Below are 65961 nucleotides of genomic sequence, written 5' to 3' on the forward strand. Positions count from 1 at the left end.
GTTTGACAAGTAGATAGTATAGGACATTAGTTAGGTTCCTCAAAGAAAGACAGAGATGCTGACTAGGAGTTCTTGAAGTTCTGACCAGAGATTTAAGAAGAAGGTATATAATGGAGACATTGATTCAGGGCAAATACACTTCTTCTGTTAGTACAAGTGAGACATGGGGTACATACAGCTCCAGTTACAAAGGAGAAAGAAAGGTGGGCCCTAAAAGAAAGATCAAGATAGACCCTAAGAAGAAAGTTCACTAGATACATCCCTGTCAAAACTGTATGCTGTATGGTTCAATTCTGGCTCTGAGTCATACTGGAGATGTACCTTTAGATACATGGGTCTTCCACTTAGAAGAATTTTCTCATCTTTTAGACTGGCTGCACAGTAAACCTACTTGGGGACTTTTTAAAAAATCCTACTATCCCGTGGCTCTCTAGACCAATAAAATCAGAATTTCTGAAGGTGGGGGACAAAATAATTTTTAATTTCATTGTGTAATTAAGACTGAAGACCATTGGTCTAGAGACAGCAATTCTCAGACCTGAGTTTACAGCAGAATCACCCAGAGGACTTGTTAAAACACGTTACTGGGCTCCACCCATAAAGTGTCAGATTCAACACATCTGGGATGCACCTGAGACTCTGTGTTTTAATCAGGCTTCCTGGTGATGGTGGTGGTGGTGCTGCTGGTCGGAACACCATACTTTGAGTCTAGGTTCCTCGATTTAGCACCACTCCCATCTCATTCCACCTGTGCTCATTGGGGGTTTTTAACTTTCTCCTGGCTAGGGCCCAGGGGTTGGGGGTGGGTGGAGAGGAGTTGAATTAATTGGGATGCATGATAGGCAGTGATAAGTATTAAGTGGCTTCATTTGGCACTAGAAAAGGAGCTGGTGAGAAGGGGGTGCTACTGTAAGTATGAATGGAGTATTTTCTCAATTAATTTAAAACTCTGCTGCCAGGAAAAAAAAAGTCACTGATGAAAGTTGTATACTTCAGAGTATACAAAGTTGTATACTTCAGAGTAAGTGGATTTAAGAAATACTTCTCTGTGATAAAGATATTTTATTCAGGTTATTTGCAAAGGTAAAAAATTTGTGACCAGGAAATAACAGTATGATATGAAAGAAATTCCACAAATAAGTGAACTGAAGTTAGTAAAGAAAGACAACGTAAGCCATTTTGCTCGAGTACAGTGACCCAGCCTTACAGGCAAATGTTATACTTGATGCTAGCCATTCAACTTCTGAAATGTCTCCAAGGTTGAAAACCACCCAGGGATGAAGAAATAATGAAGGAAGTCTCAACTACAATTGCATTTTCTTTACCAAGCCCACTTAGCACTTTGCTAATTAGGCATCCATGTCCTTTCTCCACCCTGCCTCACTATCCGAACCCTGATTCTTTTTCAGAGCAGCAAAGTACCCAGCTAAAAATGCTTACCACTCCACCCTCCTCTGCAGCTGCCAGTCCTGGCCAGCAAAATGTTAGTGGCAATCACTAGCTGAAGCTTCCAGGAAGCCTTTCAGAAATGGAGAGAGACCCAGCTTGCTTGTTCCTTTTACCTCCTGCTCTTCATCAATCGTCCTTTTTATTTCCTCCTTCCTGACATGGAGGAGAGGCCATCCTGTGGCCTTGACGTGTTGTACCTGAGGACAAAAGCCACTTACCAAGACTGGCAGAGTGAAGGTAGAAGGAGCTGGGATGATGATAAGAACGTGGGATTTGCAGCATCAACCCAGGGGTGCTGACCTCCAGTCTTCTTGTGACAAAAGAGAAATCCTCATTTAGAGAGACCACGATGGGTGACTCTCTGTGTCTTGCAGCCCCAAACAATCCCAACTGGTATATCTACTCTTCTTTAAAGTAGCTCTGTTATTGGCAATAGTAGAGTAGTAATTCTCAGACTTGAGCGTGCATCAGAATCAGCAGGAGGGCTTGTTGAAATACAAATGTCTGAGTCCCAGCCCCAGATATTCTGATTCAGTAAATCTGGGGAGAAGCCTAGGAATATGCATTTGTAAAAAGTTGCCAGGAGATGCCAGTGTTGTTGGTCTGGGAATCACACTTTAAGAACTCATTGATAGAGATGCTCAGAAAGGAGGCAAACCTATCTCTGATGGTTTCAGTGGAAACCTGCCTCGAGTTGAGAGCTTAAAGTGAGTGACACTTCAGTGTCTGTTTCTTGAATTTCCTAGCTCTGTAATTTTGTCTACACTGGCCAAAAGACCTGAATCCTCTCCATATTCAGTTGTTGGATGCTGGTAATCAAACTGTCAAAATGGTTGGTGAAATGTTTTCAAGACATCCTAGGTGTTTAGCAGCGGCTAAAAATAATCCATGGTTGGGTCAAATAGCTTCATGAAATCTTATCTTTTCCTTAACATACCAAGGATTTCTTGGGATCCAGTTCACATATGCAGTGAATTTCAGGCACCAAGAACTTCTTTTGGCTGCATCTGCCTGCAGGAACCACTCCTGTCCAAAGCTTACTTGAGGGAACGACTTTTCTCTAATATCAGTGAGTTTAGAAGAAACTCAAGGTGACATTGTCTTACCATTCCTCTTTTGAAGACTCTCTCTCTCAGTAGCTACTAATAATTGCTAACTTTCCAAAGGATTCCAGGGAGATTAATTTTCTGCAAAAGCTGATTTATAGCCAGCCTCCTCTAAGAAGATGGCCTGAGTCACTTTCCTGAACTCATGCTCACTATCGAATATTCAGTGACAAAAGTCTTCCTTTTAAATGCTGAAAATTTATGGACAAACCTCAAGGTCCTCCCTCTAAACTCAGTAATTAATCGTGAGGTTAGATAGGCAAACAGAGATCATTTGCAGAAGAGCAAAAAGGGATTCCCCAATTTTGGGTTCATAGGCACTGTCCTGAGGTTATGAATATTGAGCCTTTATCTTTCATGTTCTTTGTTTTTTGGTTGGTTTCATCTTTTCCTTTTTTTTCTCTCTCTTTTTTCTTTTTTTGCTTTTCACATTCTCTGTATTTCCCCCCATTAGGGATGAGGTTGAGTCTGCTCCAATAAGAAGGTTAAGTAGTTTAAAATTTAAGATGTTTTTGAGAATCTGCAAAATAGGACAGTAACTATAAACATGCTCTTATCATGTATTGAGCATAAATCCTTGTTTTAATGACTGAACCCTGAATTTTTAGGAAGTCATTTAGGCCTCCTAATGACCTCGTGTAATGAATTCAATTATTCATCCCATTTGACAGAGAGGGCAAAGAGAGGCAGCTAACTTCACCTAAACCATAACTAGTAAAGTGGTAAAGCCAAGGATTAGTGGCCCAACAGGCTGACCTTAGAACTCTTAACCACATAATGTACCAATTCAACCCAACCCAACCCAACCCAAACCAAACCAACAAATAAAAAATCCCCTGTAAAGGAAGTTGGGTTGGCTTATTTATGTAAGTAGGACGTTTTATGGGGGTTGAAAGAATTTAGGTGTCTTCAAAACTAGATCAGGAGAGGTATAGGGCTCATTAACAATTATAACATGTCCAATTACTTATCATTTTATACACTATAATTACATATGTATTTATATAATATGTAAGTAACAATACATAATATATATGTAATATATATGTATAATACACACTATATTGATCATCATGGCTTATATAATGTGTGATATTAACATATATAGTTTTTGGAACAATTTTGTTAAGATATTATTCACATAACATAACATTCAGTAATTTAAAGCATACATTTCAATAGTTTGTAGTATTGTCACAGAGTTGTGCAATCATCACCATTAATTCCAGAACATTTTCATCACCCCAAAAAGAAACTACATAACCATTAGCAGTCACTCGCTATTCCTCCCTCCCCTCAGTGCCTGGTAATAACTCATCTACTTTCTTTCTTTGTGGAGTTGTCCATTTTGGGTAGTCCATATAAATGAAACCACACAGTATGCAGGCTTCTGTAATGGACTTCTTTAACTTAACATTGTGTTTTCCAGATTCCTCCATGTTTTAAAATGTGTCCGTATGTTATTCTTTTTACGGCCAAATAATAGTCCATTGTATGGATACACTACATCTGTTCATCAGGCGATGGACATTTGGTGGTTTCCACTTTTTGGTGATTATAAGTCATGATGCTATTAGCATTCATGTCCAAGTTTTCATATGAACATCTTTTCAAGTTGCTTGGGTATATATGTAGGTATGGGATTGCTGAATCATACGGTAACTCTATGTCTAACTTTTAAGGATCTGCCAGGCTGTTTTTCAGAAGTGGCTGCACTGCTTTACAATCCCATCAGCAAAATGTGAGAGCTCCAAACTCTCTACCCTTATCAACATTTATTGTATGTCTGTTTGGTTTTAGTCATCTTCGTGGGTGTGAAGTGGTATCTCATTATAGTTTTGATTTACATTTAGGTAGTGACTAATGATGTCAAGCATCTTTTCTTGTGCTACTGGCCTTCTGTATTTCTTCTTTGGGGCAATGTTTTGTCAGAATCTTTGCCAATTTTTAAGTTAATTTGTTTTGGTCTTTTTGTTGTTGACTTGTAAGTGTTGTTTATACAGTCTAGTCCCTTATCAGATACATGATTTGTAATTATTTCTTCCTTTCTATGGTTGTCTTCTCACTTTGTGGTTTCCTCTGAAACACATTTTTAATTTTGATGAAGTCCAATTTATTTATTTTTTTCTTTTGTCACTTGTGCTTTTGGTGCCATATTGAAGAAGTCATTGCCTAAGGCAGTATTGTAAATATTGACAGTTAGTTTCTTTGCCAAGATTTTGATTATTTTAGCTCTTATATTTAGATCTTGGGTCTATTTTTAGCTAATTTTTGTATATGATGTGAAGCGCATATCCAGCTTTATTCTTTTGCATGTGGATATCCAATTGTCCCAGCATCATTTATTGAAAAAACTATTCTTTCCCTATTGAATTGTGTTGGCATTCTTTCCAAAAATCTATTGACCACAAATGTAAGAATTTATTTCTGGACTCTAAATTGGATTCTATTGATCTATATCTTTATCCTTATGCTTGTATTCAAGATGATTACTGAAGCTTTGCAGCAAGTTTTAAAATGAGGAAGTATAAGTTCTTCAGATTTACTCCTCCTTTTTTAGGATTGTTTTGGCTATTATCGATTCTTTGCATTTCTGTGTGAATTTTAGAATAAACTTGTAAGTTTCTACAAAAATGCAGCTGGAATTTTGATGGGACTTGTTTTTAATTTGTAGATGAATTTGGGTATTGCTACCATAGCAATATTAAGCCCTCAGTGCCTAAACATGAGAAGTCTTTCTACTTAGGTACTCTTTCAATTCTTTCAGCAATATTTTATTATTTTCAGCATTCAAGTCTTGTAGTTTTTTGCTTAAATTTTTTCTCCTACATATTTTGTTCTTTTTGATGTTATTATATAAGGCATGTTATTCTTAATTCAGTTTTGGATTGTTAATTGCTAGTATATAGATATATAATTGTTTTACATATATTGATCTAGCTTGCAACCTTATGAACTTTTTAATTAATTCTAAGTTTTTTTTAGATTCTTTCTAATTTTCTACATGCAAGATCTTGTCATCTGTGAATAAGATAGTCTTAATAATTTCTTTCCAGTCTGAATGCCATTTGTTTAATTAATTAATTAATTAATGTCCAATTGTTCTGGCTAGAATCTCCAGGAAAATGTTGGATAGAAGTGGGAAGAGCAGACCATGTTCCTATTCTTGGGGAAAATGTTCCAATCTTATATTGGTATTTCGTTAGCTGTGGGCTTTTTAGATGGCCTTGTCAGATTGAGGAAGTTCCCTTCTTTCCTAGTTTATTGAATATTTTTATCATGAAAGGTGTTGAATTTTGTCAAATGTTCATTCTATATCTATTGAGATTATCGTGTAGTCTGCAGCCTTTGTTCTATCAATATGGGGCATTACATTATTTGATTTGGGGGCATCAAACCAGCCTTGCATTGCTGGAATAAATTCCAGTAGATCATGTTGTATATTCCTTTCTATATATTGTGGATTCAATTTTCTGGAACATATAATATTTTCACTATGAAATATAATTAAGTCTCAGGAGTTAAATAGACCTGTCTATATACAAATATAGCCTCTGGCATCTATACTAATTGTGTGACCATAGGCAAGTTATCTCCCCAATCTTTGTGTCAACTGTAAAATGGAGATAACAGTAGAATATACCTCTATTCCCTTGGGTTGTTGTGAAGATGAAATGAGATATCTAAAAATTTTTAGCATCTGGCACATAGTAAGTACTCAATAAATAATAGTCATCTTGATAATTATTTTAATAAAACATTATGACCATTTCTCTAGTAGCCAATTAGTGCTTATTTGTGGAGTCAATATTTGCTGTGGGGCTGAGGGGGTGGATTTTTGCTGCTACTGTGGAATGATTCACTTTAACCTAAGTGACTTGGAAGGTTACTTAATAAAGGGCTGAACATTTTAATTGAAGAGGGCATAAATATGCTCACATTTTAGCTAAATAATAGCCCTTTGTGAGGCAGGATCAGGAGAGACACATGATCTAGATTCAGAGGAGGAAGAGAGCTGGGGGTGAGGAGACTAAAGGCAGGGGAAGGTCAGGGAGATGCTTCCTCATGGCAGAGCTGGTACTAAACCTATTGGGAACGAAAGAGGGTTTGCCCCACTCAGAAGTAAGTATGCCAACACAAGGGTGAGGTTGAACAGTCATGCAGAGATGGGAACAGTCATGTAGGACTGGCATAGAGACTTCCTCCTATAGACCAGAGGCACATCTTCTCTATAGACAGAAGATTCTCTCTGGGGAAAGGCCAGAGGATGCTTGTGGTACCAATGCTGGACTCTAAGATGTAGAGACTGATAGATCTGAACTTAAAGGTGAAATGATTTCAACATCCTCTTCACCTGTGGATTTGAATATTGGCTGTAATGTTCTTGTAAAACAAAGATCTGATTTTGACACTGTTCTGCTTCAAGCCCTTCAAGCATTCTCTTTATCCCCAGCATAAACCGCAAATTCCTTAAATAGTTTATAACATCTTTTGCATATCCTGTCTCTCCTCTTGCCACTCCATCCTATTCAATGACTTCTCCCTTCTTTAAATATGCCTTTTCATCATCGAGTTTTTGCGAATGCTGTCCCCTCCTCTCAGAACCCTCCCCTTACTCCTTTTCTCCACCTCCCAAGCTGCCTTCACATGGCAAAACGTCCTCTCAATCTAAAGTTGTCAGCTTAGCCTGAAATTTCTCCCAAGAAACCTGATCCCCAAACTTTCAGGTAGAGATCCCTCCTATGTGTTTCCACTGCCCCCTGTTTCCCCATCTACCCCTCAACATTGCTTGTTGATGGTTGTGGGCTCTGAGAAGGTAGAGGTGATGCATGTCGTTCACCACTCAAAATGGTGTCCTCACCTAGCAGCAGCAGCAACAGCAACAGAAAGTATGTTAGAAATGCAAACTCTTGGGCCTCACCTCAGGCCTACTGAGACAGAACCTCTGGAAGGTGAGACCCAGGAATCTGTGTTTCACCAACTTTCCAGGTGATTTTGATGAGTGCAAAATTTTAAGAAGCATTTATATAGTCAGGTGCCTGGCTACTGGTAGATGGTCAGCCAACAAATAAGTGCACAAGTCCTAACTATACGGTTCATTGGGTAACCTTTACCAGGTCACTTAACTTTGTGATTCTCATCTGTAATATGCTCACCTCCTCTCCTAGAGTTGGGAGGAGAAAATGTAAAGGCTTATGAAGAAGCTCCTGCACTTTATCTAACACATAATAGATTCATTTTTTCTTGTTCTTGTTCTTGTTCTTCTTCTTCTCCTTCTCCTTCTCCTTCTTCTTCTTCCTCTTCCTCATCTTCGTCTTCTTCTTCTTTTTTAAAGCAGGCCCCATGCCGAGCATGGAGCCCAGCATGGAGCTTGAACTCATGACCCTAACATTGAGACCTGAGCGAAGACCAAGCATCGGAAGCTCAACCAACTGAGCCATCCAGGTGCCCCTTGTTTCTTCACTCTTATTTGTAGTTTAGTTGATTGCCTGTCAGGGTGGTCTTCCAACCTTAGCCTGTTTGCAGACCTTGGACAAGTTTAAAGCATCACTACCTCTGTTCACAGATTTGAAAAGGGAATAAATAAACTGCAGTTGATAGAGAAGAGTGTTCTTAGGAGTCTGCAGATGGACCATCTGATCAGGAGTTTGTCTGATTACGTGGGTTGATCAACATATGTAACAGATGACAGGATATTGAAATGTTTTCTTTCCCAGCTTTAAGCCTATAGGCTAGGTGAGAACCATCATTTTTATTTTTAAAAGATAAAACTTTGGTTATCAGTATTTTCCAATGCCAAGTATAATAATTGAACTCAATCTGTTTATTAAATGGTTTCAAAATTTGAGGTAGTATCTCTCCTAGTTTTGTGGTTTTTGAAGTTCTTCTTAAAAGCAAAGTAAGACAGGATTTAAAAGTTCTTGGGCTGTTTTCTTTTACCACATCCAACCACATCCGAGTTTGGTTCCTAAGTTCCTAATGGTTTCAGTCAAAGTCTCATTCTCCTTAAATTGTCATTGAGCTGTTGAAGAGGGTTATAATTTCCTCACATTTATTTGAATTGAATGGTCAATTAAAATACACAGTAACTAACCCCTAAATTAACTGGACTTCTAAGAGATTTTTCAAAAGGTAGTTAAGGGGATATGAAAGTAAATGATGCTTGAATGGTTAAGAGCCACACAATTCTTTTAAAGTCCTACTTTAATTCAGGCTGAAATCCATGCAGTATAAATAGTCCTACAAAGAACAGAGTGGGGGCAGTATGGGCATTTGTGTTCTTCATCAAAGAGAAGGGATAGATAGAAGTTAATGGAGACAATGAAAGGAATGGTGGCTTCTGATCTTGTACCCTAGCATCTCAGAATTAAATGGATGTGAGGGCCACAAAGGGAAGTTTGACACTCTTCTCTGGGAAACTATCTCAGAAAATTAAGTTTCCTGTATCCAAGAATGATAGAGAACTGTCAGAGCCACCTTCCATCCAGGGATTGCGTAAGTCTGAACAATGAGCATACAGGATAACCAAATACCAGGGAGAATCCTGACTGCAACCCCCCAAACCCCAATTCTATTCTGTATACAACTTCCTGGAAGTTTCTGTGAGCTGAGAGGTGGGGGAGAAGAACCCACATACTCGCTGTGATTGAATTCTCCCTAATACAAGTGAAATGAGAACTTGGAGTCAGTTACAATTTGATTTTTTTTCCTAATGAAGAAAAAGCACTGTGCCATATTTTTAAGCATGAGAATTTGGGGAAGCAGAGGCAAGTTGACAACGTAGGTTAAAATTCTTCTCCTTGATGTCTGCATCTTCTTATCTATGGTAAAGATATCAAAAGTAGACATGAATCAGGCAGGTACTTTGTGTCATGTAAGACAAAGTTTCCAGAACTTTTGGTTGACCAAAGGCAGTCTACCTTGTCAGAGGTGATGTAGAGGATAGCTAAGAGAATAAGCCGGGTTCCATCTGAGTTTCACCACTTACTAACTGTGTGATCTGCAAAACGTTATTTAACCTCTTTGTACCTCAGTTCCATCATTTGTATATGGGGATAATAATGGAGTACTCTATAATATTAGTAAGATGATTAGATGAGCTAATATATTCATAGCACCTGGAACACTGTCTTGCCGAGGATGAGGGCTCAGTGAATGTTAGTTTCATCATCATTATCGTCATCATGGTTATTATTCCATGGAGCTATGTCTAGTTGATATGGCTAATTTCAACTAGGTACTAATTTGACTTTACTCCATTCCTTTTGCAAGACAAAAAGTAATAAATAAACTGGACTAAGATCAGCCATTTCTAAATACAGTTTTAGCACCAAAAATAATTTTCAAACATAAAATTCAAAAAGGTCTTAGCATATATGTATTCATGGATGTTCTTTGAATCTAGTTGCTTAAGTCAACAAGAAAAAGAAATCTGTGGGCTCATGCTACAAAATAGCCCAGGAAATCCAGCATCAAGAATAGCCAGATGCACAGGTACAAACAAAGTTATCAAGATCAGTTTTGTTTGCTTGTTTCTTTCTCCTCTTTCCCTCTGCTTTCCCTCTTTCTGCTCCATCACCTGAATCGCCTGTCCCTCCTTATCACAGGATAGCTGCTAGCAGGTCCCAGAACAATATTCTTCTAAATTCTAATATCCTGAAAAAGAGAGAGAATCTTTTCTGTAGCATTCTCTGTGAATGTCCCAACTTTCATTTTGATTGACCTGGCATGGACCACGTGTCTGAGCCTACACCATTTAAGAAGGTCAGAAGAATGTGTTGTGCTGATTGGCTACTTGAGTCACATGTTCCACCAGTGAGGCTGGGAAAAAGGAAGAAGCCCCATCCCTGAGAAGAGACAAATAGAGTAAGCTATACCCACCAGGCTTGCATTGTGCCCTATCTCCTTGGCAGCCCCTTCTCAAAATCCTAATTGTTCCTAGTTTGAAGCCCATTGGATGTGGGGATCTCTACATTCTGCAAGTTTGCCAGCTTGCAGATCTTATCAGAGCAATTAACCATAGGAGCAGTCAGGGGCCTGAGCAGTTCATTGAGGGAGGTTCCATTGAGTGTCTCTCAAATCGAAGCAGGCTGACAACTACTAGTTCTACTCTCCCATAAGGCATTGCCTTGTCTCTGTGTGTCCTCATCAGTGCTGTCTATCATAAACCTATGCACAGTAATAGATAGGAGAATCATTTGGGTTAAGTTATACACACTCTGTGCCATGTGCCTCCTGTTCCAGTTATTTAGTGCAGCTTAAAACAGTACTAATTTATTCGTATCTCATATGGTTCTGGAGTCAACTATGTTCCTCTGGCCATTTCTAGCTTCCAGCTCTCAGTGGTTACAGATAGCAGCTAGGGCTAGATTCCTCTTGAAGACTTCTTCATTCATATATGTACTGTATTCCCTAGGCTGAGAAAATCAAATGGCAGGAGCTAGAACATTTGGGGCTCACTGTTCAACTCTTTCTCTTTCTTTTCTCTCTTTCCCCATCTCCGTTGCATCTCCACATGGCACCCCAGCAGGGAAGCCTACAGGTTGTCAGATTTCGTATAGGGCAGATGAAGACACCAAGAGTGAGTGTTCCAAGAAAACAAGGAAGAACCTGTATGCCCCTTTTCATACCTGACCTTGGAAGTCACACAGTGATACTTCTGTTGCAATATTTCAGTTGAGGCAATGACAAAGCCCAACCAATTTCAAGGGGTAGGGACAGATTCATCGCTTAGTGGGAAGTGTTTCAAAGAATGTACAGTCCTCTTAAAACCATCTTACCCCCTGGGGATGACTTTGCGTCAACCTAAACAATGTGTGGTTTCCAGGTCTCCGAGAAACCCCTTCACACCTTCAAAATCACATTGTAGGGATTATCCCTGGTCATGCTGCTCTGATTCTGTCTTGCTTTTGGTGGAAATAAGGTGAGATTATCAGGGCACAGCAAGAAAAGAGGTCTCTTAAACAACCATGTGCCAGAAAAGAGGCTTAGACATCACATGCAAGTGCAGTGGTCTTCATCTGGGCACACCGACATGTTTTTGATAGTTGGCATCCTTTTCAACACTTATGAAATTATTGCAATACATCACCCCAGTAGTTTGGGCTAAACTTGAGAAAAATAGTAGACAGGCACTCTGGAGGGACTATGATACAATCTGTTATTGCTTGGAATTTCATCATTTTCCAAAAAAACCTCACAATGTTATCTTTAAGGTGAGTTCTAGTGTTAATTGAAAACTTTGGCAGTCTTCATATTGAGAGTAAAAGGGAAAATATAAGAACACCTGACTGCACCAAGGCTCAAAGCTCTGCTTTCTGCAAACTTTCCATCCTTGTGGTGATTACCCAGCATGTATGTAAAATCAGAAGGCAGGGAGAAAGCAAGATAAGAATGCATCTACCTAACTCTTCAAAGGAAACCACTTAAAAGTGATTTAGGGAATCCTCATTCTCACATGTTTGTGAGGGTGTTTAAGAAGGAATTGCATAGGAGCACCTGGGTGGCTCAGTGGGTTAAAGCCTCTGCCTTTGGCTCAGGTCATGATCTCAAGGTCCTGGGATCAAGCTCCGCATCGGGCTCTCTGCTCAGTGGGAAGCCTGCTTCCTCCTCTCTGCCTGCCTCTCTGACTACTTGTGCTCTCCATCTATCAAATAAATAAACAGAATCTTAAGGAAAAAGGAAAAGAAGGAAGGAATTGCATAGGTGAAAGATATGTAGATTGTCTTCCTTTTAATTTCTGACACCTAGCCCAGGGCTAACCGCTTTCATTGGACCTTAAATGCCTTTGAAACAGTGGAATAAAATTCTCCGTTACAGAATTGGCTTTTCATTAGGAGCTAAATTCTGCTGAGTGAAGAGAACTTGATAAAATGATAAAACCAGCAAAGAAGGTCTTTAGGTTTCTACTCCTTAGTGTGCTAACATTTGGGCCTGCAAAATCCATCCTCTTAATAGTGACTCTGGCAGAACTAATGTGGGAGTGGTACAGTCAGCCTCTTTCTTCCCAAGGCTTGGGACTCTGGTTAGCTGGTAAATGTTTACGATGGTGGCCACTGGGGTTCCTTCCACAGGCATTCAACGTGCATTTATTGAGCACCACCGTATGCCAGCAGTTGCTCTAGGGACTTGGCTTACAAAATGAACAAGGCAGTCATAGTTTTGATGTATGGAACTTGTAGTTTAACACCATGTCTTTCTGGAGAAGCAATTGGCAGCAGGGTAAGGAGGGGGGGACTTCTATACATTATTCGTTTCTACTGTAAAGCCAAGAAGGAGACCAAGAGGAAGTCTACTGACCTTTACAATTGAGTGATGCTCTTCCTTTCCCCCCAGTCCTATAATACTTTCCGGAGAAAATACAGAGAACCCCAGACGTGGCTGATACAATAGCAAATGTTTTCCAGAAGACTGAATCTATTAGTCAAATTTCCCTAAGATAGAAAATCACAAATACTTGTTCAAAGTGCATGTTTGTCATTCTCTATCAATGTGAAATTTTGTTGCTTGGGACAGAACTGGACTAGACTCATTAACTCAGGGTTAAGCTGAAGGGGAAAAACCAAGGTGCTGTTGCTGGGGGAAAAAAAAATCAAAGGGCAGGTAGAATACAGTATCCATTTAACCCACAAATATTTATTAATTTCCCACAGGTCCTAGGGTCATTGTGGTAAACAGGACAAAATCACTCCCTTGTGTGTGTTGTATTCTAGTAGGGGAAACAGAAAAAAATGAATATTAATAAATAAATTCTGTAATTGCCGAGTAAGGTGAAAGAGAATGATAGAGGTAGGCTGTGTTTGAGATAAATGAATCACAAGACAATACTCTAAGGAGCTGAGATTTAAGCTAGATCTAAAGAGTATGCAGGAGTGAATCAAGCAGGGATCTATAGGAAGGTATCAGGCAGACACAGTAGCATGAGACCAAGCAAGTGATCCAGTAGAAGAGAGGTACAATGAGCAGGGGAATTTGCAGTAGCACATAACCAGTTGGTGTTAAGCCATCTGGTAGTGGGCTGTATCTGGAAGAAATGATCTGTCTATTTAAACAGGATTACAGACAGCTCAGAGCCAGAGCACTGAGGAAAAACTGATACCATGAAAGCTAGGTAAATTCTACCTTCACAGGTAGAGATTGACCTTTGAGATTTGGGTAAAACTGAGCTGACTGGTGAGGTTCAGTAGCTGCTGAGAAGAGAAGTGGAGGCCCTGAAGCAGAAAGGTTCTCAAAAGGTTAACTGTGGAGTCCACCAATTTTTAGAATTGAGGGTCAGGGGACCTCATTCTATGGGGTGAAGGTGGATGGTGATGCTTCCTTCTTGGCTTTATCTGCCATCTTGGAAGTGTACTGGACTTTGTATAAACTTTAACTAAAGTGTGTCTGGATGGAATTAAACATTAAAAAGAAAAAAAAAAAGATAAAGGATCCAATGTTTTCTGTTTTGCAGTAGGCAGATGAGAATAACCCAAAGTCTCTTGGAGTCTCATAACATACAGAAATCCCCAAATCACTTAATTCACCCCAAATCACCATAATTCCCCCAACTACATCATGAAACCAAGATCTTTTTGCTTTTGGCTCCTGAGGCTGCTATAGGGATTGGTTGGAGGGATTGTTGGGGGAAACTTCTGTACATCCTCACATGATGGAGACTATTAATCCAGAGTAAGGCCTGCTTACTGCTTTCTGTGGATGTGGAATGCCTTCATATTTCCTTATTTTCTGAGATGCTATGGTCAAAGGGTAGAGTTGACTCTCTTTTCTACTGCAGGTTCTGTCATATTCCCTACTAAGATGATGATGTTTTTGCTTCCTTTCTGATACCTCTCTTTGCTTCCTCTTCCTTTGGTCTATTCTCCCCAAATGTGGAATTTTCCTTGAGCATGAATTGTTTCTACCTCTCAGGGGTGGGGACTATTCCTTATCGTTTGCTGCTATCTCTAGCTGGTCTACAAGGTCTGGTCCAGCGTATTTTTCCAGTACTTCAGCAGATCCCCATTCCCCCATCTTAGATGTAGGGAGATTTTCTCTGGATCTTTCCATGGACTGTGTCTTCCATTTTTTTTTTAAAGTTTATTTATTTAAGTAATGTCTATTCCCCATGTGTGGCTCAAACTCATGACCCCAAGATCAAAGTCACATATTCCTCCAACTGAGCCAGCCAGTTGCCCCTGATTGTTTCTTTCAGGAGCATCAACAAAAGGTCAATAAAAGACCTCAATGAATTTTAAAGCTATAGACCTGCCTTTCATGGTTCCTTTTTAATCTCTCATGTTCCCCATAACTCTTGTCTACTCAGTCTATGGACAGTAGTCTGCCCATTATCAGGCTCTGGTAAACTACTTCACCCCAGCCTTGTGGTCCTTAGTTAAGCTTAAGGGAACATTAACTTGGCTCACCAAACCCATTTCCCTTTCTTCTTGGCTACACAGCTAGACTACATTTCCTAGACTCCTCTGGAGTTAGTTTAACCATATACCTGAGTTCGGTCCAACAGAATGTGGCCCATGAAAATTTCCCATGAGCTCTCTACCATTTTGTTTTTCCTATCTACCAGGTGAATGGAGAGGATTCTAACCAACAAGATGAGGAGTCATGAGATGAAGAAGCCTGAGCCTTAACCAAACCAGAAGAATCTGGTGGAATATATATGAATAAGAAATACACTTTTATATTGCTGGATTGCTGAAATTGCAGAGGTTGTTTGGTACAGCACTAACATTACTCACCTTAAGTAGTACAGTTTGTCATGTCTCTTTCCTAGGGTACTACTCCACACAGACACACATACATTCTCCTAACACCCCCCCCCGCCCCAATCCAAGGTTGGTTGCCTGTGTGGCTCAGATGGTTAAGAGTCTGCCTTCAGATCAGGTGACAATCCTAGGATCTTGGGATCGAGTCCCACACGGGGCTCATTGCTCAACAAGGAGCCTGTTCCTCCTTCTGCCTGCTGCTCCCCCGTCTGTGATCGCTCACGCTCTCTGCCAAATAAATTTTAAAAATCTTTTTTTTAAAAAAAAGCCTAAACTGGGGTGCCTGAGTGGCTCAGTGGGTTAAACCTTTGCCCAGGGTCCTGGGATCAAGCCCTACATCAGCCTCTCTGCTCAGCAGGGATCCCGCTTCCCTTCCTTTCTCTCTCTCTCTGCCTGCCTCTCTGCATACTTGTGATCTCCGTCAAATAAATAAATAAAATCTTTAAAAAAAAAATCCTAAATTCCCTCTAGATCCCAGACCACCAAGACAGGTCTTCAGGTCACTTCCAAGAGGCACTGGGACTAAGTAGGAGCACATGTATAAGAAGCAGAAAACCCTCTTTCCCAGACCAAATCCATGACCATTAACCTTCAGTGAATACTAGCTAAATGCTAATCATTGTGTTAAGCAAAGGCAGATTTATAGTAAAGCCAATGAAGCTGAAGTTTGGGGCCCCTCACATGCAAGACCCTTCCTAAGGCTCTGGAAGGGGATTGAGCATATTCACATAGTCATGTTTTCATAAAATTTGCAAATGTAAATGTTTTCATTGTGGGAGGGCATATTTGTAGAAACTTCAGGCCCCACCAAATCTAGATACAGTCTTGAAGCAGAATGTTTAATATGTATTTTCAAATGTTATCCTCACAACAATTGTGTAATAGTTTCTATTATATTGCAGAGAAAAAATTTGATGCATGAAGATTATAAGTTCTTTGCCCCAGATCACCAGCTCTCTTGTTGGAACCAAGCTTCAAGTACAAGCTCTCAAGACCAAGCTCGCTGCAGTCCTCATGGGGTCCCTACCCCATGGGGTACATGCACGTGGTCCAGGCACGCTGAGATGGTGACCTGAGCCAAAGACAGAGGCTTAACTGACTGAGCCACCCAGGTGCCCCCACCCTAATTTCTTTAGTCCCAGATAAAAAACGCTGGAGAGTATTTTCAGAGCTATGTTAAAGTGTTAATTTCACATACTAGGAAGCACATAGGATTTAGCATCAGAAGACAGGAGTTTTAGTATACGGAGACAATGGGGTGTAATGGCACAGATTTTGCCAAGAGATTGCTGGAGGTAACAGTCAGCAATTGGATCCAACAGTTGTCAGGGGCTGTCAAAGGCAGTGGAACAGCTTCAAAGCTCATAACTGCTCAGCTTCCTGAGGCTCACATGGTGCAAAGGACCTGGAAGATGTGGAGGATAAACAGGCTGGCTTGGAGAGGGGGATTAAAACACACAACTCCAGATGAGCCTTTAGGGCCAACAGTGCCCCAGGGCTTGTGGGTGCATACCCAGCTGTTACCTGTGTGGTGGTTTTATCCCCAACTAATACGCCAGCTGGTGGAGTTTTATTTCCTTGTTGACTTTTTTGTTGCCACCTGGGGAGTCATGGTAACTGTAAACAAAGATTTAGAAGACTAATAAAGTGTCGGGCGCCAACGAGGTTGACTCTGTGCAGATACTAAAAGCAAGTAAGCTGGGGGACCCCAGCCATTTGGGCTGGTGGGGAGCAGGAAGAGGCCAGGAACAGAGAGTGAGAGAAAGAGGGATTTGCATGCTGAAACCCCCATGTTCAGGGCCCGTGGCTTAGGCACTTGAGGTAGATGCTGTTGGATGGGCAGAAAATCCCAGGCCCTGGCTGCTGTAAGTATCGGCTGCTAAGGGCTCACAAAGGCCCCCTTCCCCAAGAATTGCCTTTAGATGATGCCTAGGAGGTTACATCTCTAAGCCCCCACCAGGAGAAGCCTATAGTAATGATTGACTGATCAAGGTGTACAGAAGGCCAGCCCCCTTGCCTTAAGTAGAGGACGATCATGTCCACCTTGTGATTTATGCTCCAGAGCCTTTCATAGAGCAGGCCAAGTTTAGATTTTACCTGAACACACATCTTTGTCTGTCTTCTTGCCCTACCCTGTCTGCTTTCCTCCCTTAGATGCTCTTCCTAAAGGTCTTTTCTCAACGTACTATAGGCACTTGATTTTCCCTATTCTGGGTTCTGCTTCTGGGGAATTACCTAACATGGCACTGAGGGTTTTAAGTGCTCATTGCCACAGCTAAGTTTGGTAGGAGGTGAGCGGGGATTTGAAATACGCAATCCCCACAGATGTGGATTCAGGCAAATCCTCCAGCTAAGTGTATATGTAGGGGATGCCTGGTAGAGATTAAAGATATATTTTGAGGAGCAGGTGTCAGCTCCCAGGGAAAGAAAATAAGTGGGCCAAGGATGGATGTCAGGTTCTTAACCAAGAAAATATGAGTACTTGGCAAGAAAACCAGAGACGAACCCCATGCTAGAGCCCAGGTCAGCAAAACCAGGGGTAAGAAATGCTATGACTTGTAGTATACATGGAGGTTCAGGGATTTTATGAGACTACCAAATCCTTGGTCTGTTGGCGGCAAGACCTAACTACATATTGGCCATGTGAATCTGGACAAGTTAGTTTTCTCTTGCCAACCTCAGTTTCTTCATTTGTAAAATGGCATACAGCATACATTCAGAAAATAGAAACTATTTTATTATAGAAATAATATTCTAAGCCACAGTGAGTAATGGAATTTTTGCCTGCTATGCAATGGTCCTGGATTTCTACTTAGGGCCCACGCGTGGTTCCAAACTTGGGAAGTAAAGAAATGCGAAGCTATGCAATAAAAAGTAGGGGTTGAAATAACAGCAGACCAACCTGAAAGGTCATAATGATGTTTGTATGACTATCAGTGGTTTTGCATCTTAAAGCCCAGAGTCCTGATTTACATCTTCAGAGCCAGTCTTAGGGATGAAGAAGGAATAGAAGAGGGAGAGAGAGAAAAGGATAGAAAGAGACAATTATAAATCAAGAATCCTCTAGTTTTGACCATCATTCATCCAGAATTGGACCCAAGAGGGTCTGTAAGGGAAAGCTGGCCAGTCAATAGTTATTGACCCCGAGTCTGAAATTGCAAGAGAGTTTTTCTCTACTTTGGCAGACACCACATTTACAATGCCAGATTCCTAGTGCCTAAATAAAACTGGAAATTCTAAAAGACAGCATCAGGAACCCTGAGGCACTCAAATGTTCTTTCAGCAGGATCGCTTTCTACTCTCTCTATACTTTTCAGTACAGAGTTGTGTGGTCCTTATTTTAGGCAAGGGTTCCAAGAAGCAGATCTCCAGATGATAATTCATGTGCAATATGGCTTATTGAAGAGGTCCTCTTGGGAAAAACTAGATGTGGAAAGAAAGCAGCACAGAAAAGGAAAGAAGCAAAGCAGAGTTCCAGCCTCAGCATGATCCCACAGGGGAGTTTGGAAGAGTAAATTACACCACTGATTTTGGCCTAATCCCAAGGCCAGTGAGCTGGGCTTTCATTTTTCCACCCCAGTTCCTTATTGAATAAAGACCACTCTTGAGGACATAGATCCGAGGAATTTCAGTCTCTCACTGGCCACCCCAGTGGCCCAAATGTGGTTCTTTACAGAGAATCCCAGAATTGGACAATTAGAAGCAAAACACTTAGAAGGCAAATGAAGGCAAACTGAAAAGGTCAAAGGGACCCAAGGAAATGTGAGTAAAACACCAACGTATATGCTAACTTAAGATGTGCTAACAGAGATGCTAACTTATGCATACTTAAAATTATTTTAAGGGTCTTGAAACAGGCTGGTCAGTTCTGCAAATATGTAGTTTATTCTATGTTCTAGTATTATAAAATAGGATTTAGCATTAGAAGATGTTTTAATCCTGGCTCTGACTCATATAAACCGTGATCTTGAGGGAGTCACTCAACTTCCCCGTGCCTCAGTTTCTACAACTATAAAATGGGTTATTATTTTATTTGAACTTTTATTTTTTAATTTAAAAATTTATTTATTATTTTTATTTTAAAAGTATTCATATTTTATTTATATAAAATATATACATTTATGTATAAATTTATTATTATTTAAAATATTTGTATTTTATTTATATTTTAATTATATAAATATATATAAATAAAAATTTATTATTATTATTTAAAATATTTATATTTTATTTATATTTTATTTTTTTAAGTAGACGCTACACCCGAAGAGTAAACCCCAATATCAAGAGTTGCATGCTCTACTGACCAAGTCAGCTAGGTGCTCCTATTTAGCTTTTAAATATACATTAGTATTTTCTGCTGATTGCACAGGTTTTGATATATATTTTTTAAAACCTTGCATAGGATGGTAGATCTTTCTATTTTGTCTTTAATTTCATCAGTGTGTTTTTTTTTTCTTTATATTTCAAGCCAGGTGTTACCTATTCAAATACAGAATTGTTTCTTTTATCACAATATGTCTCTTTCTATGCTTTTTGGTCTGTGTTCTAGCTATTGACATAGCTACACAGCTTTCTATTAGTTAATAATTGCCTTTTTGGCTTTTTCCATTCCTTTATTTTCAGCCTTTCTAGGTGATTATATTTTAAGAGTTTCTATTATAAACCCTATGTGGCTGGATTTTTAAAATTCTGATAACCTTGTTCTTAAGGCTTAAAGCATAAAAAAATTAATGAAGTTTAAGTTATTCAGTTTCTCTACCCTCCTCCCAAATAACCCAAGAACTTAGCATACTTTAATTACTCACTGAATACCTTCTTCATCTTTTCCTTGATAGTATTTGAATTATACCTTGTTATGAGAAAAATATCACTCTCTTTTTGAGTCACTCGCAAACTACCTTGATCATATTTTATGGAATTCTGTGCTATTGTTTATGTACTCCGTTTCATCCCTCTCTGTTTCGTGGGGTGCTTTCTTCTTCTGCCTGAAATATATTCTTTAGTAGCTATTTCAGTGAAGAAATTATTATTATTATTAAATTATTATTATTTTCAGTGGAAAATAATCTCTTATTATTTTGACTTCATCTTGAGAAAATTCACTTCCAGTTGTTGATTTTGTTGCTGTCTTAGTGTTATTTCTTCATGTGCTTTGGAATTTTATTATTGAATGGATGTTCCCCCGCTCCTCCACCTCAACTCCCACGTCTCACAGTTTTGCAGATTTATATCTGGTTTCTTCTTCCACCTCCTCCTAAGAACATTCAATATAAAACCAGGTCTTATTTTTTTTTTTACATTTTTTAAAAAACTTCTTTCCAGAATTCATTGTTTATGCACCACACCCAGTGTTCCATGCAATACGTGCCCTCCATAATACCCACCACCAGGCTCACCCAACCTCTTACCCCCGCTCCCCTCCAACACCCTCAGATTGTTTCTCAGAGTCCATAGTCTCTCACAGTTTGTCTCCCCCTCTGATTTCTCCCAATCCCCTTCTCCTCTCCAGCTCCCCATGTCCTCTGTGTTATTTCCTATGCTCCATAAGTAAGAGAAACCAAATGATAATTGACTCATTTCACTCAGCATAATCTCTTTAAGTCCCGTCCATGTTGATACAAAAGTTGGGTATTCATCCTTTCTGATAGAGGCATAATACTCATTGTATATATGGACCACATCTTCCTTATCCATTTGTCCACTGAAGGGCGTCTTGGTTCTTTCTGCAGTTTGGTGACCATAGCCATTGCTGCTATGAACATTGGGGTACAGATGGCCCTTCTTTTCACTACATCTGTATTTTGGGGATAAATACCCAACAGTGCAATTGCAGGGTCATAGGGAAGCTCTATTTTTAATTTCTTAAGGAATCTCCACACTGTTTTCCAAAGTGGCTGCACCAACTTGCATTCCCACCAATAGTGCAAGAGGGTTCCCCTTTCTCCACATGCTCTCCAACACACGTTGTTTACTGTCTTGTTAATTTTGGCTATTCTAACTGGTGTAAGGTGGTATCTCAATGTGGTTTTGATTTAAATCTCCCTGATGGCTGGTGATGATGAACATATTTTCATGCGTCTGTTAGACATTTGTATGTCTTCACTGGAGAAATGTCTGTTCATGTCTTCTTTTTATTTTTTTTAAGATTTTATTTATTTATTTGACAGAGAGAGATCACAAGTAGGCAGAGAGGCAGGCAGAGACAGAGGAGGAAGCAGGCTCCCTGCCGAGCAGAGAACCTGTTGCAGGACTCGATCCCAGGACCCTGAAATCATGACATGAGCCGAAGGCAGCGGCTTAACCCACTGAGCCACCCAGGTGCCCCTGTTCATGTCTTCTGCCCATTTTTTGACATGGTTATCTGTAAAATCAGGTCTTATATGGGTAGCTCAGGGCTCCCAAACTTCACTGATTAGAGTTATTACATATTCAGCAACTGAGGATGAAAGACTTTATTTCTTAAAGTTTCCTTGCCATACAGCTTTATATAAACAGTAGTTGGGACATGTTTTAAGAATGTATTTCATGGGTGAGAAACCTCAAACTTTTTTCCAGTTTCAAGCAGTGAGTTTGAAAAGTCAGTCTCTTCCTTCCCATGGGACATTTTTGCTCTTATTACCCCACAGGAACCCAGATTTCTCCATTTGTTTCTGGATCTGGAGTTCAGTGAGTCTGAAAACTCAATCCCAGTTACTCCTCTGCATTCACTTCCATTTCTGATCTCCCAAGTGGTTCATCTCAGTTTCTAGAATGGTGGTCTTGTCTTAAACTGTTCTTTCTCCATGTCATATTTTGTATCAATTACTGCTGCACAACACACCATCACTGAAAATTAAGTGGTTTGCTATAGCAGTCATTTATTCTCACTTTTGAGTCTGAGTTTTGGCTTGGGTTTGGCTAACCTGGCATGAGCTCATCTGGGCAACTCTACTTTACTCTGCAGGAAATGAAGGAATAAAAATTTTGGCTTTTTAATCGCTTGCTATCCAGTCTCCTATTAGTTACCTACCCAACATTAGCCAAGCTCAATGGGCCAAAGGACTGGGGTACCATTGAGGAATCCGTAAATATCAGTCCTCTGCGGCACAGAGATGATAGAGAAGATGGAAAGGGCTTCAGAGACTATCCTAGCACATGACCCAGGGAGAGTCAGAGGCAGGCGGAAAATCACTGGGAGACATAAGGTATGCTCAAATAGAAAACTAAGACTTGAGAGTCTCAAAAAGATATTACCCAAGACACATTTTGGAAAATCACTCTTTGTGGTGGGGGGTGGTTTGGAAACTGATGGCTTTCAGTTCAGATGGGGGATACAGAGGCAGAGGGGAATCCCATATCTCTAGGTGGGAAAATCCCATCACCTTTGAAACTTGTCTTGCACTCAAAGAAATATTTCATCCTTTGGGCTTTTTGCTACTTAGGTCCCATTAACCTAGTCTTTTGTACTGGAAAGAAGGAGAAGGCAAATTTTTCCATTCAATTGATACAGGAGTGGTAGTCAGAAAAGCTATTGAGTTCCAGCTCTGCCATTGTCAAGTTCTGTGACCTTGGACAATTCCTGTGGCTTCCTGAGCCTCTGGTTTCCTCCTGCAGAAAATGAGAAGGTTGAAATAAATGCCTTTACAACTTTGAAAACTCAGCATATATGGCTTATCAATGGGATGAATGGTCTTTTTTTTTTCTTAATTAAAAATTATGTAGCACCGACTGTCCATGTTCTGTTCTCTTTACTAAATCAGTGGGAAGTTTGGGAAAGAACTTTATATCTTCCATTTTCCCTTTCCTAATTTTTAAATTTATTATTTTTTTTTTTTGATGCTTCCCAGGCAAAGGAGAGTGAAGTCTGACAGCCACTCTGACAGGCAAAATGTGGTCTGATAATGGTAAAATGAAAAAGCTAGAAGCTTATAAATTTAGATTTCCAGCATGTGTACTCATTTCCTGGCCTCATGGACATCCCAGTAATTATCTAGAATTATGCATAATTTACCTACTTCCATTTTCTAAGAAACTGTCAGATTTAAGGTCAGAGTTTGATAATTTATTGGTTTGCCCTGCAGAAATAAATTGGGGGCATCTGGGGCTGGAGTCTATAATGTGTGCAGTTAAGGCCATAGATGTGAAGCTGCCTCCTATTTATAGCTGAGCAAGCTTAATTGTTGCTTTTCAGTCTAAATAGAAAGGCTCTGTTTACTGCTGCTTTTAATTGTAACAAGCTGGTGAAAAAGCATGCAGGGCCTCTTCTGTAAAGGCAATTCAATAAAAGCATTTTGTCAATAAATTATTATTGCCATCATGAAAACCATGCACAGCATTCAAATACAAAGCAAGCAACAGCACAGCCTCTCCCTTTGATGGACTCAGCATAATGCTTTTAATTTTTCTTCATTCATTCTCTTTTTCTCCTGTTTTCATTGAATGTTAGAGCTGATAAGGGGATTGTGGATCTTCTTAATCCCTACCCTTCATTTGACAGGGGAAATCTGAGTTCCCTATTCCCTTCAGAGCATCCCTCAGCATGACTGGTTAATCCAGGAATGGACATCTGGCCCGAGGATAGCCATGTAAAGGTTTGGCTGAACTAATAAATTTCCTTCCTTTGGAAATTTGAAACACACACACACACACACACACACACACACACACACAGGGACTACTGCAGCCAGCTAGCAGTGGAGGACAGAGATATAAATTCTTGTAGCCTTAGAAGCGTGCCTGCCAGTAAGGACTATGAGGAAATCTGGAAGTAAATGGAGCAGTTCTGCAGAGAAAGGAAGGTAGAGCAGATGGGCAGAAAGAAGAGATAAATACCGCAGTCCCTGATCTGTGAGAAAGCCCAGCGCAGATTACAGAGCGGACTCCCACACCTGCCACTGACCCTACACCCAGGACAACCCAACTGAGCCCACAACTTCCCCGCTGAGCTCAGTCCCAATGGCTAGCCTCAGAAACAGGAGCTAAAGAAATAGCTATTATTTCAAGTCACTAAGTTTTGGGGTGGTTTATTATGCAACATTGTATGACAACAGGTAACTGATACAAAATGATTGGAAGCCCTGCACAGACACACACAAGCACAGGCAAACACACCCCGTCCCATGGACCCTAGAGTGTGGAGAAGACTGAGATTGTTTGTAATCCCTGCATAGAGCAAGTCCAGCCGCGTGGCTCTTGGTTCTGCCTTCTCAGTCTTTAAGGACAATCTCTTCCTGATTCAGAGACTCTCAGATAAAAAAGAAGCCCTGAGGAATATTCTGTTTCTTTCTGAGGCTACCCTCAGCTTCCCCGGCAAGATAGAGAGAAGCCAGAGATGCCTTCTCTCCTGGAGGTCAGGTTCTAATTCCACCATGCCATAGACTTCATTCCATACCAACTACTCTTAAAGGCCCATTTTTTTCCCTCTGCCTCTAACCCTCATGGCATTTTGTGCTGTCAAGGCTAGCCATGGGCCTTCTCTAATTTGTATAAGGCATCAAGAGTTCTCAATTCCACTCAGAGAAAGGCAGTAACTGTTTCGGAATCCACACAAAAACACCTAGGTCTATTCTGGAAAAGGTTAGTGCTCTTGGAAGGTAGAAAACTTTAGGGCCTTGAGAAATGTCAAGAGTTGATAAATCCCAGAATCCCATTTTACACAAGGGGGATGAAATACTTTCTGTCTTTAAGATCAACTCGGTCTCCGGATTCAGAGGAGTCAAGATAGGCTTTCACTAAGATTCTTCTGTTTCTTGCCACTTCTAGACAACTAGCTGATGGTCTGGTTTTTGATTCAGTGTGACAGAAGAGCCTAACCTCTGTATCCTTAGTGCTAAGTGTCCAGGGGGTGGGGGCAAAGGAGCAGTGAGCGTTTTTGGACGGACCGTCTTGCCTGGGGGCATTGTACTAGCTACTGTGGGCACATTTCTTCATTTGAGGCTTGTGGCAATCTCCTGACACAGCTACTCTTAGCATTTTCATTTTCTAAATAACGAAACAGAGGCGCAGATAGGAAAGTATCTGGCAAAGGTTACTCAAGAAAGAGATCCGTGTTCCTTCTTGGACCCTCCTGGACCTTGCTAATTACAGAACATCGTATCCACCTCCCACAACACCTCTTTTTTTTTTTTTCTTTAAGAAAACGTAGAGATAATAATATGATAACCACCTAATATCCATTATGAAGAATTGGTCATGCCTGACATTTGTCTTGTTTTAAATAAAATATTAAATCACTTTGACCCTTACTTTCCACCTCCTCTTACTGTCTTCTTTCCACTCCCACCCCCAAGAATAAATCTTTACTGTAAATCTTTTTTTTTTCCTTCCAGCCCATTTTTTCGACCCTTCAAAGATCTTCCTGGGCGTCGAAACCATCATCCTCCTGACTCCTGCCTTCCCAGGATCTTGTGAATCCCACTTCCTTAGAAAGTGCCAGCGACTAGCACTTGCCCCTCTGCACCCTGTCTGCTCCCCACCCTTCTCCAGTGGTGTGTGAAGTTGCTGCCCACAGTGAGCTCAGACAGAGCGGTTCCCAAGTGGCTGCCACCGTGACCGGATGCAGACACAATCCCTGGTTCTCAGCCCAGGCTGGTACTTTTCGGTTCCAAGGACCACTACTAACACTACCGGATATCGGTTTCCTGAGCCGCAGGACAACTTGATAGGATGCCATCTAGTGTCCCAACCTTTGCCAGCAACAGAAGTGAGGCATTACCCAAAATAAAATAAATAGATAAAAAGAAAGGAGAGGAGAGAAGAGGAAAAGAGAGGAAGATAGATGTTTGACTAATTCAAAACTGAAGCACGAGGGGTTTTCTTCTTTTTTATGACCACTGCCCTGCAGGAGTTACTATAGGTGTCCTGCCTGTGTCTCCCTACCCTTACTTCTTCAGTGCACAGTAGCCAGACCACCAGCCACCAGGATCTGCATACCTCTTGAGCCACTATGCCCAGTGTAGGAAGCTGATGTGAATTCGTGTCCCCTTTGAGAGCAGCCCTCAACAAAGGACAGATGTGAATGTATAGCATAAATATTCCAGCTCGCTCACTCAGGTAGGATGACAAAAAAAGCCTGTGTCCAACACTTCCAGAGTTTTCTAATGGCATTAAGCTCCAACTGCCCAGAGTGGTCGTTGGCCCAGTTAGGGATCCTTTACTGGCTGCTTTTCTCTGTGTCTCAATCCCTACTTCCTTGCCAGGATTTCCTTCACTTCCCAAGTAAACAAGTAAACCATGTGCTTTGGAATCTTTGTCTCAGGATCTCCTAAGCAAACGAAACCTCTCTGTGGTACGCTGCAAAAATGGCCACCTCTCCCTCTTTCTTTACCCCAAGGATGTTACAGCCCCTCCCATCAAGCGGTGGGCCAGCTGTGGGTCTTGCTTTTCACCACCAGAACATGGCAGAAGTGATAGCAGGAACCTTGTACACTTCTACTTTTTCCTCAAAACTCATAAGCAATAATAAATAGTTGCTTTTTTAAGCCACTGAGTGTTGAGTGACTTCTCACAGGACAGAAACGAACTGTTCTGACCCCTGAGCCAAGTCTATATATGAAGTCCTCTTTTATGTGTATTTCCTTGAAGGAGAGTATGGCATTCCTTTAAGAAAAAAAGACCATTTTTCAGGCACAGAGAGGTTCAATGACCTTCTCACAGTTGCCCAGTTGAATGGAGCTGGCAGTTGCTGTCGGTCTCCTGGTTCATTACTTTGCTCCAGGCCTTCTGTGCTGAATCACCTTGGCTGTCTGGGCTTGCCTGCACGCTGCTGCATTTTTCTCCCCACCATGGCTGCCATCCCTGGCTGCTGGTTTTTTCCAAAGCTCTCTTTTCACAGATGTGTGAAGTAGGAGGCCACTGTGTTTTCACGGATTGTGCCGATGACATATGTGTCTGATAGGGATTCAAGTGCCTGCAAAGCTGGCCCAGGAGGGAGAGCACACCAAAAATACTGCAGTTGCTGGTTGCTGGAGAATTTATGGTGCTCCAGAGGCAGCAGGAAGCAGAGTAAACAATCTTGAGTCGAGAGTCAGCATGCTTCATGCTGGCTTTGCCTCTGGTATCTGAAGTCTGAAGGAGGACTCAGGAACGGAGTAGAGCTCATGCAAATGCCAAACCAGAAAGCTTGAGGTTCACTAATTGAAGGAAGTTCTGGTAAGGGGTCCTTGTACCTGTGGCATCAGCATCACCTGAGAACTTGTTAGAAATCTTAAGTCTTGGGTCTCCTCCCAGACCCTCTGAATCAGATTCTCCTGGGTTTGGGCCCAACAATCTGTGTATTAACAAGCCCTCCAAGTGATTTGAATGCAGACTCAAATTTGAGAATGGCTGATCTAGGGCCATGTTATTCCAAATGTGGTTCTGGGCGTTGGCATCATCTGGGAGCTGGTAGAGGAGCAGAAGCTCACTGCTATCTCCTTAGCCCTCCTGACTCAGAGTCTGAATTTAATAAAATCCCCCGGTGATCTCAGTGCACATCAAAGTTGAGAAGCCCTGGGTATAGATTTGAAGATTGTGAGTCACTATATCTGGGGTGGGGCCCCCAAATTTACCTTTCTACAATGCTCCCAACACTTCCAGAGCTTTCCAATGGCATTATGATCCCTTCAGGGCAGGGATCATACTTCGAGCAGCTAGGCTCTAGATCTGAAGCCAGGCTTAAACTCGTGGCCTCGGGATGGTTTCAAATCAACCAATCAACCAAAGTTGGTTTGAGCCTCTCTAAAGATGTGCAGGCTGTGCACTTCCCAAGTCTAGAAGGGGGGAGTTCACATAGGCTATGAGTCAAGAACCTAAACCCCAAAGCTAAGTACAAGAAGAGGTAGGGGGCTGGCTAAAGAGTGGGTTTGAATCCTAACACTGTGGCTACCATAGTTATGGGATCTTGGGAAATACATCGAACTCTGCATTTCAGTTTTCTTGTCTATCAGATGGAGAGGATCATACCTACCCCCCACTATAGGAGAGATTCAATGGTCAGCATACAGCTCAAGCCAAGGGAACAGCAGGTGTCATCAGACTTGTAGGCTCCTTCTCTTTCAGTTCATCCTGGCTAGCGGCCTAATTGCCTGGTTCGGGCTGAAGGCCAGGTGAGCATGATGGGCTTTTCTTTAGAGTTCCCAGAGGTCAGATGAAGGTGAGACAGCAGTAACTCAGGCTGTTTATACTAGGAACACCTCTCTTGAGTTTGTTTGTACAAATCGATTCATAAAAATGGCCAGCGTGGCCAATTTCAAACCACACCCCAGGTTCACCTACCAAAGTCGCAAAAGACAGTAAGCAGTTCCTGGATGTGGGAAGGCTATATGCTGTGCACCTGGAATCATGCAGTAGCTTGGCTAGGGCACCTTGGCCAACCAGGCAGGGAAATTGGTCCTCTGCCATGGAAAGGACCCAGCTAGATCTTGTATTTTTATGAGGGAAAGACAGTCAGGAATGCTCTGAAGCAAACCAAAAAAACAAATTAAAGTCCGAATTTGGGGACAGGGGTGAGGGGAGAGCCATTCTGGGTACAGAGCAGGCAGTGAGATGCTTCCAAAGCTCATCAATAACAAACCAACCAGGGTAACATTGAGAGGTCAGACTAATCTTGGTGGTGTCAGAAACTAGACATCCCCAAGTTTTTTGTTTGTTTGGTTTTTGGTTTTTGGTTTTTTTTTTTTTTTCGGAGAAGCGGAGGTAAAGGATTCTCTTTCTTTTTCTTTCTTGGGGTTGGAGGAATTTTTTGAAGGTGGGAAGGGCAGCAGTTAGGCAGGATAACATCCTAAAATGGCCACTAGAGGGCCTCAGAGATCCAGGAAACCTTTTCCAGTGTTTCCAAGGAGGAGGCCCTGAAAGCCAGTTGGCAGGTCTGGTCTTGGCGGGGTGGGGGCGGTGATGAGGGTGGACCTGATTCCTGAGAACCTTCTTAGCAGGTCTCACCTTCCCATGAGAAAGAAGTAGCCAGCTCTGTTAGTTAGGTAGTTAACTGATCAGTTTATCCACTCTTCTGTCCTTGTAGTGAAAGTAAAGATGAAAGTATTGGACTTTCATAAGAGAGTCTAGCTCAAAAGAAACCTAGTTTTAGGGCTCAGTACTGGTATCAAGGACAGGATTGGAAGGTGTGGATCTAGTACTCCTTGACTTTCATGTGCTTCCCCATTATACTGAATTAAAACCAAGACAGCATTTTGCTATGCAAATATAGTCTCAAGTGAATTCCCTTTGGGTAACAAGATTGCCACACATTGGTCCCTCCGGGATAGAACTCCTAGCACTGTCCCGACTGGCACTTTGCAATGTACATTGAAGCAGAGTTGAAGTTGTCTTCTCTATTATTGTTCAAAGGCTTTTAGAGTGTACAGTAAGAACACCGGAAAAGTTTAGAAACTCATCTTTCCTGAAGAGATCTAAAAAATCTAGAAGATGACCTACCAATGTGTGCTCCAGCCAGAGGAGCCAGGAGGACAGAGCAGAGGGCAGAATCTGCATTGCTTTGTCTGCCAGCATCTGCTGGGGAAGAGACTCCTCTCCCTCAGCCTCATGGCTCTACAGCGCCCCCAACAGAGCATTTTGGCTAAGGAAGCCCTTTACCAACATAAACCTGCCACCCTCTCTCCTGCTCAGCATAGCAGGAGCAACTTAACTGAGTAAGAAGCAAGGGTTCCTGAAAATTAAAGGGTCTCGCAGTCCACGGTTTTGCTCTAGGAGAGCAGAGTCCTAGATGACTTGGAAATATGCCCCCCCCCCATTGCAGAGAGCTTCTGGAAAAGGAAAGAAATTGGTTGAGTTTCAGTATATTTCCTTGGTTATGGGAGACAGATGGGTAAAAAAAGTGAGATGAATCAGATTATATTAAGCAATATAGTTGTTTCCCTTTTAATAGAAATTTCCTTTTCAGAGGCTGAAAACCCAGCAAGCCTCTTTTATCCCAGTTTCCCTTGGATTAAAAAAAAGGGCTGTTTTCCCTGTGAGACTCTCTGTTGCTGTCTGGATCACTCTTGCTGCTCAGGTGACATAGTTGGACACGTGAGTACTGCAGATACTCTCCTAGTCTTACTGCTCTTTGCTCCTTAGTTCCACCATATTAAGTCAAGCATCCTTACCTGGCTACCAAGGACAGGCCACCCTTTTCAAATAATACCCATCCTTTACTCACTGTCAATAAAGGATCCTTGACATTGACCTCTCTGAGTGTTCATGCTTGCTGCTCCCCTTGTTTGGAAACCCTTCCTTCTTTCTGGCACAGAAACAAGCTACATTTCCTTCAAAGAGTTTTCTTGACTAGATCTTTATTGACTGCCTCTTCCTTTGAACTCCCGTATTTTCCTACAATGAGGAATTTAATCCAATACTCTTTCTTTCCTCTTTGTTATCTTACTCTAGGAAACTTGATTGTGACCCAATAATTAGATTGCTAGGTTTTTGAGGGCAGGGGTTTGAATATAACATCTCAAGACCCTGGCATGGTGACCCCATGCACACATTAGAAACACAATTCACATTTGCCTGGTTAACTCCTATGTATCCTTAGGATCCTAGGTTGAACCTCAGTTCCGAAACATAGCTGCTCCCAATAGATCTAAATCTCCTACTGTAGTTTCCCAGAGAACCATGTGGCTCTTCCAGATAGCACTCTTCAAAAATACAATTTTTTTTATTTGTTTTATTTCATTACTCTGTTCCCTCCATGAGGGCTGGGTCTATGTCTGGCTTTATCTGGTACACAATGGGTACTCTCTGTAAATATTTATCTAAATGAATGAATACATGTTGGTTGGATGGCTGGACTGGAATGTGACATGGACTTCTTGCAGAATGAGAAGAACAGAGTTGAAGATGTTCATCTCCTGGGAGCTGGTATCCTTGACCACAGTTCTAAAAAGAATCTAACAGCAGAGACTTAAATGGGTCAAATCAGCAAAATCATTTTAGGGTCATTATTGGCAAAGAGTAACATACTATTTTCTTAAAGATTTTATGATCAAGTTATGAAAGTAATACATTTTTATTGTGGAAAATATGTAAAGTTTAAAAAATTATAAGAAAGCATAGGAAAGTAACCATAAGTCCATCCCTCAAAGGCTTTTCAAAAAATAATATTTTCTTCCAACACTGAATAAGTACCTTTTTTTTTAACATATTGGAAATCCTGCTGAATATACAATGTTGAATCTTGCTTTCTTTTTAATCATTTAACATTAAATAATAAATATTTTTCTTTGTTACTGAAAACTCTTTGAGTTGGATTTTAATAGGTCATCGAATAGCATTATAATTTCAGATAGTTCCAGAATATTCCACTGTGTGAATATACTCTATCATTCCCCAATATAGGATGTGAGGGTTGATAAATGTGAGTTTTGACCCTCATGATTTTGAAGACATTGTAGAATCTCAAGATGATAAAAGAGAAGATGTGTGACACATTTCTCCAGGGGTTTCAATGTGACACCCACCTTCCTTCATTGGCATATCACCCAGGCTATCCAGATCTCATAGTGAGTGAGTGCTCCTCAGCCCTGGCACCCTCACCCCCAGTGAGTGCTCCTCCATCTCCTACTTCTCCCCATGTAGTAAGTACTATTGATGCTCTGTCCATATATTGTCAACGCTCAGCATTCCTGTACATGTCAATGGCTTCTTTTTTTTTTTTCTTTAAAGATTTTATTTATTTATTTGACAGAGATCACAAGTAGGCAGAAAGGCAGGCAGAGAGAGAGGAGGAAGCAGGCTCCCTGCTGAGCAGAGAGCCCGATTCAATGCGGGGCTCAATCCCAGGACCCTGGGATCATGACCTGAGTGGAAGGCAAAGGCTTCAACCCACTGAGCCACCCAGGCACCCCATGCCAATGGTTTCTTACTGCAAGCACCGTGGATTCCCTGCTTAAGGATTTTCTTGGCTGCAGGAACATGCTCAGTCATGAGGGAGGTAGGCTGGGAGTGTCAAAGCATTAATGCCCCCAAACATTCCTCACCCAATGATAAGTGGGAATTAGCAGATAATATCCCAGCTCCTCATCACCAGTGAGGAAAAATTTGGGGGTGTGCTCTACACAGAGCTCCCCACCAGGGCTGCGTTGCAGTTTCCCACAGGCATAATTTCCTCATTAACACGCCTGTATTAGCTTCTTTTCCTCCACTGCCTCATTTCCATATTCTTCTCCTGTGCTTCCTGGAATCGGCTCACAAATAAACCATTCAGATTCAAATCCTTGTTTCAAGGCCCACTTCTGGGGGATCCAGTCTAAGATACCCCCACTTCTTAATTATGAGTTCTAGCACCTCCCAGCTAAGAGAGTTCCTCTTCTTTTTGACTGAAGTGGAAGCTAAAAGTCTGAATGATCCAACATGTATTTTAAGGAACAGGGTAAAAATGCAAAACCATGCCAGATGGCTGACTCCTTATCATCCAAACATCTGATAGCAATGCTCCCAAGAGAGAATCAATTGTATGGAGACTCTGGTCTCTTTGGAGGTGACTTTGGATTGTTCCTTCTTTCTCCTCTCGTTTGTCCCCTAATTTCTCGCTTAATCTGCTTCCTCTGTGGTGGAATGCATCCTAATCTGAACTATTTTTGCTGCCAATCCCTAATTATATTTCCAGATACAGCCATGAACCTGGCTGTGAGGCTAGGTATGCTATCCTGCAAGATCATGTTCATTTTATTTAATTCATGGTTTCTACTACTTACTAAAAGTCTGATGTGTGCTGGGCGACTCTACTAGATTCTGCAAGAGATTCTGCTGGAACTAGTAAGACACCATCCTTATAGAGAAGGTAAGACGTAAACACCTGGGCTCCTTCAGGGTCGAGTGTGATGTATCATTTCAGGGACAACACATAGACCAAGACAGTTCCAGGAGTTCAAAGAAAGTAGTGGTTCATTCTGGCTGGATTTGGAGAAAATTTCTTGGATAGGGCTAAGAATGGTGGGCGGGTTGAATTTTATTAAACCAAGTTGGTCGAGACAGAGATAGAATTGATCCAAACTTCCCCCATCTCAGTTCCCAAGGGACTTTTATCTGATGTTAGAAGGTAAAGCTGCTGTTTCCCCCCACCTTCCTACAGGAGGTTAGGAAACTTCAGTTTTCTTCTGTCTTAGCTCCTACAATACACGCGGAGGAAACTATAGCATCTTTCTGATACAAAGACCGGGCCAGACCCAAGTCAAACTGTCATGTAGTCAGTCATACCATTAGGAATGCATTTCATTTTAGAGATGAGAATACCATCTCACAGGGATTTAAACAAAATAGACAACTGGTTGTATCTCATGTTAAGAGAAGATTGGAGATAGGCATTTGCTGGTGCTGGTTTAGCTACTCAGCAACATCATCAAGGATCCAGGTTTTTTCCCATACTCTGCCTTCCTTAAGCTGATGGCTCTTTAACCTCATGCTACTCGCCAGCTGGTTGCAAGCTGTCTGCTTTGGATTCAGGCATCACCAGTGTCTCTGAGGCAGGAAGAAAGGAGAAGGGCAGTAACAGAAGTTCTTTTTTTTCTGAGCAAGACAGCAAAAGTTTTCTTAGGAGTCCCTTGTATCATGAGCTAGGACTGGGTCATACGGCCTCCCCTGGCAAAAAAAAAGGGGGGGGTGTTGGGGGGTGCACCTGGGTGGCTCAATGGGTTAAAGCCTCTGCTTTAGGCTCGGGTCATGATCCCAGTGTCCTGGAATTGAGCACTGCATGGGGAATCTCTGCTCAGCAGGGAGCCTACTTCTGCCTCTGCCTGCTTGTGATCTCTGTCAAATAAGTAAATTAAAATCTTTTAAAAAAAATTTTTTTAAAGTTCTGGAAATGTAGGGACTTCTTTTTAAGAGTCTATAATTATAGAAAGTAAGGAAAAGGGAAGAGGGAATGGCTGCAAGAAAGTGCCTACAAATTCTGCTTTCTCTTACATGAAACTGCATCGGCTATGGCCAAAACCCAGGACTTTCCTTCCTGATAGCTGGTATATTAAGCCAACTATTTCCACAGCTATCCTGTAAGAACCACCCCAAATCTCAGTGGCATATAATATGCAAATTCGTGAGCATAAGAGAAGCAACCAGAAAGAGGAGACAAGGTTCATGGGAAGAAGTCTCGCGTGAAAAACATGATACACCTACAGCACTTTCCCTTGGCTGTTACTGTTAAGCCTCCCCTCTCAAAAACCAGGCTAAGAATGAGGCCAGAATGCGGCCCCCAACTACAAGCCTGACCTAAAACAGAGGACGGGGCTCCAAAAAGCACCAATGAGCGGCCTGCGTTGCCTGCCAATATCGACTAATCAGGATATGATCTTTCCAACCAATCAGGATGCAGCTGTTTTCCCCTCTCGGTTATTAGCATACTTGGCCGGAGTGGGAACCTGTGCAGGCGCTTTCTCTATATAGGCAGGGTCTTCCGGGTGTTTGGGGAGGTCGGTGTGATTGTTTTCTGCTGGGTGGGAAACCTTTTAGTTTGAGCTGTGGCCGTAATACAGGCTTGCTTGTGCTTTTTGTTTTTGGATCCGGCCTCGCTTTGTTTGTTTGTTTGTTTGTTTGTTTGCTTTGGCGAAGGAATCCGGGTCCCTTAATAAAGATGTGCTCTCACCTCAGGTGTTCGGAACTGGCACAGCTCCACTTTTGTCTATATTCCTTATGGCCAAAGAAGCCGCATGGGGCCAAACAAAACTTTTTGCGGAAGGAACTATAGAGTTACTTGGGTAAGGGTGTGGGTATGGAAAGGGATAAGGAATGGGGGAAATTTCCCGTACCCCAGCTGGGTGACCTGTGTTATCTGTGTGTGGCAAGTTGTGGTGGAGCTAGGATGTTAATGTGTGTCCCTGCTGGTGGCAAACGCGCCTGTGAAGGGCGAGGACCTACTGAAGGCAATATCCAATCATAACCTGATTCTAGGGGTGAGGGAAGGGATGAATAGGGCACACTAGTCCTTTAGGGAAGGCGGAGCATGTTGAACCCTGAATCACCTTTCACAGGTGACTCTTTCCTTTTATTAATAAGTGCAATCTAGCTAACAGGATTCTGACACTCGGCTTCCAGCATTTATCAATTTGGCATTAGCAGGGGCAGACAGTTCCTCTGGGTTGAATGAGTCTTACTTTCTGCAGCAGTGATATCTGGAGCTGTTACCTTCATTTCTCAAGGAGTCTTTTCTCAGTTAAACTGCATTTGCTGTAGTTACTGTAACTGATAACAAATATTGCGCCAATAAGAATAGAATAGAGGTGGAGGTATTCCCCATGATGATCATGATCCCTGGGTTTCTGTTGGTGCTGTTACATATCATCGGGACATACTTGACAGGAAGGTTGCATTGGGGTTTAATTTAAATTCTGATGTGTGCTCAGAGGGAAAGGGCAATACAAGCAAACCAGATTTAAGAACAGGATTGTGGGGGCGTCTGGGAGGCTCAGTGGGTTAAAGCCTCTGCCTTCGGCTCAGGTTGTGATCTCAGGGTCCTGAGATCGAGCCCCGCATCGGGCTCTCTGCTTGGTGGGGAGCCTGCCTCTTCCTCTCTCTCTGCCTGCCTCTCTGCCTACTTGTGATCCCTGTCAGTCAGATAAATAAATAAAGTTAAAAAAAAAAAAAAAAACAGGGTTGTGTCTCTGAAAAAACATATACATATTCTTTGAAAATGGAATCCACTCATTCAATAAACATCTCCAGTTTCTCCTCTTTCTGGAGGCCCCGTTGATGGAAGAAGCATATATGAGCTCATGTGAGAAATCAATGAATCTTCTAAGAAAAACATACGTTTTTGTGTACTTAGTGTTTTGTGGGGTTTATTTTTTTAGCACTTGTCATGTGACAGACTCTTGGTAGAGCTTCACAAGTATTAGTATTTAAATTTTATTATAAATGTATGAGGTAGGTCTTATTCTTGATCCTGTTTCACAGATGGAAACCCCAAAGCAGAGGGAGTTTAAGCAACTACAAGGTTGGGTGGCTTGAAAAAGGTATGGATTTCCCCATGACGAATAGCAAAAGGAGGTGAGCCATTTGGCAGATGACGCCATCTTCCGTGAAACCACATGAATTCTGAATGACCGTAATCAGTTTGGGAGAACCAAAAAGCCTCATTGCTGAGAGTCTTGATTTGACGTACAACAGATTTTTCCTGCTCGGTAGCCTTTCTTTTTCCTCCTAACAATGGCAACCTAACTTTCCCTTGGGAGAAACCCTGTTCCTCAGCTAGGGCATGTGGTTTGAATAGGCAGGTCTGACCCTTCATCTCCAAAGCTAGGAAATAAGTCAAGCCTGGGGAGCAGGGGAGAAATGAGCCTCCACTCTAAGACTTTTGTTCAGACTTTCGGGAAAGATGCATGCTCTTTTTGGTAGGGATGTTAAGTGTGGGACTTCATGCTGGGATAGCTAGCTGTGTGGCCATCTTGCCATGGTTGGAGAAAAATCTGAGATTAAAAGCAACCCAGGGGGCACAGATGCTGGGGACTAAGAAAAGGAAATTCCTAATGATGTTATTTGAGTCCCTGGATTTTTTTTTTTAAAGGTTTTATTTATCTATTTGACAGAGAGAGCATGTGTGAGAGAGCACAAGCAGGGGGAGCAGCAGACTCCCGAGTGACCGGCGATCCTGACTAGGGGCTCAACTCCAGGACCTTGGGATCATGACCTGAGCTGAAGGCAGACCCTCAACCCAATGAGCTACTCAGTGCCCCCCTGAGCCCCTGGATGTAGAATGCTTTAGCTTCTCATTACAGAGCCTCCAGGCTTTTTAGTTATTTGAGACAATAGAGAACCTTCACTGTCAAAGCCAGTTTGAATCAAAGTTCTGTCATTTGTACCAAAGAGCCCTGTCTGAACATGTACAGATCACTTTTCAGGCCCCTTCTGCTGCCCTGGGGGCCTCCATCCTTTCTGTAACAAATCTTGGACAGTGAGGTTGATTTCCTTTCTCTGACGCTTCTACCTGCATCCACCCAGTCTTACATGAGGCTTGGCTCCTTGAACCTTCACCTCCTTATTGACACCAATAACAAGAACACAGGCTCTTTTCATTCAAAGGCTTCAGGTTCATCATTATGAAGAGAAAACAGGTCACATAGAGAATTAGCACACACAAGTTTCAAAGTGGAAAAAACTCACATGTTCTGATAGTCATGGTCTCTGATCTAGTGTTTTGCTGTTCACTGTGGTAGCTATGAACCACAGCTGCCCACTGAGCACAGCAAATGCGGCCACTGTGAGTTCGAAATGGAATTTTTAATTTTATTTAATTTTAATTAAAATTAAAATTTAAAATTTATACTTAGTAATTGGAAGATGTTTTTATGCATGCTTGGAACAACTCGAGTATATGAATTTTCTTACCAACTGTACATTTTGTAAATCTAAATACAGATCAGTATTGCTGATAAAAATTTGGTATCTGAATTAACACGTGGTATAAGCATAAAATACACATGAGATTTTAAAGATTAGATTTGAAAAGAAGCAAAAATAGTTTATTAATTGTTATATTGATCACATGTTGAAACTTTTTTTTAAGATTTTATTAATTTGTTTGTCAGAGAGCACAAGCAGACAGAGTGGCAGGCAGAGGCAGAAAGAGAAGCAGGCTCCCTGCTGAGCAAGGAGCCCAATGTGGAACTCGATCTCAGAACCCTGGGATCATGACCTTGGCAAAGGCAGCGGCTTAACCGCCTGAGCCACCCAGGTGTCCCTGAAATATTTTTGATATATTGAGTTAAAAGTGTTTGTTTTAAAGATTAGACAGAGTGGGGGGAGGGGCAAGGGAAGAAGGAGAGAACCTCAAGCTGACTTCATGCTGAGTGTGCAGCCAGGCATGGGACTCAATCTCACAACCCTGAGATTATGACTTGAGCCAAAACCAAGAGTCAGATGCTCAACCCACTCAGCCACCCAGGCACCCCTACAAGGATCCTTAAAATTTTACCTATTTCCTTTTACTGTTTCAAACATGGCTCACACTCTATTTCTACTGGACCATGCTGCTCCACAGTTACTATCTAACCAGTGATTTGAAAACCCTACTGGTACTCTGTAGGCCAAGTTCACCAAACCAATGGTCATGGTGATTTGTTCTGACAGTGTTCAGGATTTGCACTTTTACTCTGGAAAACGCATTGAAGAAATGTGTCAGCAACCCCTCTTATATTAGTCTTCTTTAAAAAGCCTGGAACAATCTAATTAAGTAGTTTTTATTGATTATTTTTCATGTCATTATTTGATCAATAGACAATCCTTCTGCTGGTCCTCTATGGGATAGTCTTATAGTTGAGGGTATAAAACATAAGTTTTTAAAAAATAAAAAAAATGGGGTAATATCCCACTTAACACTAGATGGTGTTGTAGATTATTTCCAGAAATCTTTCCTTATTGTATTGCTTTGGTTGCCATTTTGTTAATTGTTTACTCCTATGTATCTGATATTTTTATTGAAATCATCTGGCAACCCTGAGAAAACTCCACTTGGCTTCATTTCTTGCACTTTCCAGAGATCGTGGTTCTAGAGTGCTTCCTTCCACTCAGAACCTGGAAGATACAACAGAAGCAGAATGGTGAATGAGGGCTCACGCTGCAAGGTATCTGCCAACTGGGGGGCTCCTGGCCCAGTAGGTCCCCTTCTGCATGGTAGGGACTCCCTTTGGGTTTTCCTTTTAAGCATTCAAAGTTTGGAAAAAGCAACAAAGCAATGCTATGTTCTTCACCCTGCAAACCTAAAAAACAAAACTTTTTTTTTTTTTTTTTAAGGACTTCATTATAAATCTAAATACACCCTGCAAAACATGTGTCATGCGTTCGCCTGCTTGCTCCCTGATCCACTCTCCACACCTCCCCTGCTCTCCTTTGCACTGCAGAAGCCTCATCTTGCAAGTTGCGTTTCTCAGTCTTTGCAGCCAGCTGGCTTCTGGCTCAGTTAAGCCTATGGGAGGCATGGATAGGAAACAGGAGGTAGGACAGCAAAGGGAAGCTTATCTCCCCACTCTTTCTTTCTGAAGATGCATCACCTTTGGTAGTGGCTTTGTGTCTTTTGTCTTCCAGCTCTTTTCAAACAACCCTTCATTCTATGACTTCACACATAAAATTTCAGAAAGTGCACATAAAATAATGCTGTAATTGATTATGGACTTATAATTAATATTTTAAAATGGATACTTATACACATTGAAATAGGATTATGGTTGATGAAGTAGATCAGGGCATGCCCCTGGGGGTTAAGATTAAAGGGGACCTGATGTTCAACAATCATGAATATTTTATCCTTTTACAGAAAGAACAAAAGGCCGAACTGTGAAGGAGAAAAGAAAAAAGAAAAAGCACACTTCTGAACATTTTTGGGGTTGTGAAATAAACTTTAGTATCATAATATATTTTTTTCATACATAGGGGTTTTTTTCAGGAATTATTAAAATATCATAATTATTAGCTTTCTGTGGCTGCTGCAACAAATCACTGTGAATTTGGTGGCTTAAAACAACACAAAGTTATTACCTTACCATTCTAGAAGTCCAAACTCCGACGATCAAGGTCATATGGGGCTAAAATTAAGGTGTCAGCAGTGTAGCCATCCTGTTTTTGGAGGCTCTAGGAGAGAACCTGTTTTTTTTTTTTTGTTTTGTTTTGTTTTGGTTTGTTTTTTTTCTGTCTCTTCCAGCTTTTAGAAATCAGCCACATTCTTTTGGGCCCCTTTCTCCATTTTCAAAGCTAGCGAGATTGCGCATCTTTGACCGTTCTTTTGTAGACCCATTTCCCTCTGACTGCAGCAGGGAAAGTTTGTATGATTTTAAGGATCCTTGTAATCAGGTTGGACGTACCCAGGTAATTCAGGATAGCTGCACATCTCAAGACCTTAACTTAATCACATCTGCAAAGCCTCATTTTGCTATGTAGATTAACATATTCACAGGTTCCAGGGAATACGATATGGACATTTTGGGGGAAGGTCCCATTTTTCTGGCTACCACGATGATTTACAGTAGGAAGCTACCCTTCATCTATTAAACTAAAGGCTCTCTCCATCTCTCTAGCTTGGATATAGACCCCTCCTCCATTTAGCATGCTATTTTTCTGAGAAGGCAAAATGTTTATTGAAGTTCAAGTCTACAGAGGTAATGGTATTCCTCATCTGATTATGTATGGCTGAGCAGTAAACTTACTATTTACATTTTTACAATAGAAGACAATGAGAATTTTACAAGTTCATTACAGTGGTTTTCATCAGAACAGTCAGGCAGATCTCAAATTAAAGTTATGACAGAGCTGTCTTGTAGATTTCCCCCAATGAAGAGACAAGCATCATTTGCTCTAATTGTTGCTTTGCTGTCGCAAATCATTTTGGCTATAATGACAAACTAACACAGTTCTATGAGATATTACTTTTTGCACTGGTTGCAGAGGTTGTGCTGAAAATAGGCCAATTTCTTAGGAAGTAGAATTTTGCTGAACTGGTTAGTTGTCTAGCAACCAAGGCTGGGGACTAATCATTAGAAAGTGCTAATGTTCACTGACCTATGATGAGCAAGCCTTCCTTCCCAAGCAGATTAACTTCTCGTTAAGGAAAGAGGTAATGAAATTCAGAACTTTGCAAAGAGATCAGAAGTAGACATCGGATTAAGCAAACAAGTTAAAGTAAGAACTTGGTAGATAATCATGAAAACAGTCCTTGTCAAGTCTTTTCACATTTCATTGAGCAATTGTATTCCTCCAGCAAACAAAGGAATAACACTGAATGTTCAAGAAGTTGAATTATGTAATCAGCCATCAGAAATACTCAAGCTGCTTGCTCTTTTTTTTTCTTTTATAGGATATATCCCCCCCATTTTTTAAAAAGATTTTATTTATTTATTTGACAGAGAGAGAGAGAGATCATAAGCAGACAGAGAGGCAGGCAGAGAGAGGGGGAAGCAGGCTCACTGATGAGCAGAGAGCCCGATGCGGGGTTCAATCCCAGGACCCTGAGATCATGACCTGAGCCGAAGGCAGAGGCTTAACCCACTGAGCCACCCAGGCACCCCAAGCTGCTTGCTCTTCTAGTTCATCGGAGGTTAACTGTTTTTTCCTGTCATTCTTTTGTAGGGTTTTTGTATGCTTCGTTTCTGAAAAATGATTTCAGCAGCTAGACATTGTTCCAAAATTTAAGATGCAAGAAAGGGGACATTTCTCTGATTTCATAGCTCAAGTCAAATGTTGTTTGTGAAGGTTAGCAAAATGTCTAATCATAGTTTGTTTGTTGTTGTTGTTGTTGTTGTTTTCTGGCTGCTTTTCTTTTTCTTGGACTAATGAAAACCAAGACAAATATGGGTATGGCAATTGGGCTGCCAAGATATGTTACCCCTCCCAAATTGGACAAGTAAATTATGGGCAGCTGTATTGTCAACACCTGCTTTCTCAGGCTTAGCTGGATGCTGTGAACTTCGTAACTGCCCCCGATGCAGCACTTTTTGCTTTAAAGAGATTTTCATGCAGCTTCCCTTTTGGATGCTTCTACTTTTGAGGGGCAGAGTGGGAGCTGAGCCTTCTATATCCCCAGGCTTGAGAAGTCCAACCCTGTCCCTGGTCTGGCTTCTCTGTCTGTAAGGAGAAGGTAAAAATTGCCTTTTCATTCATTTCATATTTGTTCAATGTTGTCTTAGCTTAGGTTCCCTCAAAAGTAGACCCTGAGATAAGATAAGGTAAGCAGTTTATTTGAGAGGTGACCCCAGGAAAACACTACTGAGGAAGCGGGAAGTGAGACAGGAAGGGAAGGAAACCATAAGGAGTGGCTTATCAAGTTAAGCTACCTCTCTGGGCAGCTGGAGTTCAGGCCCACTGGGGAACTCTGGGAGCCACGTAGAAGACCCCAAGTTGATCTGAGTAATTTTCTAGTCTGTCTGGTCAACTGCGCTGAGGCCAGAGTGGCTTTCTGCTGTTTTGAAGAAAGCCTTTTGTCAAAGAAATGCAGATATTGGCCACTGGAAGTAGAGCAGGCTCACACTGTAGTGGTAAGGTCCAAAATGATCATACAAACAACTCTGTGTTTCAGCCTATGAGTAAGGCATTGAAGTAAGTGTTGGAGAAAAGGTTGATCTACTCCAACTGACTCCAACTGGATCTACTCCATTAAGCAAAAGCAGCTGTTTTACTGAGTGCTCAGAAGGATGCCAGCTGCTGTGAAAGCAGCAGCAGAAGTAGGAAGCATGGTCTTTCCCTGATTTTGAGGTGCTTCCTAAGTAGGGAGGACAGCCCTCACTTTATCATGTAACCTGGGCAAACAAACAAAATCGAATGGTGCTGTAGGCATTAGGGAAGGGTGGGAAAAGCTTCATGGAGGAAGTAGGATGCTTGCAGAAACAGAGACAAAGCCCGTACAGCTGGAGAAAGTGGGAAAAAACATCAGCATGAAGACAAAGTTAGCATAGCATGTTGGTAGACCGTGAATAAGCCAATGAGATTCGAGTAGATGAGACAGGTTCAAGAGTGAGAATCTTCATGATGAATTGGGCAGGGCAGGGCTAACCTGAGAGGTTTCAAGGCAGAGCAAAACAGTCTTGGCTTATTATTCTCCTAGATATGTCTTGCCTCAAGCCTATAATCCCTTGTGAAAAAGTCCACCCATGCCATGGTACTGTTGAAGAAGGGGCTGTGTCTCAGAAAAGGACCCTGTCCACAGCTGCATCTGATTAGAATGGGGAAGACTCCTGACCCTAGATGGGCTAATCAGATTCTGGCATTTGGGTTTTGTTTTTTCTCCCTTGATATTTGGCATTTGGACTGAGGGAACTAAGAGTTCGAATAAGCTGGTTTTTTGTAGAACCAGGGCAAGCACTTTGTTTCCTTAGTAGGCCACAGCCATGTGCAAGCAACTACATTAGAGAAAAACATCACGGGAAATATGGAAATGCAGCAAAATAAATGAACTCATGCACTGAGAGAATCAGAGAAGGGAGACTATGTGGTACAAACAAGTTACAGGTAACTTTCTAATTCCCCCACGGCATGGTATACTTCTGTATACCATGTACCATGTAAATTCTGTAAACTCCCCATTCATACTACTTTGAGGGGGTTTCTCCTTGGAAGTCACTTATCTAGGACAAAATGGTAGCCATTAATTTGCATATTGCTAGTGCTCCAATTTTTAGTCCTCAGGGTTGACCTCATAGCTGATGATCCACCGAAGAAAACCTGTATATGAGAATCATGTGCAAATCGTTTGTTAAGGAAGGGCTCCAAGGGAGACAGTATAAGGAACAGCGGAAGCAAGCGGGAAGGAAGTCAAGCAGGGGGTGAATTCAGACTGAGTCGGTGGAGCCTGCAGGGGGCGCTGCAGTGGAAGTCTGGTCTTAGGTTTGCTTTCCCCCTTAAACGCAGGCAAGGGAGCAGGGTTTTTGCTCTGCACTGTCCGAGGAATGTGGAGGTAGGTTTTAAGCAAAACCCTTGCCCTCAACTCCTTTACAACCTAGTAGGGGGAGACGAACTTGCAAAACACATATAGGCAACTAGAAAAATGGCTTCCAGGTGATAGAGGAAATCTAGACCCAAAGGAAGTTCTCTTCAGTGAATGTTTTAACATTTATATGCCATGTATTACCCCCACCCACCCCAAACAGAGAACCACTGAACAGCATAAGTGTGGCTGATTTCCTCCCAGGTGCTTTTGGTTTTTCCCTCTAAAAAGCAGAACTTCCTGAAGAATGGCTGTTGAAGGGAGCCCAGTTTATACTCGGCAGCCTTGACCCAACAAAGAGAGTAAATATCAAACCCAACATCGATAAGACTGCCGTGTGCTTTTCTTTTCCTCTTTTCCCTAAAGGCGTATTTGCTCTTTCAAAGACTAGGAACACACTGTTTAAAGTATTTTTGGTCCAAGGGTTAGGCTGCCAAGAAAGCAGAGAACATTTGGTTGTAGTAGTGGGGTTCTCACCCAATGTGACCTCTGCTTAGGGCAGGAATTGTCAAAAGTGTAGAGCAGCATTCATGAGGCTTTCAGGAGTCTTAAAGGGTCAAACTGATGAAAAGTCGAGAGGCTTTTCTTTATTATGAGCAAATAATATACCATATATCATTTTTTTTAATATACAAGCAAGTGCTATGTACTAGTAAACTACTATATGAAGAATTCACTATTACTAAACTTTAGTATTCACACATTTTAGCTAGTACATTGTTGGAATTTACTGAGAACAGTAATTCCAGATTCCAGTGAAAGCTTCACTGTTTCACAGCTGTGCACAGGTGGGTAGGAGGATTTCCACAAGGCTTGGGAAAACCCTGAGCAGTGCCTCCCCGGTGGGGTCATCTAGAGTTCTCAATCACAGGTATGCTTGATTCTTAATCATCAGCCATTGTTGGCTCAAACTCTTCTCAATCTACTTTCTTTCATATTTGCTTCATCTTCTCATATGGGAAAATGCTGCTTTCACTTGGGTCTCCCCAGACGTAAATTATGAGATAAGGGTCTGAGTGCACTAGTTTATATGGAGGGTGATCCCCAGGAACCATTTGGAGGCAAAGCTGAGTGAGGAGGTAAGAAAAGGAAGGGAGAAAAGCCATTAAAGGTGTTAAAGGTGTGTTAATGAGCAGAATTACTGTGGTCATGGGGAGCAGGAGTTCAAGCCTTTGGAGATTTTGCATAACATGCCTCCGTGTTTCCCCACCAGAACTTACCCACCATTTCCCACTGGCCAGGTATTGAGTGCTGCTTCTGGAGACATCAGCTCATAGATACTTCTAGCCTTCCTAGCACACTGGATCGGGCTCCTGCAGGGAGAGGAAGCTCTCGGGGAGAGTTGAAGGTGTTTTGTAAGGGGCTGTTCGGTGAAGAGAAGAATCAGAAGGGAGGGCCAGCAGAAGCTGGGCAGGGCTCAGGTCTGCCACGGATGCATATTTTCACAAACAGTATTAAGGGCCCATAGGTTTCTAATCACTTGATTTTGAATGTGTTGCATTCCAAAGAACTACATACGCCCACATTGCTTAGTAATCACAGAGAACTTTGTGTAAGGATATAATCTTAATGTTGGAACTGGAAGGATGAGAGGAAGCCAGACATATGAAGAAAGGAGCGTGGTCCTAAAGTCTTCTGCATCCGTTTGCCCGTGTAAATTCCGAGTCTAGAACGTGGAGATTTAAATCGCAGATTACTTCAAGAGTGATTCTTAGCTCTCCGTTCTCATTCAGAATGAAATTATTTTGTTTTCAGCCAACTCCTGTAGGATAAAATTTCAGATTTTTCATTTGATCCTATTTTAACATCATGCTTCTCATTTCTCTGTGCCCACCCATTAGTCACATTTCCCAGTTCCATTTGCACCAATCACTGCTTTGACAGTTCCCATTTTCTATCCTAGGTTTCTTTAATCTAGTTTCTTAAGAAAAAAAAAAATCTCATTGGAGACACAGAAATGCTCAATCCCTTCTCAACATGGTGAGGGTGACAATTCCAATACCTGGGACTGGAATTGCTCCAATTTGTCTGGTTACAAACTTCCCCACTTTGTCTTGCCCCTCAGCCTAAAGGTAATTCCGTATCTTTCAGAAAGTAATCCTGAAGCTTGTCTTAGGTTCTTGACATTCTGTAAGTAATGGTGGCACAGTGAAAGGGATTTAAATGAGTATGAGAAGGGATGTCTTCCCCAAAGACCTTGCATCACAGATTTCTTTCTTGCAAGGGGAGTCACTGTCAAATTGCCTGAGTCACACATTACTTCCTTCCAGTGTAACACCCTCCCAAGGGACTTTGTGGCTTCATCCTGAACAAGTTCAGTCAGTGGTGTTAGAGGGAATACTACGAACTTTAAAGAATTATGAAGCTAGCTCAGACCTCATTTCTTAAAAGATTTCCTGAAGTCTTCCAGTAGAAACATCATCACGTGTCATTAAATAATGGCATGTCCCCTTCCAACCTATTCTACCACAGATGGTATCGCCTTTCCTTGGGCTTTCTCTGATGTTTCTGACTTTTGGAAGAATTCTGCTATCCCACTTGTATTTGGTCTTGTCACGTTCTCTGCACGTGATGTTTTTCTGCCTCTCAGAGACTCTTCACAGTGTTTGTTTCTCTGATGGAAAACTTTGTTTTTTCATATAATTATGGATTGTTTTCATCAAATTTTCTTTCATTAAAAAAGCTTTACAATGGGAATAGGCACCTGTACTCTGTCTGTAATTTGATTCCATTTTCAATAGCCCTTTCCTGTGACCTATTTTTTCCATAGCTAGCAACCCAAAGTTAGCTCTCAATTAAGGCTGAATGAATAAAACATTTAAGTCATTGCTTTATAAGAAGATCCAACTAGCTAAGCTGTATGCAGACTTCAAATATATGTCTTAAAGGAATTCTAGGTATCTGGGTTTCTGATCTTCTATCTGAAATCTCATACCAATTTCACTGACTTTGTGATGCTGGATAGCAGGAAAGGAAAAAAGTAATACATAAACATATTTTTACATAACTACAACAGAAAAAAATTCCTCACCTCAAAGTGTAAAACCGGTATTTTTTTTTTTTAAACCAGTATTTTAATTCACCTAAAACTTCTCCTCCAGTGGTTTTTCAGCCCTCTTAAAAAAAAAAAAAAAGAATACTTCCAGTGATAGAAAACTCAATATCCCCTCACAAAGCATTCCAAACAACTTTCAGAATGTTCTAATTGTTAAAGAAAAAAAAAAATCCAGGGGCCTAATTATGGACAGTTGTAAGTGCTGTGCTAAAAAGTGTGATAGCTTTCTGGGTTGGTCATCTTAATTAAGGGAACTCTGCAAAATGAAACCATGTAACCAGCCCATGTGGGGGAAAAAAAATTTATATTGAACCTTAATGTCTCCTGACATCTGTAAATTCCTCATCCCCTAAGCAACATGTTTATTTATCCAGCAAGTGTGTACCTATTTGGGTCACTGTCTCATGGGTGTACTGTGAATGATTATGATTCCATAACTGTGTTGAATAGAGTCAAACCTTTCGACCTGTACCTCAGATAAAATCATCATGGCCTGAAGGAGTGCGCTTCTAGTTCTGCAGGGGTCACATTGCCCTAGAAGGGTCATTGAAGTAACCAGCCTGAGTCATTTGCTCTCCATTCATGATCTAGCACAGGTCTCTGTGTTCTGACTTCAGTTATAGTCAGGGGCATGTGAAGGAGTGAGGGACTCCGTAGGCCTCCTTGATGTACCCAGTAGTCATTGTCACATGTGCCTTCACACAGGCCCTCTCCAGTTCTAGTCTGAATGGTGCCATATTTTGTGGTCTCTCTCAGGCTCCGCCTTGCCGGGTGTCTCATCCCTTCCCACTGGAGTGCTCTCTCTCGTGTACACCTGATTAGGTCACTGTTGCTTAATTGCCTCATTGCCATCTGCATAAAACTCAGACTCCTCACAAGGAAAATGCAAAGCCTATGCTAACGTCTCCCACCGCACCTGCACCTCTCGTCTTGATCTTTCCGTCTTCCAACAGTGTGCGGGATTACCTTTGTTCTTGGGTAGCCTGGGCTCCCTGCTGGTTCCCATCCTCCCAGCCCCGCAGTCTTTGGCTACACCCACCCCTGAGAACAAAACCCTACTGCAGAGCTTCCAGAAAGCTGGTTTTGCCTTATACGTTCTTCCCCAGCAGGATAGCTTTGTGCTCCCTTGCATCTTAAGCTTATCTCAATTGCTAGCACTAATCACTCTGTACTCTAATTATTTTCTACTCTACATCCACCCCAAACCTGAAGCTTTTTGTGAGAACAGGCTGGATCTTTATCTCTAACCTGGGGATGTAATGTAGTGTAGCTGCCCCATATCCCAAACGTGTGATGAATGCAGGTGCTCCTACTCAGAAGTGAATAAATATTCAGCACTCTGAAAAATCTAATCCTGCTGCTGACGACTGTTCTCCGAATACACCTTTTGAGAGAACTCTGAAGTAGCTAAGTAATGATGGTTTTAATGGAAGCCCTAAAATATTAGTAGTAGTGATCTCTGGTGGCTTTCCCCTGGATTATGTTTTTGTCTTAGTTTTCGTATTCTCAAAATTCTCTACAAGGAGCCATATGGATTACATTTGTAATCAGGAACAAATGTTAAGAAACATTATATATTATTTTGTATTTGCATGTACCTCTATGGCAAATGTGTGCGGAGCAAAAGTCCTCAAGGGGTGAGCCCTAGTTTTCTCTAGAGCTGGAATAATAGGTGACATTGTTTCTTATTCCTTCAGATTTGCCATTGTTTTCCTGGATGATTATGTGTTCCTTTTACAAGAAAAATGGTATTTAAGTATTTGAAAATTAAATAACATGACTAATCATTGGAATAGTCAAATAATCAAACCACAAGAGATTACTGAATTTACTCAAACCATACTTACTGTCAAGCCATTTAGCTCCTATTCTGAGCCCATGGAAAACAACATCAATATAAGAATCTATCACTTAAAATGGAAAATATATGACCCTGCAAATTATAAAACTAAAAATTTGTTTCAGACCTTTTGGACATTAAGTGTTATCATTGGGCTAGGAAGAGAACCTAAGTCCAGTTGTGAATTATAGAGTTGGTTTTTAATGGAATGCTAACTATTTCTGTTGCCAAATCTATTGTCCTTTGGTACATAATACACCGGAGATTAAGGCTCCATATATTCAGTAAAAGATTTACTGTGAGGAAGTAAAAACAGCTTTAGTCATAATTTATGCAGGTGCATATTTATAAGTAGAGTGTAAATATTTGAAAAAAGGCAAAGAGAAAGGTAGGAATCAATATTATTTTAGAATTTCTTTTTATTTTCTTCTTTAAACCCATACGCTTTGCATTTATTATGAGTTAAAACTAAACACTCCTTCAATATTTATCAATCAGTTAAGACTTTTCTCAATTGCCTTTGGTGAGAGCTGAGTAAAAATCAGTTGCTTGCTGTTATTTGTTGAAAAGGAGATTAGGTATTGGTTTTTAGCCATTATGAGTTGTTCTTAAGGTTCTTGTATATTATCAATTACCACAAACTGAAAATATGATCTACAAACTTGATCAATAATTTTCATGAATAATTAAATGTCAGCATAGCGACATTTGAAAGGTCCTCCAATCCTAGGCCTCAAACTCTTAACCTGAGAGCTACACAAATGCTAATACTTAGATGCAGAAGGCCAGCAATGACTGAATGATGGAAACATACATGTACTTAGCACTGCACTGTATAGTGTCATAGATAATAAATAGAGAAATTGCCTAGTATTTATTGTCCCACTCTGTCCTCAACACAAATCTAGGAAGAAAGTCTATTAGAGTAGTTGACAACCTGTAATCCCAGCTGCTTATGGCCTACCGTGGCAGAACCTCTCCCTGTCATGTTCCTTGACAGGCAGCTCTGGACCTAGCTCCATATCTCCTGGGCTGACAGAAGAGCCAGCAGCAGAGGGAAGTGACTGTCAAACCTTCCATTCAAAGCTCCAGCCTGGAAATGACAAACATCTCTTCTGCTCACAACTCATTGTTCACAACTAGTTGCCTGGAACCACCCCACGGAAGGGGGCAGGGCAGGAAGTGCAGTCCTATAGTGTGTGGGGACAGACAGGAAATACTTGGCGGACAGTACCTAACCACTGCTACAGTGAGCGAGGGTCCCTATCTTACACACGAGGAAACAAACTGAGAGAGGTCAGTTGGCCAAGTCACATAGCTGGTAAGTGAGAGAGTGAAGATGCTTTTAAAGACTTAAGCCTGGGGCACCTGGGTGGCTCAGTGGGTTAAAGCCTCTGCCTTCGGCTCAGGTCATGATCCCAGGGTCCTGGGATCGGGCCCCACATGGTGCTCTCTGCTTGGCAGGGAGCCTGCTTCCTCCTCTCTCTCTGCCTGCCTCTCCGCCTACTTGTGATCTCTGCCTGTCAAATAAATAAATAAAATCTTTAAAAAAAAATAAAAATAAAGACTTAAGACTGAATCTGTAGAAAATTCTGAGCCTACCAATTCTGTGACATCTAGAAAGACATGCGAATATTAGAAACTGAACAGAGATGCGCAGGTATATCTTGGTCTCAGTGTTGTAAACTCTGAAATCCCTTAGCTGTACTTCCAACTGCCCACCTCAAAAGCTGGAGACCAAAAGTAGTGACCTTGTGACCAGAGCTGAGTTCCTTATAAAATGTTCTGGCCTGGGGGCACCTGGGTGGCTCAGTGGGTTAAGCCTCTGCCTTCGTCTCAGGTCATGATGCCAGGGTCATGGGATCAAGCCCTGCATCGGGCTCTCTGCTCAGCAGGGAGCCTGTTTCCCTTCCTCTCTCTTTGCCTGCCTCTCTGCCTACTTGTGATCTCTCTCTGTCAAATAAATAAATAAAAATCTTTATTAAAAAAAAAATGTTCTGGCCTGTGGAGTTCTTGGATAATTTCGTGACTAATAGGACCAATGTGACTTGCAATGACTCGGATGATGTTATTAGCAAGATAAAGTCAAATAACCCTCAGGAGAGTCAACACTGTCCTTCCAGCCTGCTTCAGGAGTGTGCATTTCTCATTAAGGTGACTTAGAGACAGGGCTGTTGTACACTGTAACTCCAGGGACATTGTCCACAAAATATTCCACGGTCCTGGACCCTCCCGGAGCTGTACAATGCGTTGTCCGAAAAGCACGTCTGTCCTCCTAGGGGGCACGTGTCCTACTCACCCTCCAATTTCAACCCCTCTCCTCTGTAGTATTTCACTTCTTGTAAGTAGGAGTTATAACTGAGCCACCCAGGCACCACTGTCATTTCCCTTTTAACATCTGACATCTTGTGACCTTCAGCCCCTGCTCCTAGGTACTAATGAACCTCTGCTGCCCTAGATAGAGCAGCACCAAGCAAACACATTTTCCTTGCTTCTACAGAATCCCTGGCAAGTGGTTTCCACCCAGGCTGCACCCTAATACCCCAGGGTGTTTTCAAAAAAATCCCCTTGCCCTTCCCCCACCCTCGGGATCTGATTTGACTGCCCCTGGATAGGGCCATGAATGTTTTACAAAGCTCCTCCCATGGTTTTAATAGTAGCCTATGATAAGAACGACCGACCTAAGAAAGAGTCGACCGACCTAAGAAAGAGTTAATAATATCCCAAGACAGGGTTACTACCACAAAGCTCAGCTTACTAGATGAGGACCATGGGAGAAAGAGCAAAGAAAGATAAACTGTAATAGATTTGATTCCTGCACCTGTCGATCTGGTGTCTGGCCAACAATTTTGCCAAGACCCACAAGTCCAGCCGTATCACCAAATCTGTTAGATCTATTCTCAACTTTGTACTTAAGGCGGTCCTTGCAAAGCTTTTAAAAATCCAGATACCTGGGGTGCCTGGGTGGCTCAGTGCTTCTGCCTTCAGCTCAGGTCGTGATCCCAGGGTCCTGGGATTGAGCCCCACATCAGGCTCCCTGCTCAGTGAGGAGCCTGCTTCCCCCCAACCCTGCCTGCCTCTTTGCCTACTTGTGATCTCTGTCAAATAAGTAAATATATATATATATATATATATATATATATATATATTTTTTTTTTTTTTTTTTTTAAATCCGGATACCTTGTCCCTACCTAGGCCCAATTAAGGCAGCCTTTATGGGTAGAGGACAGGTACCTGTGGGGGTTTTTTTTGCTACTTTTGATGTTCTCTAGTTGATTCCAAAATACACCCAAGGTCAGGAATGGCAAGCTCCTTTTATTCAATATTGTACTAAACTTCACAGCAGTTTTTGATATTGGCTCCTCCCCGTTCTTGGGAAGCAGTGAGCTTGGCTTCCATGACTCCACACTCTCTTGTTTTCCTCTTTTCTTCCAATTCCTCTGTTTTTCTCTTTCATTCTCATCTCTTCTAGATTTCTACATTATGGGAATCTTCTGACTTCATCTTTTAAGGCAAAATCATCCCCTGGGTCTAGTTGTTGTAATTTATTCCTATGCCTCTAATCACCATCATAAAGCCAAAAGCTCCCAAATTTATGTTAGTAACCCAGATTTCTTTTTTTTTATATATATAAACACTGAAGTGCATTTATTTATTTTTTTCAAATCTGCAATTTCCTTGACTGCTATCTTGTTCTTTATATTCCTAACACCTAGCCCAAATGCCAGCTGCAAAGCAGGTATTCTTTTAATTAACATATAATGTATTATTTGTTTCAGGGGTACAGCTCTGTGATTCATCAGTCTTACATGATTCGTAGCACTCATCATAGCACATACCCTCCCCAATGTCCATCGCCCAGCCACCCCATCCCTACCCCGACCCCCAGTAACCCTCAGTTTGTTTCCTGAGATTAAGAGTCTCTTATGGTTTGCAAAACAGGCATTTAATAAATGTTTAAGGAGTGAATGAACATGGGCGCCTTGGTGACTCAGTAACCCAGATTTCCTTTTGGAGTTTGTTTATCCCCTGGGATGCTTTATAGACATCTTTAACTAAGCATAGCATATCCCAAACCAGACCCTTGACCTCAGATGTGTGTTCTTTTGATGTCTTCTTTGCTCTCACTGTGCAATGCAATCTCTCCAGTTACACAAGCCAGAAATCTGGAAGGTGATCTCAACGCTGTCCCTCTTCAAACCTCACCCACAGACCCAACCCTTGGTCACATCCCATCTTGCTTACCTCCAAACCCACTTCAAAGCCAGGTATCTTCTCTCTGCCTGCATAACTGCATTAGGCATTTCTTACTGCATCATACGTTGCACTAAAACTTAGTGTCTTAAAACAATGAATGTTTTCTATAGCATACAGTTTTTGGAGATCAAGGATATGGGAGTGGCTTAGCTGGATGATTCTGGCTAGGGGGGACTCTCGTGATTCCAACATGAGATGATGGCCAGGGCTGCAGTCTTCTGAATGCTTGACCATCCCTGGAAGATCTGCTTCCAATGGTAGCACACCTACATGGTTGGGGAGGTTTGTGTTAGCAATTGGTAGGAGGCTTCCATTCCTCCCGCCACATGGAATTATCCATAGGGCTGCTTGAGTGTTCTCAGGACATGGTGGCTGGATGCCTCCAAAGGGAGTGATTTTTGAGAGAACAAACAGGAGGCTGTAATGTCTCTTTGGACTGACTTTCTGTAGTCACACACCATCATTTTGGTATGGCCTTATTGCTTACCGAGATCACCCCTGTTGATTGTTCTAGGGAACCACACCAGCATGTGAAACCCAGGAGGAGGATCGAGAGGGCTGATTTGGAGACTGGCAAGCACAACTGCTGATACTCCAAGCCATGCTATAATCATTTCTCACCAAGAATATTAAAAGACCCCAACTGATCACTTCTAACTTTGCTTCATTTCAGCCTTTGCTATAAAGCAGCTACAATCATCTATTTTCCCCCCACAATGACCTTTTAATAAAGAGAATTGGATCATGTCATCTGTCAGCTTGCATCCTTTAAATGCCATTATATTGAACTTAGAAAGTCTTACACACCTCACCCTTCCCTGCAAGTCCTCAGCATCTGGGTCTAGCCTCCCTCTCCACCTAGTCCGCAGCTCCCTCACCACCGCGGGTCTTTGTTCCCGCCAGTCTGGTCTTCCTTGCAGCATGCTTCTTCTCTGCCCAACTCCCTCTCACTTCAGAGCCTTGGAGGTGGTTACTTTGTGTACCGATTGCCTCCTTCTCGCCCCCCAATTTGGTAGCTTCTCCTCATTCTTTAGGTAGTGAATTAGATACTTTCTCAGAGAAGCCCTGCCTCCCAACCTAAAGCTTCACCTAGTAAAATTCATTACAATTTTTATTTATTTATTTAGTATTTATTTACTTATTATCTCCCCCGACCATGGCAGCAGGGACCCCGGGAGGAGTGAATGAGCTTTGTTCAGGTTCCACACCAGGTGCCTAGGATGCTCACGGGAAAGTAGGGGATCCTTAATATTTACTGAAAGCAATGAATGAATGAATGAAATGAATGAATGAAAGACTTATATTTTTTAAGTGAGGATTTTGCTTGAACTCCCCCGATATCACTCTATGTCTCTCTTCTTTTAAGCTTTGCCAACTATTCTAATGCTGGCGATCAGAAAATAGAGATGGGGAAACCTGACACAACCAACATTTAGGTAAAAATAAAGATTGTTTTCTCCTCTGCTGATCTTCCCCTCTCCACCCCCCAAAGTCTAAAAAAGATGAACCTTTTTGGACTTATTGATTTTGAAAATGACGTAGAGAAAAAAATTAAGAACATTCTGTTCTAACCAAGATGATTTCCATAAGTAGAAAGGAGATCTAGAAAAGCCCCAAATCAATTACTGTGTTCGAATCAATGAGTACATCTTAACATTGTTTTTTGGTCAGACTCTTCTCCCCAAATGGCTTAGAGAATATCATCTGTTCTTGTGTGTGTGTGTGTGTGTGTGTGTGTGTGTGTGTTTTCCTGTGCATTCCTACTCACACATATCCAATGAAGAAAAGCCTGAGGCGAGGTGCTCGCATTTGCATCGTAAAGCACAGGGCACATTTCTAAACTGGCACCTCAAGGGCAACATCAATGCTACAGCACACATCAGTCTGCTGACGCGTGGTCTAGGCAGTGTTCTTAGCCTAACATTTCCGCCTCCCACCCTGCCTTCCAAAAAAGAAATGTTCTTGCCAAATCATGTGTAGCATTTTTGAGACCACTTACTCCCTGCTTATGTGCAATTCCTTCACTTTTTCAGAATGATAATAACACTTTTTCTTTTAAGATTTTTTTTTATTTGACAGATAGATGACAAGCAGGCAGAGAGGCAGGCTCCCTGCCAAGCAGAAAGCCAGATGTGGGGCTCGATCCCAGGACCCCGAGATCATGACCTGAGCCGAAGGCAGAGGCTTTAATCTACTGAGCCACCCAGGCACCCCGATAATAACACTTTTTATGCACCCTGAAGCTTGGGGTGGAACTGAAACCCTGATAGGAGGACGGTAGAGTAAGGGGGAGGCCCTAACCAGTGGGCACTGATGAGAAGCAGCCCTTTAGAATGTTGGGTCCCCAATGTTGGGTCCCCTAGTAATGGGTCCATGATTAAAGGAGCGAGACTGATACAAAGAGAAGGTCAAGCAAAGCTTTATTTCCCGCCAAGCATCGGGAATCAAACCAACCAGCCGGGGCCACGCCTCTTATAGAGCATGTGACCCCTCCCTGCCTCACAGACTAACAAAGGCCATGTGGTTGAGCCTGGCCACACACAGGTGGCCAATGAGATTGCAACACACAGAGAAAGCTGCACAGTCATGCTATGTCACACACAGGTGGCCAGTTGTACTACAATTCACCCCATAGTAGCTATTTGAATTAGCCTATCACCTTAGTCAGAATGGGTGCCCAAAAGGCACCCCAAGGGCGGGGCCCATACTCCTTGGTAGCTAGGGAGACAATATGCACGCTCTACTGATTGGATGTCTCCACCTGACCGGATTCATCCCTGCATTTGGGCTGTTATCTCCACCTGACCTGACCCATTCTTATATTTGGGCTTTGTTACCTGGGACTGGTTTTCTCGACTTGCTTTTTTTAAGTAAGTTCCCCTGGGCGGGCAGGGTCAATTTAAGTTTTACTGCATGAACAACAAAAACAAAATGGCTGTTCAACCGAGGTGGGTTCGCTCTGGCTAAATAGGCCCTTACAAGAAGAAGACCAGCTCCAGACAAAAAGCTATGAAGGGCAAAAGGGAGGGCTGATGTAGTCCCACAGAAAGAAACAAGGGAAGCGGAAGAAACAGGCGCAGGAACTCAGGAGTGTAACTGTTAGGTCCATTATTAAATGAAACAAGGCTGAGACAAAGTGACAGTTATTTAAAGGTTTATTTTATTATAAGTATTAGAAGTTAGACTGATCGGACAGGGGAATGAGACTGAGACAAGGTGAACGTTATGTAAAGCTCTATTCTATGCTAAGCATTAGAAGTCAGACTGACCGACCGGGGCCGTCTCGGAAGAGAGCGGCCACCCCCAGTTTATAGGCTCAAGAATTGACTGACTGACGGGTCAGGGCCGCCTCTGAAGAGGGCGACCCCTCCCCAGCTTACAGACTACCTTTTATAGAGCAAAAGTCTGGCCACACATAGGTGGCCAATGAGATTGTAGTCATGTTAGGTCACACGCAGGTGGCCAATTGAATTACAATTTACCCTTTAGTAGCTGTTTGAACTAACCTATTAATCTGGTCAGAACTGGCGCTTAAATTTGGTGCCCAAAAGGTGGAGTTTACATTCATCGGTGGTTAGGGAGACAATATATGTACTTTTACTGATTGGATGTCTCCACCTGGCCTGACTTGTCCTTGTATTCTGGGCTCTGTTATTAGGAACTAGCTGACCATACTTTACTGGTTTTCCAGACTTGCTTCTACGTAAGTTTCTCTGGGGGACGGGGGGTAGGGTCAGTTTAAGTTTTACTGCACAAACAACAAAATGGCTTTTAACCAAGATGGAGTCGCTCTGGCTAAATAGGTCCTTACATAACCATCAGGGATGAATTAGCATCAGAAGGAACCTCTCTCCAGGGAACTAGGCACTAAGGACATACATACATGACTTTTAGTTGCTCACCATGACCCATTTTAAATAACGTAAGTGTAGGTTACCTTGCATTTTCAATGTGGCAGGAATATCCCTTCAGAGATTTACAAGGCAAGCAGATGGATTTTGGGGAAGTAATTGATTTCTATTTAATTCTGCTGATTCTTCCCTCACCCTAGACATTTCCTTCACTTTAGTAACACCAGTTTCTGGTACTTTTCGATATCTTTTGAAGGGCGGTTCTTTTTGTATGAGGGCTCTCTATACAAACCAATTTAATCAAAAGAGAATGTGATGGCCCAGGAAGGTTAGAATCTGCAGGGGTGGACCTAGCGAGACTGCTCAGAACCCTTGAGAAAGTGTGTTTCTTTCCTGAGCTTGTGGGCACTCACTCTCCAGCTCCCTGGCTCCTTCAGCTCTGCTTAAACTCGTGTGAGCTCTGGTCTCAGCTAGAACGTCCCCTCGACATGGCACAGATGCCCACCCACAGCTCCAGGCGCACAACCCGTTAGAATCCCAAATGAAGAGAGGTACTCTCTCCCAGTCAGTTCAGTAAAAACCCTGGTTGGGCTTTCCATGGATCTGGTTTGGGCCTCTTCCTCCACCCAGCTTCTGTTTCTGTTCTCATTATTCTGCCTTCATTTCATTTCTTGGAGCCAATTGCCCTGCAAAATGCTGTTCCTTCCGTCAGACTCTTCCCTTCCATCAGGACCAACCGAATTGCTTACTCCTCCTTCAGATCACGGCTAAAATGGCATTTCATCAGTGTGAAGTCCCCTGATTTTGTAGGGACTCTGTGACTTTACAGTCACAGAGTGGCCTCAGGACAGGGTAGCTTGCAGTGGTGCGAGGCTACCTCAATAAATGGGTGTCTGGGCCCATAGTTAATTATCTTTTTTTTTTTAAGATTTTATTTATTTATTAGAGAGAGTGCCCATGCGCAGGATGATGGGGGGAGGCAGAGGGAGAAGCAGATTCTCCACTGAGTAGGGAGCCCAATGTGGGGCTTGGGGCTTGATCCCAGGACCCCGAGATCATGACCTAAGCCAAAGGTAGAGGCTTAATTTACTGAGCCACCTGGAGTCCCTGGGCTCCCAGTTATCTTAATAGTGTATAAGCCGGATGTGGGGCTCAATCCCAGGACCCCGAGATCATGACCTAAGCCAAAGGTAGAGGCTTAATTTACTGAGCCACCTGGAGTCCCTGGGCTCCCAGTTATCTTAATAGTGTATAAGCTGGAGATGAAGTGTGTCCTACCTATCCTAATAACTAAGAAAGGCCCTGGGGGGTAGAACAGTGGTATGCCTGGAACCTTAGAGTCAACTCTGATTCCTTATGCTCTGTCTTGCTGTAGTGTACTCTTTAACTAGATTAAAACCTTATGTAAGCATTGGTGAGGATGTGGAGAAAGGGGAACCCTCTATTGGTGGGAATGCAAACTGGTGCAGCCACTCTGGGAAACAGTATGGAGGTTCCTCAAAAAGTTAAAAATAAAACTACGGGGGCACCTGGGTGGATCAGAGGGTTAAGCCTCAGCTCAGGTCAAGATCCCAGGGTCCTGGGATTGAGCCCCGTGTTGGGCTCTCTGCTTGGCGAGGAGACTGCTTTCCCCTCTCTCTCTTTGCCTGCTGCTCTACATGTGATCTCTATGTCTCTGTCGAATAAAATAAAGAAGACCACCTGGGGAGGGGTTCCTAATACAAGACAGTTGGAAAGGCTCATCTCTTTCTTACATGAGACTGAGAACTTGACTGTTTCAGCCCTTTTGTGTAGGGAGAATCTCCTGCACTTTCTTTTTCATTCCTACAGGCAAAGTAAAAGGCCAGGGCCTGTATTCCCCTCACCCAGCATTCTTTTTCTCTCTTCATATTCTATCATATTCATTTATTAAATAAATAAATAAAATAAAACTACCTTAGGATGCAGCGATCATACTACTAGGTATTTTCTGAAACAATTAAAAAAAAAGACAAATTCAAGGGGATACATGTACCCCGATGTTTATAGCAACATTATCTACAGTAGCCAAATTATGGAAACAGCCCAAGTGCTCATTGATTGATGAATAGATAAAGGTGTGATCTATAGCCACAATGGGAATATGAGCCCTAAAAAAGAATGAAATCTTACCTTCTGCAACCGCCTGGATAGATCTAGAGAGTATTATGCTAAGGAAAATAAGATAAAGACAAACACCCTATGATTTCACTCATGTGAAATTTAAGAAACAAAACAAATGAGCAAAGGGGGGAAAAGAGAAGCAAACCAAAAAACAGACTCTTTACCACAGAGAACAAACTGATGGTTGGGGAGGGTGAGAGGGGGGAATGGGTGAAAGAGGTGACCAGGATTAAGAGTACAAGTAGCACAATGAGCACTATGTAACGTAGAGAATTGTTGAATCACTATATTGTATATCTGAAATTATCATTACACTGTATGTTAACTGGAATTTAAAAAAGAAAAATTTACATGAGTATACCCTATGGAATCTTGTCCTAATGATAATCATTAATTATCCAAACTCGTGCGATAGTCACAGATGGATTTTGTGGTTATTCTATTAAAATAGGTCTCTGCTACCAAGCTGGAAGCCTGATTTTTTAGGGACCAAGCCTGATTTTTTGCATTTTATTTTCTCCTGACATGCCATCATGTCTGATACATGGCGAGCCAGGATCCAGCCAGGGAAACAGAAAACACTCTGAGTTCTTACAGAAGGGAGGTGAATGCAAGGATTTGGTGATGCAGCTGGTAGAAGAGGCTGAGTGAGTCAGTCCGGATATTAACAAGCCGGCATCATCCCCAAGCTGGAAGGACAGATGGAAGGGGTGGTGCTACCAGAGTCCAGGGGCCAGATTCACCTGGTGGAAGCTGGAACCTGGTGGGTGGTCAGGGGAGAGATGTACCATAGGGAGATGGACACAGCTCTTACACAGTAGCTGCCTAGAGCAAGGAGAGAACCATAGAACTAGCCAGGCTCCTCCTCTTCCTCCTCTCTTCTCCCATCTTTTTACCAGTGTCTACCCTTGCCTAAATCCAGCTGGAAGCCAGGGAAGCAGAAACCTGGGTTCCTTTCCATGATACACCACATGAGCAAAGTAAGAAACAGTTCCTAGATCGTCCTTATCAGTGTTCAACAAACAGATGCTGAATGAATGAATCAGACCAAATTTTTGCACAGAAAAAGTGTTGTTGGTTGACTCAAAGTTCTAGTGGAACCAGTCTTGAAAGGTCTAGCTCTACAACAAAAAATGCACATGTTACAGAGAACAAAGATCCCTCCGTAGGGTAGAATCTAGAGAAACATCGTCAGCCTGGCTGCTGTCGTTTCACAATAATTCTATCACTATCCAATCCTCCTTCTGGCCAACGCTCTTCTTTCTCTAGCTGACCAATATGTTGCTTTAGTTTGGGATCCATTCAGACTTATCAGGAATACTTTGTCTCTTGTTCATTTCATTCTTCCTGTCTTAATTTCATTATATAATTTTTGGGGAGAGAATATTTATTTCTCTTATTTCCAACTTCTTTAAGAGAGGAGCACCACATTGGAGCCTGCGTGTCCCAACAACAAAGAACATAATAACCTCCCAGGTTTAAGGAAATACATGGATATTTCACACCATCTTATAAAAAAGTCACTAAAGCTATGGAAATCAAATCATCTTTTATGTATTAGTTCTTCAAAGTCTTATTTACTGAAGATAAAAGGAAAAGACCATCATTATTGATCCTGAATAAAATACACACACATATGCATCACATAATACTCAACTATTTATCTGGGATGAAAAAACAAATCTCCAGTGAATTCCCGAATATTAACAGAATATTCCATTCTTCTTTATTGCCCAGATAAAATTCATGATGTAGTAACAATTGCCTAAGGACCTAAGAATGTTATCATGAGCTTATCTGATGTGCACAAATGCTTCGTCTGCTCTCATTTATAAATTCCCTCCAGGATCCATTGTTAAAGAAACACAAATCCAGGAAAAAATATACCCACTGTACAAATATTTAGAAAATAATAGCAGTACAGACGACTATTTACTACAAATTTATAGCTGGGGGCAGAAGGCATCTAAATTCTTCCCTCCCTCTCCTGTCATAGCACCTCCTCAAAAACAAACTGCAGGCTCAGTGGTTCTCTTGGGCACCTTCAAGGCTACATAGGGAATTTGCTACATTGTGAATTCAATAAAAATTGCTAAATCAACTACATGGCTGGGGTGTGTGTATGTGTGATTCATTTGTAGCAATTAGACATGACCTTCTCCTGAGCATAGGGTTTGAATGCATTTGCCTGTTTCTCACAGTAATAATTTTCAGTGATTGATAATGCTCAACTCAAGCTTGAAGAAACAGAAATGACTTTCTCCTTTTTAAGTAGCCACTGAATTGGCTCTCATTGCTGTTCTTGCTCATTCTGTATCCTTAAGAATGATTTATACAGGGGTGCCTGGGTGGTTCAGTTGGTTGGACGACTGCCTTCGGCTCGGGTCAGGATCCCGGGGTCCCGGGATAGAGTCCCGCATCGGGCTCCCAGCTCCACGGGGAGTCTGCTTCTCTCTCTGCCCTTCTCACTCATGCTCTCTCTCCCTGTCTCTCTCTCAAATAAATAAATAAAATCTTTAAAAAAAAAAAAAAGAATGATTTAAACAGGGGTGCCTGGGTGGCTCAGTCAGTTAAGTGACTGCCTTTGGCTCAGGTCATGATCCCAGAGTCCTGGAACAGAGCCCCACATTGGGCTCCCTGCTCAGTGGGAATCCTGCTTCTTCCTCTCCCATTCCCCCTGCTTGTGTTCCCTTTCTCACTGTCTCTTTCTGTCAAATAAATAATAAAATCTTTTAAAAAATGATTTAGACAAGTCTGGAAGTTTGCAAAAATTACATCTCTTTTTAAAAGAGAGAATTTGTTATACAAAATGAGCCCCAAGAAATCACTGTCAGAAACATTACACCTGAACTTTGTGACCATAAACTTGTCATTTATAGCAGATGCTACCAAATTCCCCTTACCAGTTGGCACGTGCATTGCTCCGTGGCCGTGGCTGGTGGCTCAGAGCTCCCCCCCCTGCTCTGGAGGATTGCCATTGACTGATGGGAGCCACCTTGCATCTGTGAGGTTTCTGTCCCCACTGGTGGCTGGCTAATGTTGACTATGCAGAGTACAACTACCCCCTGGAGTCAGGCTGAATCTAACTTTCTCTTCCTTAGGTCCTCCTCTTATTTATCAGCATCCATCATGTCCTGAAAAGTCTCTTCTGGGAGCATTCCTGCAATAAAGCATTTACGTAAGAGTTTCCATCTCAAGCTCTATTTCTAAGGAGCTCAACTACAACTCTGTTTTAATAACCTATTTTAATTCTAGAAGAAGTTGGGTTAGGCTCTAGAAACAAAAAATGTTAACATTTGGGCACTATAATTAATACGGCTGGGATTAAGTGACTATTTTCATAGTGAAAAGGGTAATGTTCATCTTTCTCTGATTATCAGAAACTAGATAAAGAAAATGTCTCGGTGTTCAAATCACTTCAACTGACAGTCTGAAAGTGATTCTGCTTCAACAAACCTTTCACCCTTCTGATTATCTAGGTCTGGATCTCCATCCCTGCACCTTCTTTTGGTTTACCTCACCCCTAGAGACTGAAGGAGGGTTAAAAACAAGTTGCTTGGGGCGCCTGGGTGGCTCAGTGGGTTAAACCTCTGCCTTCGGCTCAGGTCATGATCTCAGGGTCCCTGGGATGGAGCCCCTGACTTGGGCTCTCTGCTCAGTGGGGAGCCTGCTTCTCCCTCTATCTCTCTGCCTGCCTCTCTGCCTACTTGTGATCCCTTTCTCTCTGTCAAATAAATAAAGAAAATCTTTTTTAAAAAATTAAAAAAAAAACAAGTCTCTTACCAAGCACAGACTGCATAGACACAAAACTAGAACCTAACAGATGTAATTCCATTTGATTCTCATGACAGAAGACTGAGTGTCGGATTATTATCCTACTTCATAGAGGATGACATTGAGATTCAAAGACCATTTGTAACTTGATCCATAGACAGGCAGCTAGTAAATGGCAGAGTGAGGATTCAAACCCAGGTCTGCTGACTACAAAAGCCTTTTTTTTTTAAATTAACTCATAAGGTATTATTGGTTTCAGAGTACAGGCCTGTGATTCATCAGTCTTATATGACACCCAGTGCTCCCTGCATCACTGCCCTCCTTAATGCCCATCCCCCACTTACCCCATCCCCCCCCTTCCCCTTCAGCAACCCTGTTTGTTTCCTGGGATTAAGAGTCTCTTATGGTTTGTCTCCCTCTCTGGTTTTGTTTCATTTTTCCCTCTCTTCCCCTATGAGCCTCTGTTTTGTTTCTTAAATTCCACATATCAGCAAGATCATATGATGTCTTTCTCTGACTTATTTCACTTAGCATAACATCCTCTAGTTTTGTTTTTTTTTTTTTAAAGATTTTATTTATTTATTTGACAGGCAGAGATCATAAGTAGGTGGAGAGGCAGGCAGAAAGAGAGGAGGAAGCAGGCTCCCCGCTGAGCAGAGAGCCTGATGCGGGGCTCAATCCCAGGACCCTGAGATCATGACCTGAGCCGAAGGCAGAGGCTTTAACCCACTGAGCCACCCAGGCACCCCACATCCTCTAGTTCTATACACATTGTTGCAAATGACAAGATTTCTTTTTTTTTTTTTTTTTGATGTTGAGTAATATTCCATTGTATATATATAGGCCACATCTTCTTTATCCATCCATCCGTCGATGGACATCTGGGCTCTTTCTATAGTTTGGCTATTGTGGACATTGCTGCTATAAACATTGATGTACAATATCACATTGGTGGTATTCCTGCCTAAAATGTATCACTTGAAGCTATCTATCTTGAGGAAACTTAAGACTTCAAAATTGAAGGAATTTTACAAGATAACTAGCATGCATTCTTCTAATATATCAGTGTTATTAAAAACACACACACACACAAAGATTGAGGAGCTGTTTCAAGTTAAAGAGATGAAAGAGATAGGCAACTAATGTAGCCCACAACCTGGGATTTTCTTTTGCTATAAGGATATTATTGGGACAAATAGCAAAATCTGAACAGCATCTGTAGACTAGTTAATTCAAATATTAATTTCCTAATTTTGATAGCTGTAACATGGTTCTTTAAAAGAATGTCTTTGGGGGCACCTGGGTGGCTCAGTGGGTTAAAGCCTCTGCCTTCAGCTCAGGTCATGATCCCAGGGTCCTGGGATCGAGCCCCGCGTCGGGCTCTCTGCTCCGCAGGGAACCTGCTTTCTCCCCTCTCTCTGCCTGCCTTTCTGCCTACTTGCGATTTCTCTCTCTCTGTCAAATAAATAAAATCTTAAAAAAAAAAAAAAAAAATAAAAGAATGTCTTTGTTTTTTAGAGCTACGTACTGAAGTATTTAAGGTAAGGGACATCAGGTCTTCCACTGACACTCCAATAGTTCAGAAAAAAATTACACACACACATGCACACACATATATGAAGAGAGAGAGAAAGAAAGAAGCCATATGGTTAACATGTAGGTAATCTGGGCGAAGAATATTCAGGAATTCTTTGTAAAATTCTTGCAACTTTTCTGTACATTGGACATTAGCTCAAAACTTCAAAATGATTTAAAATAAATATATACACAAAACTCATACAACAAACAAAATTTAGTTCTCCAGGCTCCATAATATACAGCTTGGAAAAAACTCCAGCTTGAGCTTGCCTCAGTGGAAAGCGGGCCTGGTTTGCTCCTGGCTCACTCATCCAGGCTCCTCCCCACTCACCATTAAAGGCTCTTCACAGGTGGAAAGTGGGGGAGGGATAGAGCAAGGGTTTTTGTCATATATGGCTGTCAGACTTGTAATTTGGTGTCGGTGCATTTTGCTAAGGCAATCCTAAAGTGAACTCTTTCTGTCAATGGGGCTTCTGTGCCCATTTTTGGAGCTCCTGCCCAGCACTCACTGCATTTCCTGGTGTGGGTGAGGCTTCCCCTCACTTTTTGCTCAGTAGTACACCTCCAGCGATGTTCAGTTTTATGTCTCAGTCTGGCTCGGTTACAGTACCCCGTTACTCAGTCAAACACTAGGTGTAGGTGTTGTAGTGAAGGAGCTGTGTAGATGAAATTAACATCTACAACGGGTTGACTTGACACAAAGGAGATGGTCCTCTATAATCTGGGTGAGCCTAATCCTCTCAGTTGAAAGGCCTTAAGAGCAGAACTGAAGTTTCCCTGAGGAAGAAGAGATTCCTCTTGGGAATGGCAGGGACAGCTCTCATCTCCGAGTTTCCAGCGTTTCTAGCCTGGCCTTGCTGATGGCCTGCTCTGCCAGTCTCACAGTCATGTAAGTCAGCTTCTTGCAGTGAATCCCCTTCTCTCTCTCTCTCTCTCTCTCATCTATTTCTTTCTTTCTTTCTATCTTTCTTTCTATCTATCTATATCTATATCTATCATCCTCTACCACATATCTATCTATACTACTGGTTCTATTTCTCTGGTAGAATCCTGACATATCTCTTTTCCAAGCATCAGGCTCCTGCCCTAAATCCCAATGGGCAATTGTAAGGTTTCATGGTGGGTCTTTTAAATTTTCCCCATCTCCTCCCCACTCCAACACCACCAATACACTTGCCATAAGAAAAAGTCACATATGATATCTGGTCATTCTTTATCATATATACATTTTTTTGGCATCTGTAAATTTTGCTCCAAGTTTCAGCCAGTGTATGAATACCACTTGGACTGTTTCTTAATTGCACAAGACCCTGGGGGCACATCGTCCTTGCTGGGGGAATGTTTATTTTATAGTAAACAGAAGATAAGGGAATGCGCTTTTAAAATTTTTGCTAGGGGGTGCTCAAAATCACAACTAGTGCTGTAGCTGTTATCTTAGTCTAGGTTCTTCCTGAAGCAACCTTGAGATAAGTGTTTAGGTATATGTATTTTGGAGGCGATATTGATAAAGACTTGCAGGCTTGGAAGAATGTGGGAGGACAGAGAAGGGAAGGTGGCCAGTGAAGGGTGTGTTATCAAATTACCACTGTGGACAATGTGATCTTAACCTCTTGGGGGAGCTTTAGCAATCAGTAGAAACGCCCATTTCCAAAGAGTTCAACCAGAGCTGTGAGGGAGCTGAGGTATTAATACATTGTATCTCTTCAGTCTCTGGCTGAGAGCTGCTTCCAGGAGGCCCTCATTCTCAAGTACTTGGGCCCTACTACACCAGTCTAAGTGTTGGAGGTAGCCTTCCAACAT

General features: G+C 41.9%; 1 long non-coding RNA gene across 2 annotated transcripts; it reads left to right on the forward strand.

Moving 5' to 3' along the window:
• The first annotated feature begins 16844 nt into the window (after window positions 1–16844).
• LOC101682769 lies at window positions 16845–53558 on the forward strand. Of its 2 annotated transcripts, none has more exons than XR_006608386.1 (3): window positions 16845–17006; window positions 18966–19075; window positions 53331–53558. It is a non-coding gene; the product is annotated as an uncharacterized LOC101682769 (long non-coding RNA). The 2 variants fall into 2 exon arrangements; XR_001179176.2 differs by lacking the exon at window positions 53331–53558 and adding an exon at window positions 25624–26885 and having other exon boundaries at window positions 16855–17006.
• The last annotated feature ends 12403 nt before the right edge of the window (window positions 53559–65961 follow it).

This window comes from Mustela putorius, unplaced genomic scaffold (assembly GCF_011764305.1).
Source record: "Mustela putorius furo isolate JIRA1106 unplaced genomic scaffold, ASM1176430v1.1 tig00000874_pilon_pilon_pilon, whole genome shotgun sequence".
Taxonomy (NCBI): Eukaryota; Metazoa; Chordata; class Mammalia; order Carnivora; family Mustelidae; genus Mustela; species Mustela putorius.